This window comes from Magnolia sinica, chromosome 5 (assembly GCF_029962835.1).
Source record: "Magnolia sinica isolate HGM2019 chromosome 5, MsV1, whole genome shotgun sequence".
In the NCBI taxonomy this organism is placed as follows: domain Eukaryota; kingdom Viridiplantae; phylum Streptophyta; class Magnoliopsida; order Magnoliales; family Magnoliaceae; genus Magnolia; species Magnolia sinica.
The window spans coordinates 26,098,496-26,170,584 of record NC_080577.1 but is presented as its reverse complement, the minus strand read 5'-3'; the positions used below and the strand labels follow the sequence as shown (position 1 = coordinate 26,170,584).

The 72,089-nt window shown below is 40.6% G+C and overlaps 1 long non-coding RNA gene and 2 other non-coding genes across 3 annotated transcripts; 2 read left to right on the top strand and 1 right to left on the bottom strand.

The window, feature by feature from the left end:
• Positions 1–18,417: 18,417 nt before the first annotated feature.
• On the bottom strand, positions 18,418–18,489 carry TRNAT-GGU (transfer RNA threonine (anticodon GGU)). The gene has a single exon. It is a non-coding gene; the product is annotated as a tRNA-Thr (tRNA).
• Positions 18,490–23,258: 4,769 nt separating this feature from the next.
• LOC131247264 (uncharacterized) lies at positions 23,259–24,302 on the top strand. Its single transcript, XR_009171586.1, has 2 exons — positions 23,259–23,339; positions 24,052–24,302. It is a non-coding gene; the product is annotated as an uncharacterized LOC131247264 (long non-coding RNA).
• Positions 24,303–38,009: 13,707 nt separating this feature from the next.
• LOC131247516 (small nucleolar RNA R71) lies at positions 38,010–38,113 on the top strand. The gene has a single exon (XR_009171802.1). It is a non-coding gene; the product is annotated as a small nucleolar RNA R71 (small nucleolar RNA).
• The last annotated feature ends 33,976 nt before the right edge of the window (positions 38,114–72,089 follow it).

The window sequence follows — 72,089 nt, the reverse complement described above, 5'->3', positions numbered from 1 at the left end:
CTCGAAGGTCACAGGATCGGATCATATCCCAATTGGACTCGGATTCCTTGTTGCATCCCTTGATTCATTTCTGTTTTGAGAGGAATCGACTTTTTGAACTTTCGTAGTTACTGTGAAAACTTCGATCGTCCCTGGAGAGTTTTTCATTTTGGCAGGATTGTGCTAGTTGGCCTCGCCGAGTGTATCTGGATTGTGATGAACTTACCATCTTGTTAAGTTTTTATAAGCTTGTTGAGTATGCTGCTTTGACTACACGTGTCGTTCTTATAAGAAATATGCATAATTCATTGCGGAGTCTCGTTTGTGAGCTTGTGTATGACTTTGAGCCGCTTTACTTTTGGCAGGTGACGTGTTGCCGAATGATATTGTATTAAAGATATCTTCGAAGCATGGGTAGGATTTCGTCTGTCATTCATATGCAATGATAATGCATGGCAATGTCTCATTAGTTCATTTGGACACGTAGGACAAGTGTAAATAGTATCACGCTAACTTTCAGCATATGTCATCTCTGCATAGTGCACTACTAGATGAATGGCCTAGATAGACCACATGTATCCTAACTAATGATGGAATGGATGCAAATTGTTTGATGATCCTCGCACTATATCGCACGTCCATGGTGCTCCAACGTGACGGGATTTCATTCGCCCATGTGCTGCTGTCAGTGCGTTCGCGCACGCGCGCGCGCACACACACATATATCATTTTTCTGCATGAGACCAAAAATTAAGGAGATCCATACATGAGGTGGACCACACTACAGGAAACAAGGGTGATTGACACTTAAAATCTTCTTCTTTTGGGCACTGAAAGTTTTTGGCAAAGCTGATATTTAATTTTCCCTACATCAATACATCAATTGGGATGGAAAATAAACATTAGGATGAGCCAGAGGCAGTTTCTAATGATGGGCACACAATCGCCATAGTTTTTGTAGTGTGGTCCACATGATAATTGGATATGATTTATTTTTTGTCTCATGCCCTAAAATAATACGGTAAAATGAACGGGCTGAAAAAGTAGATATAATACACATACATCAAGTTAGCCTCAGCACGTTGGGCTTGCTGGGGGCGCACTTAATTCGCTCCCCTTTCAAACAAGAGTGGACTCAGTTATGCGCCGACCATTTTCTTTGTTAGCTTGTTAGTACACCCACTGTCAGATCACACTTCACTATTAGCCACCCCCACTAGGAATCAATGCCAAGACCTCGGTGTTGAAACGGGATATCTTTCACTGAGTCTACCACTTTGAGCCATGCACCTGGGTGTATGCGCGGACCTAACTGGATATATGTGTTGTATATTCATGCCAACCATCCATTTTTCCCTCACTTTAAGATGTGGGCAATGAAGGAATCACATCGTGGAAAAACAGTGGTGATTGACTGCCCACCGTTAAAAACTTCTTGTAGTATTTATTTGCCATCCAACCTATTGATTAGGTCAAATACCTTGATGAAATGAAAACATAAATGTAAACTTGATCCAAATGTTTTGGACCGCAGGAAGTTTTAATGGTTGGCATTCAGTCACCAACTTTTCCTATAGTGTGGTCCACCTTTTTTTTTTTTTTTTTATCGGGATGGGCTGAAAAAAAAAAAGAAAAAAGAAAAGAAGAAGATAAATAAGGTAAATACAACACATACTTCAATGGTGGAGCCTACGCAGGACCGTCGGCAACTGTGTCGTACCCTTGCGTTATGTAGAACCAGTACGGGTGGCGCAGTACGCAATCCCGCGTCCTCCGGGTATCAAAACCGGACACGGATTAGCTACTATCAGGTTGAGTAGCAAGGGTCTCTACCGAAGTGACGTCATCAGGTAATGTAGGCCGCGCCATGATGTATGTTTTGTATCCACACCATCCGTCCATTTAAAAAGATCATATTAGGGCATGATCCAAAAAATGAATAAGCTCCAGAGCTCAAATAGACCCCACCACAGAAAATAGTGGGGACAAAAAAGTTTTAAATCAAGCTTACATTTGTGTTTTCCCTTATTTCATGTCTAAGTTAACACATAAACAGGTTGGATCTCAAATAAATACCATAGTAGACCTTCTGAAGGTTTCAACAGTGGTCGTCACTCTCCCCACTATTTTCTGTAGAGGGTCCACTCTAGCCTTGAATCTGTCATTCTTTGAATCATGCTCGAAAATGATCTCTCTAAATGTATGGACGGTATAGATACAACGCATACATCATGGTGGGGCTTATAGAACTTGGTCACGTCTCTTAAGCGAGTCTCCCTACTCAGCTAATCCGCGTCATCAACACCGGGGAAACAATCAAATTCGACGCGGATTAGCCACTGACAGGTTACTCTACTGAAGTGACGTAACCAATTTATGTGGACCAACCATAATGTATATTTTATATCTACACCGTTCATCCATTTGGAGGGATCATTTTAAGGCATGTGTTAAAGAATGAGGTAGATACAAAGCTCGAGTGGGCCTAAACACAAAACAGTGGGGATTGAAGGCATTACCATTAATGAAAAAAAAAAACAAATACATCTAAGACTTTTGTAACCACGCAGATGTTTTTAATGGTGGGTGTTCCATCAATAACATTATTTGTTTCCTGTGATGTGGTCCACTTTTCATTTGGATCTACTCATTTTTAGGCTCATACCATAAAATGATCTTAGAAAATGGATGAACCGCGTGGATGAAACACATACAGTGTTATTGATTGAACGTTTTAGATCAATGCCGTGGGCCTCACTCATGGGCGGAGCTGGCGCGATCTTATAAAAAGGTGGACCGCTCTGATACCAAAAAAGGCAAGCATGAGCCGTGTTTTAGCTGTGGGGCCCACCCGTAACATTGAGGACACGCGCTCACAGTTTTTGGTCGAAATTTGGAAACGTCGACTCATGCCATGCATTCCTGTGGCGACATCGAAATCTCGACCCACGCACGAATCCAACGGCTCGAGTCTTGCACGGAGGTCAACCGGCGTATTTTAGACTGTCCTGTTTAAAGATGCACCGGAAATGAAGTAACTGAGAAATTGGCAAGACGTTACAAGTTCCCGCGTGAAGTAAGCAAGAGAGAAAGAGCAGAGGAGACGAGATTTTGGTGTAAATGGTGTCGGTTATCGAGGCGGTTCGATGATCGAGGTTAGTTACTGCGTACAGAAGCCAGCGATGCATCACGGAAACTATGAGTTAAAGTCTCCAATGGTCGAACTTTATGCCTGAGGAAACGGCTCTCGTCGATAAGATTTTCTTCCTGAATCTTAGTATAATCTCCATCATATTATTACAGTACATTTTTTCATGTTGCATTCTGCTCAACCCTAATTGCATTCTTTTTTTTTTTTTTAAGATGCCAATGCATTGATAAACGTAAAATTTTAAAGATATTTTTTTGAAGAACGTGTTTCACCTCAATTTACTCTTATTCTTTTCCTCGAACACGGATTTCATTGGTTATTAGGGAGTGATTGAAGTTTGTGATCAATTACCTTGGAGTTTAAATTCTAAGTAAATTCTTAAGTATTTATTTAGAAGTTTGTGGTTATTTTCCAATGGTCAATTTCATACATTGCGAAGTCAATTTTATGTGACTATCTAATAAACTTGAAGAAATTTGCGATCGATTTGATGAAGTATGGCGATCAATTTCACTTAGTTCCCGATCAATATACTGAATTGATCGGTCTCTTCATGCACTACTTGGTCAATATCACGCATTTTACCAGTCAAATTGTAGTGCATTTTTTTAAATACGACTGTGAATTTGTAGTGCATTTTTTGTAATAAGATTGTGAATATTATATATTGAATATATTTGTTGCTTTCTTTAAAATTGCGAATTTCTTACCACTGTGATTCAAATTTTCAATAAGACATTCATTTCACGGTCAATTAACTTCATTTCATGATCAATTCCATGCATTTTACGGTTAATTCTATGCGATTCCCCTTCACTTCACAGTCAATTGCATGCATTTCACGGTCAATTCCGATGGTTCCGCTTCACTTCATAGTCAATTCCATGCATTTCACGGTCAGTTCCCTTCACTTCACGGTTAATTCCATGCATTTCACGGTCAATTCACTTCATTTCATAGTCAATTCCATGCATTTTACGCTTAATTCCATGTGAATCCCCTTCACTTAATGGTCAATTCAATTCATTTCATGGTCAATCTCCTTCACTTCATGGTCAATTCCATGCATTTTACGTTCAATTCCTTTCACTTCACGGTCAATTCCATGCATTTCACGGTCAATTCTCTTCATTTCAGGGTCAATTCCATGCATTTTACGCTTAATTTCATGTGAATCCCCTTCACTTCATGGTCAATTCAATTCATTTCACGGTCAATCCCCTTCACTTTATGGTCAATTCCATGCATTTCACGGTCAATTCCTTTCACGTCACGGTCAATTCCATGCATTTCATGGTCAATTCTCTTCATTTCACAGTCAATTCCAAGCATTTCACGGTCAATTCTAGCGATTCCTTTTCACTTCACGGTCAATTCCATGCATTTCACGGTCAATTCCCTTCACTTTACGGTCATTTCAAAGCATTTCACGTTCAATTCCCTTCACTTCACGGTCATTTCCATGCATTTCACGGTCAATTCCCTTCACAAAAAATGCATGGAGTTGAATATGTGGACCTCACTATAATGTATATGATATATCGACATCGTCCATCTATTTTATTATAACATTTTGAGGCTTCAGACTAAAAATGAGGCCGATATAACACTCAAATGGCTCACACGACAGGAAACAATAACCTTAATTCGTATACCATTGAAATTTATTTCCCTAACTAGGCCCACATTGAGGTGTTTCCATCATCTAACCCGTTCATAAGGTCACATAGACATGGATAAGGGGAAAACACAAATATTAGCCTTATGCAAAACTTTTAAAGGCCCTAAAAAGTTTTTTATGGTAGGTGTTTGATTCTTGTTGTTTCCTATGGTGTGGTCCACTTGAGCTTTGGATCTCCCCCATTTTTTTGCTCATGCCCTAAATTCAGCTAGCATAACAAATGAGCGGTGTGGATACATCACATACATCATAGTGGGCCCCACATTAATTTTGTATATTGCTTGATTTAAGTGTTAAAAAAGTAAGTTGTCACATCTACATAGGGAAAGATGTGGTAATTACCTAAGTGAATAATTGTTACCCATTTACATGGTAATTACAGTTAAGCCCAAAAATCAGACAACACTCACTTTGCACTCATTTTCAATCACTTCAGGACCGAGAAGTGAGTGAAATTTAATGCGAAGTGAGTGAACCTACCCTAGAAGTGAGTGAAATTGATTGCGAAGTGAGTGAAAATCATCGCGAACTGAGTGACATATTTGAGAACTTTGAAAATTTAACCGCTAAGTCGATCATATTTGTTCACACACTACATAGTCACGCGATTGTACGCCGGCAATACATAGTAATTTTAACAAGGATCCGAGCCATTCGTATATCACATTGCAAACAATCCATTTTGCATAATTCATGGGCCACCAATCCATGGTGGGCCTGGGGCTTAAAATCAAGTCAATCTATGGCTCGTGTGGGCCATACCACACACAAAAGTTGAGAGAGTTACCCTCTATTAAACATTCATAATCATTTGTTGGGCCACCAAGGCGTGGTTCACAAATCCAGCCCATCCAATATGTGTGTCCCACTTGGTTAAGGGGTCAGTCTAAGTTTCAGATGCATCTAAATTTCAAGTGAACCCCAGCAAGTGATTCTATATACTCGAGCTCCGAGTTGTACGAAAGGTTCAAGGAGATCAAAGTTACGTGGATCCCAAAGTAATATATTTATTAAATCTACACTGTTCATCTATATTTAGAGATCATTTTAGAGCATTATCCAAACAAAAATGAATCATATCCAAAGATTATTTGGACCATACTACAAATAGTAGTCAAGATAATGATTTCACCCTTAAACCATTCATAGGGCCTAGCATAATGTTTATTTTCCATCTAATCTGTTCATAAGGTCACAGAGACCTGAAGTAAGAGCAAAAACAAATTTCATATTGGTCCAAAACTTCTATGACCCAAAAAGGGTTTCAATGGCGGACGTTCAATCCCCCATTACTTTTTATAGTGTGGACCACCTGATAGTTAGATCTGTCTTATTTTTCTTCTCAAGCCTTAAAGAAAAGCTCACCAAATGGATGAAGGGTTTGGATATAGCATATTCCTCATGATCAGACCCACAGAACTTGCTGATATCAATATAATCTTCTCATTTTTTTAGATGGTGTGGGCCACCTGAGTTCATTCCGTGTACGACTGATTTTTGGGGTGTCCTACTTTCTAAAGGAGACCCATCAAATGCACAGTGTAGAAGCTCGACATGCATCATGGTGGGGCCTGTGGTGGGGCCACTATTCTTCCAGCGTCCAGCAGTAGACGCTGCATGCTGCAGTGTCATCTAGACGCTGACAGCAACAACGTCCAGGTGCTGCTTTTTTTTTTTTTTTTTTGTATTCGTGGTTTTTCATAGGTGGGGCCCATATCATGATGATCCACTCCACCTGCTGGGTTCCCTAACTCGTGATGGGTCTAAGAAGCCTAATATTCAATATGTTTTGACGTAGAGGAACATTATAGTGGGCCTTAACAATTTATCACTATAAAAATAGTCCTTTTGATGGTGTGGCCTACTAGAGATTTGGATTGACTTCATTTTTCGGCTCAATGCCTAAAATAAGCTAGGGAATCGGATAGACGGCATGGATTAAGTGTATACATCATGGGTGGGGCCCGTTGTAGACCCACAGCCCTTTTCTTCTCCTCTTTCAAGCAGCAGTGGGGACGCCGTCCACCCCTTGTTTTTTTATTTTTTTGATATTATTTATTTATTTATTTATTTTGGTGTGGTGTGCACTTGTGTGCATGGATGTGTGTGTGGCCACTCCAATGGGCCACACTGGACTATTTGGATGGTATACAAAGGTTCTGGTGGGGCCCAATATCAATGGGTCCCACATAAGGTCTATAACAAATTATTATTTTATTATTTATTTGTATGAATCCTCCTATGCATTCACATCATTAATCACATCAATATCATCATATCATCACCACTATTAATCATCTCTTTATATGTATTCTCCTATGCATCAACACTATTGATCACATCATTATCATCAAATCATCACCACTATTAATCATCCAAATAATCAAAAAGGAAACAAACCATAAGAGTGGAGGAGGTGTACTCACCTTGATGGAATAAATGGATGGTTGAGATGGATGGGAGGGATAGGATTGATAGCCCACCAAGATCACTCCCCTCTCTCTCTCTCTCTCTCTCTCTCTCCTTGTGTAGAAAAATGGTGAAATACTAAGGGATGAAGGACTATTTGTAGAGAAAAATTTAAAATGTGGTTAGATTCAATTAATGTGATCTTGGTTAGCTTAGACTAGGATTATGACAATTAATTCATGATTTGTAATTAATGGTAGATTAAAGGGACATGTGATAGTATGGTGTGATGATGTCATGCATATGGTATGACATAGAGAAGAGTTGACCTTGCATGCACATGAGAGAGGAGGGGTATGGGTGTGTGACATCACACACATGGGTAGAGATTCTCTCACCCATGTGTGGCATGTGCATGTGTGCATAGCATGTGTTGTGCACGTGTGTGGAATGGAGTACATGGCGCTATGCGCACATGATACACTAACGATTCTTCATGGCGTATCTCATTAATGGAGTGTCGTACAGACGCACGGGTTGTACCTCCATGATTACGGCGACGGAGCGATCGATATGAAATATGTTTCAAGGTTTTGGGGTTCCGGTCAATTAGGTGTGCACTATGAACGGCCAATCTAGGTCTGGCTAAGGACGTCGATCATCATGCACATAGGCATAGAAAATGGTATAGAATGGATGAGGTCTTACAGATATTCTTGATGCCTTTTAGACAAGGAGATGGGTGAACTGAGCCATATGGGTCATTGTCTATACTGTGTCTAACTACTGCCAATGCATGAATGCTCACAGAATAGGTGAGCATAACACCCATAAACTTTGTCCAATGCCCTTTAAACTAGAATGAATAAAATTAGGCTTAAGTGACCAATGTTGATAATCCAAAATAAAAATTTATAACCCATCCACCTAATTCAACAAGAAAGATCAAAACTTTATATTTTAGCCCTCAAATTAGGTGGTTAATCAAGTATTCAATGATGAAAAATTGGTTCCTTAAATGCTCTTAATTAGGCACTCGAAATTATGCCTAAATAGGTCTACAACTAGGTCTCAATGAGGTATAAAAAAATTAGGCTTAAAAAATGCTCATAGTCCATCTTACATAAAAGAGGCTCAATGCACTGGAAATGAGCCCAAGATTGGGCCGAGAAATAGCCCAAAAATAGCCTAAAACCAGGCCTCAAACTAGCTTAAAATTAGGCCAAAAAAAAAAAAGTCCAAATATTGGGTTTGGTAAGCTAAACCTAGACCCAAGTAATGGATGCAAATAGATCCAACCATTGGTCTAGAAAATAGAAATATTGGGTCCAAAATATTGGGTCTGGTAAGCTGAACCTGGACCCAACTATTGGTTGCAAACAGGCCCAACCATGGGTCTAGAAAACAAAAACTGGGCCCTATTGCTGGATTAAGATGCAAATAGGCCCAACCATGGGTCTGTTAACGGAAGTGGGCCCAATTGCTAACAACTAACCCAATAGTTATCCACCTTTTGAAGGTACAACCAAGAAAAAACCCCCCAATTTCAAATCATTTCCACAATCGAGACCCTAAGCCAGCAAAGCCCATTCCTAGCCCTTCTCTGTCTAAACCTTAGACCCTAATTCAATCATCAAGCAGGGTTGAAACCCTACTTCTATAATCTCTATGGCTACTGAGAACCCAAATGAAACCCTTCTTGATGCCTTTCTGCCCTCTATCATGGCGTAACCTACTTCTGCATGATGGCCTTGGAGGATTTGGCACCGTAGGATATATGGGTGATGGAGACGTTCGCCAATGTGGCAGCAATCTCTCTCCATGCCTCGATCCTCCTTAGCACAATTAGCCCTATCCCGGCGGTGACAGTGGTCCCTGAAATCAGATTCCCAAACATGCTCTCATTCTCAGCCTGAATGACCATGGCTCACAGCTTCTATTCAGCCATGGTCACCATGAACTTAGACCGCTCAGTCTCCTGCCGTAATTAGTCATCACCGGATATTAAGAGGAAGAAAGGGAAGCAAAGGTAGGTTTTGATCGGGATAGAGGCCATTAATGGTTACCGAGAGATCCTTTAACATCTACTCTGTATGATCAATCAACGTTGATGGGTTCCAAACAAGGGCCGATAATCCATGTTTGAGGAGAAAAGGGTTTTAATATATAACCCTAACTCTGACTATGGCTCCTGTCGTTGCCCCAAGAGATCCATCGTTATCACGATTTCATATGGGATTCCAACAACCCCAATGTCATGCTAAGAGATTGAAGAGTCTCTATGCTACTTCATTTTTATGCTTCTTTGCAACTCAATTCCAATGAAGATATGATAGCGAGGAGCAACAATAACATGGCTATTGGAATTCAACTGGCGAAGAGAGAGTCACAACAATGATCAAACATATGTTGGATTTCATGGTTGAGGCGTTGATTTGGAGGCCAAAATGCAATCTGAGATGGAGTACATGTGCGATTAAACACTATTACTAGAGATTCTAATAGGGTTTTCCCCTGACTATTTTAGACGCTGACCCAACATGGCGTTTGTCAAATTTTGATGATCGGCACTAGATTTTAGTCCGAATTTTCTATATTGAGTTTGAATTTATATGAAAGACTTAATTGGTTGTTGCCGATGGAATCCCACAACTTCTGATTAAGTTTGGAATCAATCTCTTAGAATTTAAAACAATGCATAATATTGCTCTGATACCACATGTGAGAATCATAGTGGATTCCATGATCGCTATTAGCATCAAATCTAGGGACTGAATGCATTGTATATAGGTAGAGTGGTTGTGTGAAGATCCCACCCATTGTAGGACTTTTTCACTTGCCTATGTCTTCCTAATTTGGATTTTAGGAGAGAAGCCATATTCCAATACAGCTCTATCCTGAGTTGTTGTTCTTGGGAGAGAAGCTACTTTCCAATACAACTCTACTCAAAGTTTTCTATATGGTACTTTATGTCCATAAAATTGTGTACACTCATTAACAATATGGGTCCTACCCTGATGGTCATGTGATCGATCCATACCAATCATTACATTGGAAGATGGAAACATGCCATACATGGCCCACAATTTCAATTCTTTTCATTATTGACCTAGATCATGTATCCATATGAGCCTAAAAATTAAGTTGATACATGTGTGACATCCACTCTTCTATTTTAAATGCTGATCTAGCACAAATTTTGGTAGCCTGAATCTCCCAATGTTATTTTATCTTTTTCCCAGGCACTTCTTCTTCCCTCAGCCAAGGGTCCCTACTAATCACCATGAGCCTTTTTAGTTGTTCTCTTGTGCTAAGATTACCTCTTCAAAGATTGACCTCTTATCATTCTCTTCTTTTTACAGAGTTGTTTAGGGGCTATCACCGATATTGATAACTAAGGGCCAGGGGATAGGAACTTGTCAGTTATTCTCTTCTACCTGAGGAGAGTTGTTTCTATCGTTTCAGGTATTCTTATCAAAGTGCACGATGAAGCATGTTTATGTGCGATCTTGGAGCCTGGTTCTTCCTCTTGGAGCATGAGACTTGTCGCTCATAGTCTGCGTTCCCTTATCTTTGACTATTAAGGCAAGGTGATGATCATTAATAAACAAAACGTGCAAATCTCTAAGCCTTTCTAGTGTCCAATCCAATTCCTCCATTTGCGTTATCTCTAAGCTTGAGTTAGCCTCACTGATTTCAACTTAACTATCTCCTTTTATTTACTCGATATGGGGTGTGGGCTTTTCCTTGACCTGGGGTGTGCGCTCTTTCCTTCGCCTAGGGTGCGAGGTTTTCCTTGATCGAGGGTGTGAGCTTTTCCCTTGACCTTAGTGTGAGCATCTTTTTTTTTCTTTGATTTCTTTGCTCTTTTGCCCCCTTGCCCAGTGTGTGGGCTCCTTTTATATTTTTTTAGGCACCTTGTTGAGGCCGTAGTATGATGTTTATATGCCATTCAATGGGAGCAAATTCAATCAAGTTGGGACCTAACCGAGTTTCTTCAGGTCATGACCATGGGGCTCACCATGATGTATGTGTTGTACATCCACGTCGTCCATCCGTTTTTCCATATCATTTTAGGATGTGAGACTAGAAGAAGCATATCCACTTCTCAGGTGGACCATGCCATAGGACACAATGGTGATTAACCATTAAAATTTTCTTATGGGTTACAAAATTTTTGGATCAAGTTGATATTTATGTTTTCCTTTCACCCTGGTCTACTTAACCTTTTCAACATGTTGGATGACAAATAAATATTATGGTGGGCGTTTAATCACACAACCTTAGATGAATTGGAAATACACATATCAATTGATATCCAAAACTTTTGTGGCCCCTAATAAATTTTTGATGATGGGCATTCAATCACCACCATTTCGTGTGGTATGGTCTACTCGAGATTTGGGTTTGCCTCACTTTTTAGCTCATGCTGTAAAATAAGCCGAAAAGAATGGACAGACAACGTGGAAAAAACACTTACATAATGGTGGAGTCCACAGAGCACCATTTAGTAGCAAGTTGCTACTGACAGTATGTATGCAATTTGAATATGTTCCTCACCCTCCAAATTATAGACTACAATGGTCATGAGGTGGGTCCACATTTATTGGTTAGTCTCCCAACTATGTACCTTTTCATAAATGTGTGGCCCAATTAGTTAATACGACATCATGTTTTTTTTTGGCCATGAACATAAACGTATACGCTTTTACATGAGTGGTGCCCTCACTTCCTTAGCCTTTTACTTTATTAGTGCATTTAGAGCGTGATATAATTAACTCATGTGTGAAAATACATTTAGTTTAGAATTGTCACTAACCAAATGAATCTTAGAATCTAAGGTCAGCTAGAAACCATATAATCACTTAAGGGTTAGGGAATCACATGATTTCTTAACTCAAGTGACTCCTGCGGTTAATTTGCGACCACATATCTCAAGCAAATGACATGGTGAAGAAAAAGGAAGGGGTTAGGCATCTTTTTTCGTTTGCATGACGTGTGGTTTTTTACTTTACAAAATTTTATGATTCTTTGAAGGATTTGATAGAATTTTGACACTTTATATTTGGCCGTGCTTCACATAACTTATAAGAATCGGGTGGGCGGAAATAAAAAATGAACCATCTATCCTTTATAGAAATAAGTGGTCCCAGATAGGTATATAAAATGAGAATATAGTAAATAAAATGAAATAAAATCGAGCCTTATTTCATAAAACCAAAGGTCTTAGGTAGGCAAAAAGAAAATAGACAACATCTAACCTTGCTTTACAAGGTTTAAGACCTTAGATAGGTATAAAAAATAATAACAAACACATAACCTTTCTTCATAGGATTTAAGATCCTGAGCAGACAAATGATGTAAAAGAAAATAGACATGGGAGAATAATGCAGAAAAAAATGAAAGAAAATATGAGTAGGAGTAGTAGATGTGCTTAGAATGTGTGGAGTGGAATGTAGCTTGAATCGAGATGTGAGAGAAAAAATGGGAGATCATATACCTTTAAAAAAAAGAAAAAGAAAAAGGGATAGTCGAATATCCCTATCTCAACCTTACTCTTGGCTTCAGTGATTTCTTTAATGGACTTTTCAGTCTCTTATGTCGGGCATCATGTCAACATGTTGGAAATCTTTAGAGCATCTTGGGTGGACCCTCCATAAGAACTCCACCTCTCTCAAACTCTTTTTGCACTAATGTCTATTCTCTGTCTCTCTATCTCTATCCCTCCCTCTCTATTCCCTCCTTCTTTTATTTTTATTTTTATAATCCTTCTCTCTTCTTCCTCTGCTCATTCTCTTTATCCCTATTTCCTTTTTCTTGCTCCTCTCTTTCCCTTTTCCTTCCTTGCTCAAATGCTTTGATTTATATAGCTTATGAGAGGTGGTTGGCAGTGGGGATTGCAGTCATTTTAATATTAAAATTATATATATATATATATATATATATATATATATATATATATATATATATATATATATATATATATATGTATGTATGTATTAGAAGGCTTTGGATTTTTTAAAAAATATAAATTAACTTTTTTTATATTATAATAATGTATAATATAACCTTATATATATATATATATATATAGAAGTAACTTTTATAATTAAAATAATATTAAATCACCATCCTTTGTTGTCATTATCTTTCTTATTATAAGTTTGTTTTCAATGATCTTAAGATCGTTGGAAAGATAATTAGATCAGTTTCCTAACAAGACTAGAATTATTTCAATTGGATTTGAAAAAGTGTGACTACTTAGTATGCGAAATTGCAACGTATAAAGTTGACCGAATGCTCTTATCTTTATTATTACATGTCCATTTTTGGTGATTTTGTACTCGTTGGATAGATTATTTCCATCGAGACTAGAATCTCTTTAAGCGGATATCATTTCATTTATTAAAAGTGTGGCCACTTAATGTGAGAAATCGACAACGTTCAAAGTTGACTAAATGCTCATATTTTCATCGTTTCATGCTTGTTTTCGGTGGTCTCAAGCTTGTTAGAAAGGTAATCTGATAAATTTTTTAGCGAAACTGGAATCACTTCAATTAGATATCATTTGACCTGTAAAAAAATGTGACCAAATTTATTATGGTTTCGACCACTTGATGTGTGAATTTTGCAACATAATTTTTAAATAATGGGCTACATCTTTTTCTTCATAACTCGGATCGGAACAAACTTATGCTTGTTGGGAAGATCATTTGAGTACATTTTTAATGAATTATAAATTAGCTTGGTCGGACATCATTTGGCCTCGAAGTGTACTTTCTATAACATTACGATTAATTTGTGTACAAGAGCAACCGTACTAATTTTGATATCAATATAACTTACAAATGTGATCTTTTATACCTAACACCTACACTATTTGGAGGAGACTTTGTAGCAAGGAGAGTGGTCCTTTGATGCAGAGAATTTATTTTATCATTTTTCGCATATATGCAAAGAGAGTTTCCGAAGTTTTGACATCTGGATGAGTAGCCATGATATAATCTTTATTGAATTTGGTTCTGGTCTATTAGGTCCGGTGATTGTCTGCAAAATGTGTCAAGAAACTTGACCTATTTGGATTTTCAATATTTATCTGGTTGATCCAAAGTAGTTTTATTATATAGATGCACAGGCAGGATTTTTCGAAGGGTATGGTTAATTTAGTTAGGATTAGATTGGTCAGGTTCCTAATATATTAATATGATATGTCAATTGTTTTCGGGACTTGTCGGGATGCTCTCCGTTTAACTCATTTAGAATTTTAACGTTTTTTTAAGTCTGACGGAAGACAATTTTATCAAAATGAAGCTGAAGCTTGAAGGGTAATTTATTTTTGTTCAGGTGGAGTATATGCAGTTAAATAGTTGTAGCACTCAGCTTTGACCACGACCCATCCAGTGATGGGGGCCTCTCCCAGCGTCCTTCAGAGGAATCTACGTTCCATCTGTTTCTCAGCAGCCTGCTTGCGACCAAGGTATGGAATTATTTTGGGGCAATCCTCGGGGTATCTAGCTCGAATGGGCCTTCCGTCCAAGGCAGAATTACTCAATGGTGGTCCCTGACCCAGCTCTCAGGCTATCAAGCTGGGCTGGTGGTCCTGCTGCCAAATCTGATCTGTTAGGAGATTTGGCTATCCAGAAACAGGGCCAGATTCGACGGCAACCCCATTTCTGCCTCAGCCACAATCACTCAAGTGAAGTGGAACCTCTCCATGATGGCCAAAGACATGTTCCCCCGTTCTTATCTCCCTAACTCCCTGCTTACAACTCTTAGTGAGCTAGGTTTGAAAGCCCCTCCTCGCCCCAAGGGGAAGGTCTTCATAGTTAAATGGGCCATACCAGACAGAGAGTGGGCCAAATTAAACATTGATGGGTCTGCATCCCCAAACCCCGGTTTATTGGGCAGTGGAGGTATTTGCAGGAATAATACATGTGATCTCCTTTTCGCGTTCTCGTTAGCCTATGGAGTGGGGTCCAACGTTAACGTTGAACTCAGAGCCATTCATGATGGGCTCTACCACTACCTCAACAACGATTTTCCCAACGTTTTGGTTGAATTTGATTCAACGCTCGTTGTGGACAGGCTTAATGGAGCTTCGGTCCCAGCTCTGAAATGGAAATATTTGATTTCCAGGATTGAGGTTGCTAGAAGTGTCGGCAATTTTAGGTTCATCCATGTTTGGAGAGAAGGGAACGCCCCGGTGGATTGGATGGCCCACAATGGGAGCGCTCATCAATCCTCCTCTTTTTTATCCCTCCCTTCCCATCTCCCTGCTGAGATCAGAGGCCTTCTTTTCTTGGACAAAGTTAGGTTGGGGGAGATCAGGCTCAAGGAATAGTTTCGGGCCTGTCTGCCTGTTTTTCCCATTTCCCTTTTTCCCCGATTTTTCCCTTTGAGTTTCTTATGATAGGTTCCTCCTAGGTCTTTTTCTCTGGGAGCAGCCCGAATGTACATTGGGTTGTATTTCTATTTCTTGGAATGAAATGCATCTTGATTTTTTTTTTTTTATATGGATGAATCATCTGAAAATATTTGCAGGTAGGCCACATGGGTGAAGCATGAAGGAGGAGACACAAAACTAAATCCTAACAATCTCACCATTTGTTGAGAACCATCAAGTGGGGCCAAAGGTCAGTGATTCAAACCATTGATTTTGTGGGGCCCATTAGAGATGACCCATGTACAAAAATCTTCTATATTGAAATACTATATCCCTTTAATTGGCCAACAAATAGATTCTAATAATGAAAAAGGGAAAACATATGAAATGACCCTAATTTACCAAGGGATATTTTAGTTAAATGAACCATGCATAAGATAATTGTTTGTTTATCCAAAGATTCTGATGGGAGCTTAACGTACAACGGTTTCTTTCCTGCCAATGTTACATTTGCCATGAATACTAGGATGGTCCATTCATCAGGCGGGTCATACCTTGCAGATATTGCATATAAACATTTCTCTAATCTGGTCATGATATTCTGTCCAAGAAATGTTAAAAAAACAATGATGCATGGATGCTTTGCCGCTTTTTATTAGTAGTGGCTATGGTCTGCGTGGCTTGACCCCGCTCAAGCAGCCTGGTCCTGTACGGCTAGCGCTTGGGCCCCTAAACTTGGACTGAGGACTAGGCTTAGTCTTGAAATATAAACCAAGTTCTGTCCAAGCCCGACTACATTATTCAATATAGGCCCAAACATGTTTCGGGTCCATGACGGGCCAAAATTGTCTAGCCTACGTTCAACTCGAAATGTTTATGCTCGCTCGAGCCTGAACCGGAGGGGGCATTGAGAGAGAAAGGTGGTTTTTTTTTTTTTAATAATAAATATCTTTATATCTTATAAAATTATCCTTGCAAACCCTAATGGGCGGAATAGGCTGACGGGCTGTTGTACCTGATCCAAACCCAACCGGATTAAAAATGGGCTTGAATTTTAAGTTGAGCCCAGTCCTCAGGTCGGATACTCCAACCCAAGTTCGGGCCATGCTTAAAAGCCTGACGGGCCAGCTCAGCCTATTGACAGCCCTAATTTAATGACACTAGTGAGTAGTTGCCATTCAATGTGCATATGTAGTTTAGAAGAGATGTTAATTTTAGGTTATGCTCCATAGATCAAAGCCATTTATATGATGGAGACTTCGTTACTTTTTAGAGTAGACAATTTCAACCCTTTGATCATCTCACTCTTTTACTTACACAGGGCTGGCCTTCTAGGACCAGGGCCAGGACAGTTAGGGCCAGGACTGGGGGAGGAACAGAGCTTAGGAGATTAGGGCAGGCCGTGCCCTGGCCCACTACCAACCCTAGGTTTTACGACATCCGGACCATGTAAACGGTGGGAGACAACATAATGAACACCTGATCAAACACCATGATCATGGACATTCATTATTCGGCCATACTATCAAAATCAATGAACAGCCAATGATCTGACTCAACCTACGTTTGTGGTCCACTTAAAACGATTGGATTGTTCCAATTTTGGCTCGATGGCCCAACATTTTAATCGCTTGGATATTCCAATAGAACATTGTATGTGCAAATTTCTCAATCTATACCATTTATGGATTTCTATGATAGTTCACCACCATTTTTAAAATGGTGATGATTCATCTGGCTAAGACACGGCACTGATTTACGGTCATCCATACCACCCAATTTGTGGGATACATTATGGATGCAGCATATCTCTAGCATTAAATTCATCAAGCAATCCTATCCATCCAACTGATGACAATCAGATGGATGGTTCAAAGTAACATAGTGATGATCCAAATTCCAACACCTTGTTAATGTATGTTTTTAAATTATGGTCAACGATTTAGGCGGCCTAGATTTCCATATAACCGTGCCATGTATATATTATTGAACAGTCACCACCATTTTAAAATGGTGATAAACTATTAGGCAGTGTTTGGCTAGAATTAAATGGTATTAAGTAGGATGGAATTGATATTTTGCAATGATAACATGGTGTCATAGTTTATCCGCAAATCCCATGGTTCCGTAGATATTGTATATTATGTTTGGATTATAAATATTAAAAGTTAATTCCTAATATTTATTTGAAATCATGTTTCGATAGCTGAAATCAGCACAACCCACCATCCACTTGCTGATACTGTTTGGAAATATCATTGGCTTTCCTATTGTGTTGATTTCAACAAGTTATTTAGACCTCACTGCGATGTATGTGCTATATCCACACCATCCATCTATTTTTTGTGATAGTTTTATGGCATGGGCCAAAAAATGAAGAAGATCAAAAGCTTACATGGATTACACTGGAAAGCAGTAGAGATAATGATGTCGACAGTTGAAACCTTCCTAGGGCCCACCGTGATGTATTTTTACCCATCAAACTTGTTCATAAGATTATATAGATTTGGACAAATGGAAAACGCAAATATCATCTTGATCCAAAACTTCTGTGGCCTCCAAGAACTTTTCATTAGTAGGCATTCAATCCTATTGTTTTATGTGGTGTGGTCCATGTGAGATTTTGATCTGCCTAATTTTTGGGCTCATGCTATAAAATGATCTTGAAAAATGGATGAATGGTTTGGCTAGAGTCCATATGTCATAATGGGACCCACAGAGCTTGTTGACATTAACGTACTCGTTAGTTGGATCGGTAAGGTGCATGTGGCAAGCCCTTTAGTTCTGAATTCTTTAATTAAGAATTCGTCAAATCTCCCCAAGTAGGATTCGAACCTACGACCAGTCAATTACCAACTAACCACTCTACCACTGAGCTACTAAGGAACAATGGGAGATTAGATCTCATAGAGTTCAACTCCCGTTCTCAACCCTTGACCAATATGAGCCTGAAGCTTCCTTCGTAACTCCCGGAACTTCTTCGTAGTGGCTCTGTTCCATGCCTCATTTCATAGGAAACCTCAAAGTGGCTCTATTTCATTATATTCCATGCATGCATATCCCAATTCCTGCTACATTTCAAATTTCAAATATAAATTTTAAATGAATTTGAAAAGCTTCTTGTACAAATTCTTGTTTCAAATGAATTCTTCCCACTTAATCCCACTTAATCCCATCTAATTCCCTACCCCAAACGGCCGCATGAAATTAAATGGTATTAAGTAGGATGGAATTGATATTTTGCAATGATAACATGGTGTCATAGTTTGTTTGCAAATCCCATGATTTTGTAGATATTCTATGCTATGTTTGGATTGTAAATATTAAAAAGTTAAATTCTATGATTTATTTGAAATCATGTTTCGATTGACGGGTGGAATCAGCAAAACCCACCATCCACTTGGTGACAATGTTTGGAAATATTGCAGGCTTTCCTACTATCTTGATTTCAGCAAGTTATTTGGATCTCACTGTGATGTATGTTTTATATCCACACCGTCCATTCATTTTTCGTGATCGTTTTATGGCATGAGCCAAAAAATGAAGAAGATGAAAAGCTTACATGAATCACATTAGAAAGCAGTAAAGATAATGGCGTTGATAGTTGAAACCTTCTTAGGGCCCACTGTGACGTATTGTTACCCATCAAACCTGTTTATAAGATCAGATAGACTTGGAAGAAGGGAAAATACAAACATCAGCTTGATCCAAAACTTTTGTGGCCCCAAGAACTTTTCAATAATAGGCATTCAATTCTATTGCTTTATGTGGTGTGGTCCATGTGAGCTTTCAATCTACCTAAATTTTAGGTTCGTTGTAAAATGATCTTGAAAAATGGATGAATGGTTTGGATATAGTCCATATGTCATGGTGGGACCCACAGAGCTTGTTGACATCAACGTAGTAGTTAGTTGGATGGGCGGGATGGTCCGCTACATTTCAAATTTCAAATGAATTTGAAAAGCCTCCCGTACACATCCATGTTTTAAATGAATTCTTCATAATCCTCCTCAATCCATGGCTCATTTTCCTAAGCATATATACCTAGCAATTGTTGAAGAAAATAAATTATATGGTGTTGGATTTAATTGGTGGTATTGTCAATTCCATATCCCACTTAAATCCATCTAATTCCATGCACCAAATGCCCCCTTATAATAGTTTGCCAAGGGAAGATGATATGGTAGAGTTCGGAGAACCAGTATATGGTAGAGCCACCTTGCTACAGTACTTGTTGTAAGCTTAACTATCAATAAAGATTGTCCATTTAGTGAGCCCTTACCACGTATGTCAATTTGTTACAGATACAAAAAATAGGTGAGTTGCTTGGGTTGGGCCCACCCTGATGTTTATGTAAAACCCATCCTAACCACTAGGTGTACCACCTTATGTTAGGTTAAATGCCCAAAAATTATACCCCTATTCATGAATCAAGTGGAACACATGATTGAAAACACGGGGCAATGTTCGACCTTCAAAATGTTTCCCTCAGTATGGCCCACCTGAATCATATATATGGGCCTGAATTTTAAGCTATAAGCTTAAATATTTATGTGGCATCTAACAGTTGAAGTGAATTTCATATACTAATTTCCCATGGCCCTAAAAAACACGTCTATTATCAAATGGACCACACCAGGGAAGGATGGGACGTCCACCATTAAAAACTTCTAGATTGCATTTAAGACTACTATGATGGGTGAAAGACATCCAATCCGTTCAGTGTGTGCATGCTTCAATGCTATCTTAAGGCTTTAAAATTTCAAAACCTTTTTATGCGATTTGTGGATTTTGGAAGGTTCACAACCCAAGGTTTATAGTATAAATACCTACTTTATTCATTGTAAATACTTTATAAGCTAGCCAAACATACAATCTGTTCACCTGTAAATAAATTATCATTTAAAAGCCAAACGGATTAGCATGTAAATGGATGACATATGAAACTCTTTTTAATTATAATGTGTTTACAACTAAAAAATTACAGGCATTCAAATGACCCCTTATGCATGTGCCATGCATGCACGTGTGGTACATACCCGAGCTTTTAAGTGCCCACGCGTATTTGTTTTAGTTTTATTTTTTTTCTCTCTCTCTCCCCGTTGCTACTTTCTTTCTTCGCCGTTTCACCTCATTTTTCAAAATAAGGGCAGATAAGTCATTTCACCCTTATTAATAGGTTACTCTTGGGATAAAAAACCTAAAAAGATCTCAAGGCCTTTATTTTTAGGAAGAGAATAAAAGAAAGTGATTTTCTAAAGTTACAGAACAAGTCTTTCAAAATGACCAAACTGTCATTTATATATTTTTCTATAAAATTCGTAGATTAGCGATGCGGACCCGCTAGATTTATGTATAAAATCCAATCGTGCTCCACGTGTGGAGCTCACAAAGATTATCGAACAAGCTAAAATTAGGGCAGATCCAGTCATTAGCTGTGCCCCACCATAAAAAAGATCTACACCACCTAATGCCTTATATTCATGTTTTTACTACTTGATGATTGGATCGGCTTCTTTTTTCGGTTGCCTGATCACCATCGTCCGATGCAATTGATAATATGGTTGGATTTCATGCATACATCAAGTGGGCCCACAATACTCCACTCCACTTTGGTTGAAAAATGGACAAACGAGTAAAGATCTTTAGTCATTTATCCTCTAAAATTACGACTTATAGGAAATCATAAACCTTGAGAATTTTGCTGTAAAAATCCTTTAAATTTAGTATAAATGATCTGTTATCATATATACAACGCATTTAGCTAAAATAGCATTATATATAGAGCCATTCCACATGTTTTCCAAAAATAAAAGACAAAAAGTTGTCTGCATTCACCGGATAGGCTGGACTACTAAATCAAGGATCCTCCATACTCTTGAATATTATGCATGGCCCACCTACGAATACTCTATCATCATATCAGTGGTTTGGATCAGACAACGCTTTTATTTTCAGCTGATGTGTTAACTTAACCTGCACAGGTTTTCGACTTCGAGCCCGGGTCTGAAATGTAGGCCCAATTTCAGAGCTGGCCGGCCTCAGGTCAATGTTGGATGGCATGACCCAGCCACTTGGTCCAATCATCAAGTGGGTTACCATAAAAAAAACAATGGACGGTTTAAAGAGACTATGGAGCTGTTCTCATTCACTCGGACATATATGGTGGATGCCTAAAAGAATTTCTTAGACTGGACCATTTATGACCTCTGATCGTTTGAATCACAGGCCATGTATGTAAGACAACGGCCTTTTTACATTGATTGAACGGTACTATTCAACTGAACAGCGGCAAACACTAGATGGCCGTCTAAATCTTGGGTCCCACTCAGGGACCATCAGATCAACCTTCTAGGCTACCAAATCATGTGTCCCACCGATTCATATGAAGATAATAGCATGGTCCAACAACCAACGTTCTGGATCACTTGAACCATGGACGTACGTGTCCACACTCAAAACCCTAGAATACATTGCATGCTCCGGACATGAATTGCATGGCGACCCGGTCACCAGAGACATCCCTGATGACCCAACTCTGTGGGGGCCTACATTACCGTAATGTATGTGTTTTATCCACGCCGTCCATCCGTTTTTTCGGATCATCTTAGTGCGTGAGCCAAAAAATAAGGTAGATCCAACTCTCAAGTGGACCATACCACAGGAAACAGTGGGGATAATGACACCCACTGTTGAAACATTTTTAGGGCCGAATACTATGTTTATTTACCATCCAACATGTTCATGAGGTCACACAGCCCTGGATGAAGGGAAAACAGAAACTTCAGATTGATCCAAAACTTCCGTGGTCCCAAGGATTTTTCAACAGTAGGCGTTCAATCCTCACAGGAAGTGTCCGCTTGAGCTTTGGATCTTCCTTATTTCTAAGCTTCTACACTAAAATGATCTGAAAAAACGAATGGACGGTGTGGATAAAATACAAACATCACAGTGGGCCCCATGTAGTCGGTTCATCATCGATAACCCTGATGACCGGGTATCTAGGCAATCTGAATCCTCGTCCAGCCGGGCGGCGGTCGAGGATACCATATTTCGCTGGAAGTATGACGCGCATTTCCTGTTTGAAAGGCTTTCGCAGGAAGTTCTTGCGATGGGAAGCTAGGTGGGCCCACTGTGATGTTTGTGTAAAATCCATCCCGTCTATCCGATTTTTCAAGCACATTTTAGGAAGTTCAACCAAAAACGAGTTGGATCCAAAACTAAAGTTAGCCACACGAGAGGAAACAGTGGGGATAGAATGATCACCGTTGAAACGTTTGTATGGACACCAAAGCTTTATGTCAGGCTAAGGAATTTGTGTTTTTAGTACATCCCAGAGGGAATGATCATATAAACGGTTTGGATGTCATATAAACAACAAGGTGAAGCCCTGGAGGCTTCAACGGTAGACATTTATTTCCCAGTTTTCCCTCCAGGATGTATGACCCACTTGAGTTTTGGATCACCTGATTTTTGTTTCATGCCCTGAAATGATATGGAAAAATGGATAGACGGGATGGATTTCTCAAAAACATCATGGTAGGCCCCACCTAGCTTTCCATCGCAAGAACTTCCTCAAAGAGAAAGGTTTTCGCAGGAAATCGGCGTCCGGTTTATAAGTAGGCGGACAGAAGGTAAGCAGTACACCAAAGTTCAAAAAATGGGGTCCGGTACAGTCGTGGGGACTAAGGCTCTCCTCCTTTCTCTTCTCCTCGTTGCTGTCCTTTTCTCTCCAGGTATGTACATCTCTCTTTTCCTCATGGGTCAGTGATCCAGACCGTTGGTCTAATGGGCCACACTGTACATAAATCATCTCCCAAACATCTGTCTAGGGGGACCACCCTAAGTCCAAAAACTTCCGTTATCGACGTCTTGTTTAAGAGACGAAATACGTTAACGGCTCACATTCAACTTTAAAAGGTCGAAAGAATGGATGGGTAGGATCTTCCTATCCTTGAGATATTTGGGTCATGATCCATCTAGGGTAGGCCGGATCATAGCCGCGTCCTGGACCACCGAACCATCAGCCCCACTGGTACAAGCTGTCCTAAGGAGGATGTTGTACATCATGCACGTCTTTGCGTGGCGGATGGATATTATGGTTTTCTCTCACTCCCTGATTGAAAAGTTGAAACTCAGCATACGTATACAAGATCCAACCCACTCATATGGTGGGACACTGTGCAAACATGCCCGGGTCCTTAAATCAGGCCGATCTACTAATCCATCCCTCCACGCTCCTACTACGAAAATGAACGGCTGAGGGAAGATCAACTTTAGCCTGTATATTCAGCATGCACGTCTGGCCGACCTGCTCTGGCTGGGTCCCATGTACCGGGTACCTTTCCTTGTGCCTCTTACACGTGTGCCAAGCGAGTACACGTACCTGCGATCCATTTCTTCAACTAACCTCGCGCTAGATACTGATGATTTTTCAACCCTTTGCAGCTTCTGCGAGGTTCCGCGTCGAAAGAACGGTTCCGACTGGCGGTTGCGTTGGCTTCTGCGATGTGGTTGGCGACTGCGGCGTAGAGTGCTCGAACCATGGCTACTCCGGAGGAGCATGTGCTGGAAGTGCGATTGATAGGAAAATCTGTTGCTGCATTCTTTAGTGTCCCTACTTTTACTTTTGAATAAATCTGGACCGTTAATAATAGTATTATTTTGAATAAAGTGTATAAGAACCGTTGCATACGCTATTTTAATTTTCTACTGACGTGTCACTTCGTTGGCATTTGAACCGTGAAATTGGTGGACCATCCCATAAAGATCACCTGAAGCAAAAATTGAAACATATAGTCATTAGATGTTGGTTTTGATCGAATGATAATGGGATATTCTTAGGTTTTTGCGTAGGCGATCTTCGTGATGCGTTCCACCTCTTGTACGGGTCGGATGTATTGTATGTTAAAACGTTGCACGCAACGGTGCATGTGCACATTTTCACACGCCTTTTGGGGCATAAATATCTTCGCATCACTAATATTGCTCTTTTGTGGCTTTGACATAGTTATCTGGACCGTTCATTTAGTAGGTCTCTCCACTGATGGGCCACGAGCTTGAAAACACCATGATCGGATATTAGGAAAATGATTAAAATTTCAACATGTTAGTCTGGATGGTGATGATATTTGATTAATTGGAATTTTCTTTTGCCTATTGGTCCCAACCACGGGGGCCTGGCAGATTGACGGTCTCGATCCCCTCATGGAGCACAGCTGTTCATAGCCATGGATTCTTCCGAGTAAGGAAACAAATAGCTGGCGAATCATTCAGATGGTTGAAGTGGAATAATTGCGAATCCGTACAATCTTTCGTTTATCTGGCTCCTCTGCCACGCCTATTTTATGCATCGAGTTAAAAAAAAAAGAACTGTGGGCCCCACCAGTTGTATATGTAAAATCCACTCCATGCATCCCGTTCTATTATCAATTTTGTTTCTGGGAATAAAATTTTAGCTAGATCGGCAACTCAGGACGGCCACACGAGGAGGGAAATTGGGATAGGATGCTGACTATACGTTTGTGTGTGGAATCACATGCTGCGGATCTTCCTTCAAGGATGAAGGGTAGATACAAAATCAGCCGCATCCAAAACGTAAGCCGGCTGTTTGTCTGAACTTAGAGCTTTAAGAGCAGTTTTACATTCTTTTAATTTGTATGGCTCATAAAAATATATTTAATATGAGGATTGTTGGAAATAATTTATCCAAAAAGAAAAGAGAAAAAGAAAAAGAAAGAAAATAATACTAAAAAAATAATAATAAAATAAAATAAGTAAGGATGACTTAATTGTTTAAGTCAAGCTGTGATTGGGTCACAAACCAAATCTGGCTTCCTTGGACTGTATCCCGAGTTAAGAGTGAACTGTGCAACGAACTCAATCAGCAAAACACCACTTAACCATAGATGAATTTTTGAAGAAATAGAGAGAAATTATTGATTTAAATTAATTAATTTAGAAAAAGAGTAGGCTTATATATTGACCATGTTGTTTTAAATGAGTTAGGGTCATTGGGTTTGTACCTAACTGGTGTGACAACCTGAGTAAACGTGTCCTTGAAATTCGTGTAAAACTAACAAGTGCGAGTATACTCACAGAGTACAGGATAAAAACCATTAGCATAAGTGTACTCTCTCAGTTGACACAAAGACCCAGACGCTAGCCCAGCGCGGTGCGGCTGAGTTTGGTGTGCTATAAAGAGATGGTACAACCTAAATTATTATTTCTCATTTGTAGCTTAAGTCTTATAATGACCACATTTTTTATATACATGAGATTTATTTGGTTCTTTCCTATTTGGCATAAGAGAGCTACACTGAAAATAAAAACACTTTCAAAAAAGAAATATCGAGAAAAAACTTGAATTTCAAAACAAAATTATTATTAAAAAATCTTTTTAAAATACAATAATGGTCATTACTTTATGGGCAGAGTGGATTCACACGTGCAATAAGGTGGCCCCACAGAGCTTAGGTGTTTTCATGCAGCTTTATAAATATGATGTTGCAGACATATCCGGTCCTCTTTAGGCTGCTCCATGACAACTTATTACCTACTAGGTTTGTTAGCAAGCATCATTTCTTATTGCTATAAGATACGTTTGGACTATAACAGTTCGATCTGGGTTCACATTTGGTGGTCGAAACCATTTACAAGATGGGGGCCAGGGTAAATGAGGATGCATAAAGATAGAACTGTCAAAGTGAAGTATTTTAAAGGGATTTTGACCAAAGATGCATTGTGGTATTCCCAATTGCCCAAAATGAAGGATTAAACAAATGGCCTATCTAGTCACTTGATACCTTCTACAAAAAGGTTAGGATGAAATTACCCCCTGATAGCCTTTTACATTGTGCCAGCGTGTGACAGAGGCGGGAGGGGTCCGGATAGGGTAAAAACTGTGGGGCCCACTATAGTATTTGTGAGAAATCTACACCGTTCAAATATTTTGTCAAATCATTTTATGACATTAGCTTAAAAATGAGGTAAATCCAAAGCTCAAATGGGCCACACAACTGAAAACAGTGGAGATCATACCCTTATGGTTGAAACATTCATGGGGCTGCAGAAGCTTTGAATTAGGCTAATATTTTTATTCTTTCAGTCCATCCCCATAGTAAGGAATTTATGACCATTTGGGCCACTCTATGAACAGTTTGAATTGCATGTAAACATCATAGTGGAGCTTAGAAAAGTTTGAATGGGAAGCAATTCCTTTCCACTATTTTTAGTTGTGTGATCCACCCGAGTTTCAAATCTATCCATTTTTTTTTTATTTTTTAATCTCATGTCTTGACATGATCTTCCAAAATGAATGGATGGAGTGGATTTCCCACAAACATCATGGTGGGCCCAACATATCTTAAGGTAGTAGAAATTGCCTCTAAAAAGCTTATCTCGAAATCCATGTCAATGTAATGTGATGTCGGTAACCGGACCTATCTAGAGATGGATGGTTCCGTGAAACCACTATGATGTACATATTTTATCCACACTGTCGATCCATTTTGAAATATTATTTTAGGGCATGAGTACAAAAATGAGGGATATCAAAGGCTCATGTGAACCACACCATTGAAAGCAGTGAGATTGAAAACCTACCATTGAAAAATTTTCAGGGGTAATTAAATTTTTGGATGTAAATCATTTTTTGGCCCATGATATTAAATTAAATTCTAAATCCAATGTATGGAGTGAATTTAACACATAACCCACGATAGGTCCCATAGCCCTTAACACATCACAACCTCGACCCTTACCATGTTACAACCTCGGCCCTTATTGCGTTAAAACTATGACCCCGGCCCTTATAACATGACAACCTCGACCCTTACCACATTGTAACTATGCCTCCTTCACATGACAACATCGACACTTACCATGTTACAACCTCGACCTCGACCTCAACCCCTATAACATGACAACCTCGACCCTTAACACATTACAACCACGACTTCAACCCTTATAACATGATGATATCGACTCTTACCACATTACAACCACGACCCTCATAACATGAAAACCTATCTAACTTTCACATGACAACCTGGACCCTTACCAAGCTACAACCTTGACCCTTACTATGCTACAACCACGACCTCGACCCTTATAACATGACAACCTCGACCCTTACCACGTTACAACTACGGCCCCGACCCTTACAACATAACATCCTCGACCCTTACCACATTGCAACAATGAACCTTCACATGACAACCTCGACCCTTACCATACATGTTACAACTACAACCCCGACCATTATAACATGACAACCTCGACCTTTAACACATTACAACCACGACCTCGACCCTTATAACATGAAGACCTTGGCTCTTACCACATTACAACCACGACCCTTATAATATGAAAACATCGACTATTATCACATAATAATATCTACTTTTCACATGACAACCTTGACTCTTACTACGTTTCAATTATGACCCCGACTGTTATAACATAACAACCTCGACCCTTACCACGTTACAACCACGACCCCGACCCTTAACATGATAACCTCGACCCTTTCCACATTGCAATCATGACCCTTTATATGATAACTTCGACCCTTACCATGTTACAACCACGACCCCGACCCTTACAATATGACAATCACGACCTCGACCCTTATAATATGACAACCTTGACCCTTAACACATTACAACCACGACCTCGACCTCCCCCCTTGGCTAACTTCCTTTGCTTTCATTAAACAAAAGGAGCTATACAGGGAAGAAAAAAAGGGGGGGCACCACAAAAAGAAATGGGCCTCACCACAAAAAGAGCCACATTCGGGCGGCCACAAGCACCTAGACAGGCCGCCTATCATTTCCAATCTGCACACCTAAGTTAACAACTCCCCCTTAAAAATCTGGCGGAGAAGCCACAAAGAAAAGAAGAAAAACATAACGCTACAAACAAACCCGAAACCGCAATCACACCAACGGCCACTACCTTTTGAAGCGCTTTCTGAAAGCTCCTAAGCCCATTTTATAGAGAAACAAGAGGCCTCTCACCACCTGAGAGAGAGCCTCGATGGAAGGGAAAAGGGCGGAATCTTGCTTCCCGCTACCTAAATTGGCCATGCCATCCGCGGGTTCATTACCTTCTCTACAAATATGTTGAAACTAGACATTACAGGAGGAACTAAGAATCCTAATTCTGTCAAGCCAATACTTCCATTTTCAACCCGGGCGAGCACTGCCTGATAGGAAACTGACCACCAAAAATGAGTCGGATTCAACAATGATATTCTTAAGGCCGTGATAGATGTAATGGACAAGGCCATCGTGACCGCACGAATCTCAGCCCTGGTGTTAGAAGCGAGGTCGTAGCCAGTGTAAAACCCAAATAGAAAATTCCCATCCTCAGCCCTGCACACTCCCCCTCCTCTAGCCACTCCCGGGTTACCCCGAGACGATCTGTCCACATTGAGTTTAAGCCACCCACTTGGAGTCTTCTTCCAACGCACCACATGGGACTCTTCGTGATGGGGTTGCATTTCAATCCCCAAAGAAATCAGAACCCTACTGTGGTTGCTTGCATGAGATCCCAGAGAGGCCCGGCTGCTGATAACTCTTCTTAACCAACCGAAAATGCGCGATATCAGGATCCCCGTACTCACCAAGACCCCGTCAAATCTGGAGGCATTCCTGTATTTCTATAGCTCCCACAATATGAAGCACGACAATTGGTTCTTAAAGGGACGGTTGGGTCCATAAGCTGTACGCGAACCCCATCAATGGGAAAGCCACTCGCCTACTATAAGACTGCGAACCATATGAACGCTGTGTAGCCGGGCAAAGTGGGACTAGATGAACCTCACCTTAGCACTGTGCAAGAAGACATGGTCAGCGGTTTCCACCATGGGCCTCTGCCTACCGGACTCCTCACAACAGCGGCACCTTGAGGCCATCTGCACCCCTCGGGATTGAACGACCGCATCTACCGCAACCGCCCCTCTGAGGATCCCCCACACAAGAGTGGACAACTTCGGGGGAATCATTACATTCCAGATTTTTCTGCCCCAAAACGTCTGGGGAGTGCGGGCACAACAGATCTCCCACGCCGATGAAACTGAAAACTTTCTAGAAGGATTTGGTGGCCAGAAAGGGGTATCAGCACCATCGGTCACACAATAACCCCCGTGGAAAATAGTGTCTACCTGTTGTTGAGAAAGCACAAAGAATATAGCGGAAGGAGGGAAAGGGCCCATCTTTCCCAAAAAATCCTTTACTCTAAATGCTAGGAAAGCGGAGGGAATAGTGGTTGTCATCCTATCTTGCAAAGGGCCCATCCTGAACCAGTTGTCTTTGCAAAGGCTTAAATCACCTTCACCAATCTGCCATTGGGTAGTAGCCTTGATGGAGGGGAGAAGCGCTCTAATTCTCTTCCATAATGGTGAGACCATAGGCGTAAGGTTAGGCTGACCATCGCGTTCTAGATCTTGACTGTACCTATTCCGCATGAACGAAGCCTACAGTCCATTTTCCGCTATGTTCGAAACTGTCCATGCCATCTTGAGGCAAAACGCGGTCATGAAATCCTGAAGCCGCCTAATCCCCAGCCCCCCTTCGCTCTTGGGTAGAGCAATGAACCGCCAACTCCACTAATGGAGTTTTTTCCTGCCATCCGCCCAACCCCAAAGAAAATATGCAAAACGACTCTCTAAAATTTTGAGAACGCCAAGTGGGACATGTGAAACAGCCAGTGTATGGACTAGTATGCTAGATAAAACGTGGCTCACCAGCGTGGCCTGTTCATCAGGGAACATGTCATTGATGTGTGTCGTTTCAAGGGAATCAGAGGGATTAAGGCGAGAAAGATGGTCAGCCACTACGTTCTCTACTCCCTTTTTCTCTTGACGTTCTCAGCCGAATGATCCCCTTAGAATTGAATGCCTTTCTCTTTCTTCTCCTCTCTCCTTTATAGAAGACCCCAAGGGCGGTGGCTTGAGTCCATGCATCCTTCAGTCGGAAGCCTTCTTTCCCCAGCATGAAATTTTTCACAATTTGTTTACGCAGCTACGCAGACAGTCGGTGCAGTATCTTTGGAAACCGACTTGCGTTAATTCATCTTTCAGCCAAAGAAAACCAATCTAAGACGTTCAGCCTTCTTGGCATCAGTCAGAACTTCCTTGGAGAGGTTTTGAATGGCCAGGATCGTCGGACCGATCCTGGCCATGTCTACAAAATAGCCCGCAGCGTCCGGCCTCGGACGCGCTATCACAGAGTGCATAACTGATTACGCTGCGATGTCGGTGGGGCCCACTATAGCTGACGTTTGAGAGATCTACGCCGTCCATCGAATTTAACTCGAAAAACCCATCAGGAATGGACGGTTCTTGAATGATTTCGGTGTGGTCCATAGGCTTTTTCACTCTGCCATCTGACCCGCATTTAGACGATTGGAAATCGTTTTCTCAATGCCTTCTGGGATTCTGCCACCTAGGCGATGGTTACAGGGCCCTTTGGAGTCCACTGGATGGTCCAGATCGGACTGATCAATGCAGAGGGTGGCCCACAACATTCCTCCGCAAGCTCTGTTGCGAAACAGAGCTTACGGTCCGCTGTTTTGATGATCGGTGGGCCCCAGGAAGACGTTCCATAGAAAATCCATGCCGTCCATTAGAATCAGAACAAAAAACTATTCAGAGATGACTGGTTTTGGATCTGCGTTGACGTGGCCCACGAAATCTGTAAAGCCACCATCCATTACACGTTTGAAGTTGCATCCATGTGTATACACATGCATGGGTCCCAGAAAACACCTGGTGTATGGTCTATTTTTCCTCCCAAGCATAATGGACGGACCCGATTGTCCATATACTGGACGGTATGGGCCCACTCCGTGGTTCAGCGGACGCTCGTCCGTTTCTCTGGCGGAAAAAAAGAAATCTGTTTTGGTTTTTAGAAAGGGACGGGTCAGCACAATGGCTGACCGGTTCTTTGACCAGTGCACGTCCGATGCATGTGTACCCTATGTACACGCATTGTACGTATGGGGTCCATCATGATGTACTCAAGCAATCTGCTCCATCCATCCGTTTTGTCAGCTCATTTAACGAGTTGAACCCAAGATTTAGGCATATCTAGATATCAGGTGGGCCCTAAATCAGAGTTGTATGGGCTGATCTGTCCGTTGGGCCACTTCCAGAGGGATCCAATGGCTGAAATTTGACGTGTACGGTTAGTTTTTGGTCCTCGAGCCATGTATAAAGTTTTGAGCCGAACAGATGATGGAAACCCAGTGATCTTGCATTCTGGCTGACTTTCAGGCCACTTGAGCTTCAGTTTCTTGATTTTCGCAGATCCCTGGCGTGTAATTCCATCGACCTTGGTCCCCTGGAGTCCGTCCCTTGCCTTTAGTGTCATCAGAGCGTTAAATCCATGCTTTAAGCTCCCTTTTCAGTCCATGCTCGTAAATACACTCTGCATCACAAACATGATTAAAGTGGGCCATTAAACGGTATCATGTTCGTAAATCCAAGCAATAACTGGGGTCTAATATGCAATATTTGACCCTCAACACAACCCTCAACCAGCATTTTGCTAGTCCCAAGCAAAGTATGCGAAAGATAAGTTGAGAATTATGAGACAATTCTTGTGAAACCGAGTGATATTTTGAAAAATGATTCAGATACGAAAAATCTAAGATTCATGAATGTTGGGCATAATTCTCTCCTAGACTCAAGCACACGGTAAACTTCATAATTAAGTTCAAAGTATTAGTCCATCAATTAGAACAATTCTAAACATTGAATTCCATGGATGTATAGTCTAATCTCGACTTATCAACATTAATATTCACTTCTCTATTTAAGGATATCATTGGTAACCAGTAAGAGAATTCATGATAACCAAGACTTGCCTCACACATCATCTTTTCATTCTTTTAATTTTTCATTTTTTTTTTCATTAAAAGTAACGCCAAGAAGGGGAATCAAATCCTCACTTATAGGGAGCAAACCTATGGTAAAGACTTCACACCCAACTCTTTTTCAAATATCATCTATAGGGAATCGAATCCTCACTTATAGGGAGCAAACCTATGGTAAAGACTGTTCGTCCAATCCATTCAATTTTCTCAGGTTGGTTCCTTTCATGGTTAGTGATTACCAAGTTAATCCTTCAATATCGAACTAAACCCTTAATGTGCAAGCGAGATGTGTTTTGTGAAATCATGACTCAACCACTATTTAACCTCTAACCATGGATTAATAGTTCAAACTTCACTGTGAAATATAACAGGTGGCTGAATCCCGAATTCATAAATTACCAACAGTCTGTATCTTGTAATTTTAAAATCACAATTATCCTTCAAAATCACTTCAAATTCACAAGAAATTCCATAAAAATTTAAAAATATTCACAATTTTTTTGCTCAAGACCAAGAAAACATTGATTAGGTAATCTAATCTCCACCCCTAACTAAAAATCTACATTGTCCTCAACGTAAAAGATATGTTCGCAATGTACATGAGACAATGAAAGTAAATAAGAGTGATAGAAAAATTGTACCTGAACGAAGAATTCAAGAAGTTTTTACACAAGGATCTCAGCATGAAAACAAGTCAGCACAAGAGAGAAACCAATAAAAGAAAACTATCCTAAAACAATGTATAAAGTGAATAAACCTAGAACAACATAAAGTAAACTACCCTAGTCCTATGATAATAGGAAACCTACCTATACCTCCATCAGACTAGGAGGTCAATCCTGGTAAACAGGATCAGTCAGAGGTATGGACATGTCCTCTGAATCAAATTTCTCGACAAATGGCTTTAAGCGATGTCCATTTACTTTAAACTCCTTGCCATTATCCAGATCTCTTATCTCAACGGCCCCATGAGGATACGCAGTGACCACAATGTAAGGGCCAGTCCAACGAGATCGAAGCTTACCTGGAAAGAGATGTAACCGAGAATTATATAAAAGGACTTTCTGACCAGGTGTGAATGATTTCTGTAGAATACGTTGGTCATGAAACGCCTTTATTCTGTCCTTATAAATTCTCGAGTTCTCGTATGCATCATTCCGGATTTCTTCGAGTTCATTCAATTGCAGTTTGCGTAGCGAACCACTGTTGTCTAGATTGAAATTCAGATTTTTGATTGCCTAGTAGGCTCTATGTTCCAACTCTATAGGCAAGTAGCATGCCTTCTCATAGATAAGTCTAAAGGGAGATATTCCAATAGGGGTCTTAAATGTAGTACGGTAAGCCTACAAGTCATCAGTCAATCGGATTAACCAATCCTTACGGTCAGAGTTAACCGTCTTTTCCAATATGTGTTTAATTTTCTTATTTGGAAATCTCAGCCTGCCCACTTGTCTGTGGGTGGTATGGGGTGCTCATCATATGAGAGATATTGTATTTCTTTATTAAACTCTATGGCCTATTACAAAAGTGTGAGCCCCCATCACTAATGATGGCTCGAGGCATTCCGAATCGGGAAAGGATGTTCACTTTTAGGAATTTAATGACTGTACGATGGTCATTATTCTGACACGGAATCACTTCGACCTATTTAGTGACATAGTCTATGGCGAGCAAAATATATAGATTTCCAAAAGATTGGGGGAATGGTCTTATGAAATCGATGCCCTAGCAATCAAATGCCTCTATGATAAGAATGAGATTCAATGGTATCATATTTTGACGGGACAACGCTCCCAATTTCTAACAACGCTTACAAGCTTTGCAAAACTCATGAGTGTCCTTGAACATAGTGGGCCAGTAAAAGCCACACTACAGAATCTTGATCGTGGTCTTTTTAGAAGAAAAGTGACCACCACATGCCTGTGAGTGATAGAAGGAGATGACACTCTGATGCTCATCATCTGGCACACATCTCCTTAAGATTTGGTCTGGGCAATATTTAAACAAATATGGATCGTCCCAAAAAAAAACTATGCACCTCAGTGAAAAATTTCTTCTTATCTTACGTAGTCCAATGTGTCGGTATGAAACCTGTAGCAAGATAATTAGCAATATCAGCGAACCAAGGGGAATGGGAGACTCTGAACAGTTGTTCATTAGGGAACATATCATTGATATGGGTCACCTCAAGGGAATCAGAGGTATTAAGGCGAGAAAGGTAATCAGCAACTACGTTCTCTACTCCCTTTTTATTTTTAATTTTTAAATCAAATTCTTAGAGTAGAAGGATCCATCGTATCAAACGGGGCTTAGAATCATTCTTAGAAAGAAGATACTTAAGTGCCGCATGATCTGTGTAGATAATGATCTTGGATCCGATCAGGTAGAACCTAAATTTATCCAAAGCGAACACTACGGCTAGGAGTTCCTTTTCCGTAGTCGAGTAGTTCACTTTGGTAGAATTTAAAGTTCTACTTGCGTAATGAATGACGTAGGGCCTCTTATATTTTCTCTGGCCTAGAACCGGCCCAAGAGCATAATTAGAAGTGTCGCACATAAGCTCAAAAGGAAGGCTCCAATCGGGTGGCTGCATGATGGGTGCAGTGGTTAACATGCCCTTAAGCTTGGTGAAAGCTTCCTGGCATGACTCAGTCCACTCATATGGTGCATCCTTTTGAAGTAGATTACATAAAGGGCGAGAGATGAGACTAAAGTCCTTTATGAATCTTCTGTAAAATCCAGTGTGTCTTAAGAAGGATCGCACGTGCCGTATGTTCTTAGGTGGAGGTAGGTTAGAGATAAGATCAATTTTTGTCTTATCCACCTCGATTCCTTTGGATGAGATAATATATACAAGAACAATCCCTTATGAACCATAAAATGACACTTCTCCCAATTAAGTACCAAGTTCTTTTCTTCACATCTTTTCAGCATACATTTAAGACTCTCTAAGCACTCGCTGAAAGATTAACTGAAAATAGAGAAATCGTCCATGAAGACCTCTAAGTATTTTCCCACCATGTCAGAAAAGATACTCATTATACATCGCTGAAAGGTGGCAGGGGCATTACATAATCCGAATGGCATCCTTCGTAGGCAAAGGTGCCGTAGGGACATGTAAATGTGGTATTTTTCTGATCCTCAGGGGCGATTTCAATCTGATTGTAGCCCGAATACCCGTCAAGGAAACAATAATAGGAATGACCAGCTAGCCTTTCTAAGATTTGATCAATGAAGGGCAAAGGAAAGTGGTCTTTCCTCATGACGGTATTCAGCTTCCTATAGTCAATGCACATTCTCCAACCAGTAGTAACTCTAGTTGGCACGAGTTTATTATTGGCATTGGCTACGATGGTAATCCCGGACTTCTTAGGACCTACCTGAGTTGGACTCACCCATTGACTATCGGATATGGGGTATATGATACCCACATCTAATAGTTTAAGAACCTTGGCCTTAACCACTTCTCTCATGTTTGGATTTAGTCTACGTTGTGATTGCCGAGCGATTTTCGCATTATCCTCAAGATAAATGCGGTGAGTACAAATTGAGGGGTTGATTCCCTTGAGGTCCGCTATCGTCTATCCAAGAGCTCCCTTATACTCAATGAGAGTGGATATAAGCATACTCTCCTGTTCTTTCTCCAGGTGGGCAGAGATCACCACCGGGTATGTCTCATCTTGACCTAAATAGACATATTTCAAATCAGAAGGTAAAGGTTTTAGGTCAAGCTTTGGTAGCTTGAGGTTAGACAGTAGAGGCACTACATCGGTTTGGGGCAACTCTTCAAATTGTGGCCTCCACCGGTTAACTTCAAGTACCGTTGGAAGTATCAAGCAAGGCACACGTCTTCCTAATCATGTCATAATCAAAATCATGGGAGTGGGCTAGGCACGTCTCAGAGGGTGAGATAAGGTTCGAGGTGTCGTATCTTCCACTAAAGAGCCAATCATGTTAATGTCGTGGAAATCGTCATCATCCTCTAAGTTTCGGCCGTTATTAAAAAGATGTTTGACTCAATGTCATATTCCCAAAAGACATAGTCATGACACCATTCCCGTAATTAATAATTGCGTTTGAAGTGGCAAGGAATGGGCGACCAGAATGACGGGAATATGAGTGCTCATGTTATTGATGGGTTCTGTGTCCGGGATGATAAAATCTATAGGGTAGTAAAATCTATCAATTTGGACCAACACATCCTCAATTATCCCTCTTAGTACATGAACAGAGTGATCGGCAAGTTGTAGTGTGGTTAGGGTGGGTTTTAATTCACCCAAACCTAATCAGTTTGTACACCGAGTAGGGAATCAAATTGACGCCGCTCCTAAGTCAAAAAGTGCATGATCAATTTGATGGTCCTCGATTACACATGATATGGTTGGGCTACCAGGATCTTTGAATTTCGTGGCACGTCTTACTTTAGGATGGCACTCACTTTCTTGGTCAAGAAGATCTTCTTTTGAATATTCTCTCGTTTGGTCGTGCATAAGTCTTTCAGGAATTTGGCATATGAAGGTATCTGTTTTACGACATCAAGTAGAGGAATGTTGACTTTCACTTGTTTCAACACCTTTAGGATATCCTGAGAGTTAGAGAGAGGTTTTGGTGCGACCAACCGTTGGGGAAATGGAGCAACTGGCTTTTCTAAAAGTTCTGGTTCTAATTTTTATGGGGCCTCAGTAGATCCATTATTGTTGTCCTCTTCTGGTTCTTGAGGCTTTTCGGGCCTAACCGGAAGGGTTTTATCAATGATCTTCCCACTCCTAAGAGTGGTGATGGATTTAGTGTGCCTCATTTGATTTGAAGAGCTGGGATCACTTATCTCGTATTGCGGTTTAAGATTGGGGAGCGGTTGTGCAGGAAGCATCCCCTTTTCTATAACCGTCATATGTGAATCCATCTTTTGCATAAAGTCTCTCATTACATGGGTCAGCTCTTGCATGGAATTTTGAACTGGTTCTTCTTGAGGTTTCCCCTGATTTGGATTTTGATTGAAGAAACTTTGAGGGGTAGCAGTTTGTCCATTTCTCCAACTAAAGTTTGGATGATTTTTCTAACCAGGATTATACGTATTAGAGATTGGTCCATTGAAAGGTCTTTGATAATTATTTACGGCATTGGATTGCTCATTCAACACTTCTCGAAAGACGGGTATTGTAGGACAATTTTCGGTTGTATGAATGTTGCAATCACAGATGCTGCAAACAATTTCATTAACCTTATCCTTCTTTCCTTCCATGGCCTCAACTTTCCTTATGAGCGTAGTCACTTTACACTTGAGATCATCCTTTTCTTTCAAGAGATACAATCCACGTTTCTCCTTTAATTGAGTCGGCCTAGACGTGGTGTTCGACTTTTGGTAATAGTCCCATGATTGTGTTTTTTCAACAAGACTATCGAGGTAATCCCATACCTCGTCAACATTTTTATTAATGAATTCTCCATTATACATTGTCTCGACCATTTGGCGCATGGAAGATGTCAGTCCATCGTAGAAAAAATTTGTAATGCGCCACGTTTCAAAGCCGTGTTGTGGACATGAACTGACCAAATCCTTGAACCTTTCCCAACATTAAAATGTTTCATCCTCCTTTTGGATGAAGTTCATGATTACTTTTCTGAGGGTAATCGTTTTATGATGTGGGAAAAATTTCTTTATGAATTCCCTCTGCATGTCATTCCATGTGCCAATGGATCTAGGACACAGTGAATGTAACCACGTCTTAGCCTTCTCTTTTAAAGAAAAAGGAAAGAGTCTCAGCCTGACTGTGTCCTCAGACACATTTTGAAAATATAAAGTGGCTCTGATCTCATCAAACTCTTTCAAATGTAGATATGGTTCTTTGGATTCAAGCCCATGGAACTTAGGAAGGAGTTGGATAACCCCTGGCTTGATGTCCATATGTCCTGTATTTTCAGAAAAAATCATGCATGAGGGCGTACTCACCCCTGCTGGTTGTAAATAATCTCGTAAAGTACGTGGCAGGGGTGCTTGATACATCTCATTCTCATCCTGAATGTCCTCCACCCTAGGTTGGGGTAGAAGAGGTTGGTTTTCAGCCATCACTTCAATTAACTCAGGGGATTTCGAGTGGTGTCTAGTCCTGCGATGGATAGTCAACCCCTCAACTAATCCTCCTTCAGTCAAGAGACGTCGAGTGTTGTCACGGGCCCACTTGGGCATGAAACACTCGCAGCCCTCAATCAAATTCGAAGCCTAATCCTAAGAAAGGAAAACAAAGTTAGAAAGAAAGAGAGGGTTGGAGAGAAGTTACCAAATTGGAGTCCCTAAGTTAAAAACCTGCAAAAGAAAATAAAACCAGTCAGTTTCTAAAGAGAAGGTCTAGAATTAGAAAATCCTTAAAAAGAAAGATAGAAGTAAACTAGTTTCTAAAAGAAGAAAGTCCTAAATTAGAAAGTAAATTACTAAAAGAGAACTAAAAAATAGAAAGTAGAGAGAAAGCTTACCGAATTAGAAATTTCTACCTTAAAAGCCTACACAATAGGAAAGTTAGTTTCTAAACAAAAATTCTACAAGTAGAAAATTTCTAAAAATAAATTAGGAAACAAAGTTAGATTCTAAAAGAGTTAAAATTAGAAAGTTACTAAAAATAAAAATAGAAAGTTAATTTCTAAAAGGGAAAGAAATAACCTAGTTTCTAAAAATAAACTATTTTCTAAAAATAAACTATTTCCTACAAATAGGAGAATACTACAATTAGAAAATTTCTAAAATTTAAACCCTAATTTTAAATGTAGAAAAATAGAGAAATTATGAAGGAATTACCAATTTAAAAACTTATGTCAGGATCCTACAAAACAGGAAAATAAGTTAGTTTTAGAAATCAAATAAAAACCTAAAACTAAAGTTAGTCAAATTCTAATCTTAAACTAATTCTAAACCTAATTAATTTCAAAGAATCGCAACTGTCAGTCCCCGGCAACGGTGCCAAAAACTTGTTCACTCCCCAAGTATAGGGTTGTGATGTAGTAATAAACTCGGTGAGACCGAGGTCGAATCCCAAGGGACTGATACCTGTACGTTATCTGAAACTAAGTAGAACTAGAATTAGACTAAGATGTAATCTAAATCAAATATAAATTGATGAATAATGGTGAAATACTAATCTAAAACTTAAGGAATTCAGAGGAAGGAAACTAGGGATTCAGAGGATCCACTTGTAGAGATCAGGGAGATCTTATGCCTGCATCAAGAATCATGGAAATCAAACTGAACTTACTTGATCTAGTCTTCACGAGATGAAAGGTATATGAATTAGAATGGATTCCATCATCAAACCATGCCCAGGAGACAAAGCAAACAACAAAATTAAACTAATTACCAACCAATCAACAATGCATGAAAGTTAGGAAGGATACCGTCATCCGACCATGCCCATGAGACGATGGTGAACAACAGGGCTTCCTGACGTCATAAACATCAAAAGGAGGAAGAAATACTCAAAACCATCGCAGATCTATTGTAATTTCAGTCACAACAAACCATTGAAAAAAACTGAAAGTATTCCTTTTAATTGAACTAAAATCAACATCAGTCAGTCTAAACAAGAGGCACAAGCAAAGTCTCTCCCATCAGACTACAAGCTTTACCTCTTAGCCCTAGCTAAGAGGTTTAGCCTAGCATGGTCATGCTAAAACCAAGGAAAAATATAAAAAATTGATAAATAAAAACAAACATCGCTGTCTTTTTCTTCTACGTGCAAGCCAGCCTCTCTGCGTGGAATCCTCCCTCCAATTCCCAAGCTCCCCTTTCCTTAAGCTCTGCCGTCCTTTTCTCTTGGTCCAGCTCTCCTAGGACGTTTTTTATAGCTGCTAGGGGCGGTGGAGAGGCTGTCACAACAGCTACACACGCGCAGCGAAAGCTTTTTCGCAGCAAACTTCGGTGCCTTCAAACTTACCACTTTTCTCTCTCAATCTCTAAAGAAACACCGTCTCTTAGGACGTTTTTGAGTGATCTACATGATGGATGGTTCAGATCTGCCATATGATCAAATATGGTGGGTCACAACCGCCCGGAACTCTGGATTTCGCGAACGTGCGTAAGCCTACGCATGTCCTTCGCTGATGTGATCGGTGGGCTCCACAGAGGTGTTTTCGAGAAAATCCATCCCGTCTATTAGATTGCCCTCGAAATTTCCGTCAGAAACGGATGGTTTTTAATGTCCATTGACTCAGAATAGAGAAGAAATCATTCAAAAATCAATTTGAACATTGCAGGGCAGTCCACTTATGGCCTTTATATCGCGCACGTGTGCTTGCATGGGTACAAAAATTCAGCATAGGTTTGAATTATTCATGGCCCTCTACACGATGGACGGCTTGGATCATACGTAAGATTACTCTGTGGGGCCCACTAGCGTCCGCAAAACGGACGCCGTCCATCCATTACACAGCGCCAAAACGGCAATTGCCATTTTGGGAAGAAGACGCGGGTCAGCGCCTGCTGACCTGCCATACTCGGTTTGGTGCACGGCGGCACGTGTGTACATTATGTACACACGTTGTACATACGGGGCCCACTGTAATGTTTTTGCAAAATCCAATCCATTCATTCAATGAATCTCCCTGTTTAAGGCATTGAGACCAGATTTGAGGTAGTTCTAGATATCAGGTGGGCCTAAAATCAACGGTTTATGGGCTGATCTGTCAGTTGGGGCACTTCCATAGTAATCCGAGGGCTGAAATTTGATATGTACGGTTAATTTATGGCCCTCAGGCCATCTATGAAGTTTTGAGCCAATCAGATGGTGGGAACTATGTGATCTTGCATTCTTCACCAATTTCGGGCCTCTTTAACGTGAATGACTTGATTTTCTCAGATCCCTGGCATGTAAATTCTTCAGTCTTGGTTCTCTAGAGTGCGTCCCTTGCTCTGGTAACTTCAGAGTGTCAAATCCACGCTTTTAGTGCTATTTTTCAGTCCACGCTCCTGATTACATCCTGCAATAAAAACACAATTAAAATATGACATTAAGCATTATCATGTACATAAAATCATGCAATAACTGGGGTCTGATATGTAATATTTGACCCTCAACATGGCCCTACCCGCCATAGAGAGAAACCGTGCTTTCCAACCTTTAATACGCCCATCCACCCTGTCCACTAATCTCTGAAAAGAGTATTTCTTCCTTCTACCCACCAAAATTGAGACCCCTAAATATATCATGCTCTCCACCGGATTGATTGACCCTAATTCCCTTTGGATAGTCGCAAACCTGGAAGCCGCCATGTTTTCTGGGTGCATGAATGGAAGTTCACCTTTTGACCTGAGACCTGCTGATAAAGGTCAAGGAAATGCTTAGCCGCATGGATAGAATGGAGGCCTCCATTTAGGAAAAGAAGCATATCATCAGCAAAAAGGAGATGGGACACAGTCACACTTCCTCTCCTTCCTCTGAATGGAAGATAGGAGCTTGCATTCACCAGTTTTTTGAACCCTCTCCCAAGCACCTCAGAGGCCAGGATAAACAGACTATGGGACAGCGGATCACCTTGCCGAAGCCCGCGAGTGAATTTAAAGAAGCCACCCACCTCCCCATTTACGAGAACCGAGAACCAACAGTTGCTCCAACAATGCTCCACAAGCTGGATCCACGGGGCTGAGAAGCCAAAACGACTTAACACTCTTTTAAAAAAAAGCTAATCTACTCTGTCGTATGCCTTTTCCATGTCAAGCTTGATAACAATGTCCTCACTTCTAACTTTTCTGTTTATCTCCCTAAGCATTTCTTGTGAAAGAGCGATGTTTTCTGAGATTGAACGACCTTGGACAAAAGCTCTCTGCTCAGGAGCAATCAAAGAGGGAAGCAACTTGCTCAACCAGTTGGCAATGACTTTGGTGAAGATCTTGTATATCACATTGCATAGGCTGATGGGTCTATAATCAGCAAAGCACTTTGGAGCATCCTTCTTAGGAATGAGAGTAAAGAGGGAGGATGTGAAGGCCCTCGACAAGGAGACACCTTCAAAGAAAGAAATAACTGCAGTCAGAAGGTCATGACCCACAATCTCCCAACATCTTGAGAAGAAAGCACCTGAAAAACTGTCCAGTCCAGCTGCGCTTTCCCCAAGAATGGACATAACCACCTGCTGAACCTCCTGGATTAACGGTTGACTCAGCAGAAGGATGTTATCCTCTTCTGTAACTAATGGTGGGATGACCTCTAAGACATCTACCCCCTGTTCGACCGCCTCTGCAGAGAACTGGGAGTGGTAAAATCTGACTGCTTCCTCTTTGATTTCTTCCTGCGACACCACAGTCTGCCCTGACTCGAGTCGAATGGACGAGATGACTGATTTTCGGGCTCTCTCCATTGTAGACGCATGGAAGAAACCCGTGTTTCTGTCACCCTCTTCAAGCCAGTTATTCCTAGCTTTCTGTTTCCAGAAAGTCTCTTCTATAAGTTCTAACTTGGAGGGTGACGCCTTGGTTTCTAGTAGGTTGTTATGGAGAGAGCTCTCAACTGCCCTTGTGGTTTCTCGTAGCTGAATTTGATCCTCCAAGTCAGTTAACGTCTTCTCTGCCTATTGGATAGCGCTGAATATGTTGCAAAATTCTGACTTGTTCCAGCTTCTTAGCCTATCCTTGACAGCCTTCATTTTGACTAAAATATTTCTCATGGGGTTGTGTAGCCGAGTACCAAGCTTCTTTCACCAATGGAAGGAACGCATCATGCAGGGTCCACATTCGTTGAAATCTGAATGGTTTCGAACCTACAAATTGCTGTCTAGGAAAAGCCAACAATAGGGGCACATGATCAGAGTTGTAGCGAGGGAGGTGATGTACCTGGAATGAGGGAAAGGCATTGCTCCACGCAGAGTTCATCAGCACCCGATCAAGTCTAGCCCCACACTCTTGCTGGAATAGCCTGGTTATTTGACCACATGAACCTACTACCCAAGAAGCCAGCATCCATAAGGCCTGCATTGTTGATGGCGTCCAAAAAATCTCTCGAACTGTCGCTTTCAAAACTTCCCCTGCTACGACACTCAGCAGCTTCACTGACCACATTAAAGTCCCCACACAGGGCCCATGGCCCTTGCACTGCCCTGGAAAAAATAGCAATTTCCTCCCACAACATTCTCCTCAGGACTCTCGAAAAACTAGCATATATTACTGACAGATAAAGTGGATTCATTCTATGCTGAAGATCTATGGACAGGGATATCATCTGAGTCGATTTGGAAATCTCTTGAATATAGGCCTGATATTTACAGTAAATCCAAAATTTGCCACTGGTATCCAGATTAGAGAACGAAAAATGGAAGCCTATCCTGAGACTGATCTGAACTCTCTTGGATTCTCTGACCATCAACTCTAGTATCGCAACAATCCACAGGTTGTGTTCTTTGATGAGCCGCTTCAGCGTTCTAATGGTGGGCTGATTACCCACCCCACGGGTATTCCACACCAAGATCTTATCCGTCATGCGAGACGTTTGATGTTTTATTTAAACCAACCTGATTTAAATGATTTCAAACTCACAAGTATACGAATCAGATGTAGACACGGTATGTATTACGAGATCGTTCCCACGAGGACTGGTTGTCACAATTCAAATTTTATGATTCCTCTTAACTAATCTACCAAATATTTTAGCTAGTGATTAAGTAAACTAACAAAAATCAATGAAAAATAACTGAGAACAAAAAGAAAAATTTAATCAAGGAAAACACTAGGACTTTTGAATCCACCTCTAATTATCCTAACTCTTATTTTACTTATTGATTCACCCTAATTCAAATTGATGTAAATTTAATAAATAAAGCACAATCTGTGTCCTTGTTCAGGCACATAGGATGTATAATTTTCTTAAAGCACAAGGATCACATCTTTCCATCCATGGTCAGGCATGAATAGATGTAAATTCCTATTTCTTTCTCTGTAGGAAAACTTGTTCATGGTCAGCCACAAGCACACCTTAGAATAAGATTCCAAACAACACCCACTTCTAGACTTTGGTTAAGCTCATAGATTGGAGAGGTATGGAGTTTTCATTTAAGCATAATAGAGAAAGAAATAAATCAATCAAATCCAGATGAAATCAACAAATAACAAGAATTATTCAAATTAGGGGCCTCATCTCAGCCCTAGCTAAGAAATTAAAAATTCATGGGAAGTAACAGAGATTCAATTGGAATGAAGAAAAACATAATTAAGAAGCACATCCCTTCTCTTCCTCGTTCTGTGCTTCACCAGATCTGGATCCTCTATCTCTCCTCTCTCTCTCTCTCTCTCTCTCTCTCTCTCTCTCTTTTCCAAACGTCCCTAAGCCTTTTCTTCCCCCCTTCTTTCACTCATTATATTTCTTTTATAACTGCTGGAGGTCGGCTGAGAGGTTCTGACGTGGGTAGAAAGAATCGGTGGAAAGGTCTTTATGCACCAGTGTGCATAGCTTCTTTACGCAGCCAAGATGTCACGCGAAACAGCACCACTTTCCTTGCTCAAAACCTAAAGAAACACCGTCCCTTGGGACATTTTTGGATGAGCTACACGATGGACGGTTTGGATAATCCATATGATCAAAGATAGTGGCCCACAGGATTCCGGAAGATCCGGAACTCGCGGATGTGCGAAAACAGGGGCCCTGCGAATGTCCCTTAAGCTGTTCTGATGGTGGGGCCCATTTTGCTTTTATTTTGAGAAATCCACTCCATCCACTGAATTTCTCTCGGAATTTTAGTTTGGAAGGGATGGTTTTGAATCAGATTCGATGTGATCCACAGAAGAAATAACGCTGCAACAGGTTTGGACGATGCAGAACAGCTTGCTTGTGACCTCTGAGCGAGAACGTACGTGTGCATGGTTAAAAACTATCATCTTGGTTTGAATCTTTCGAGCCCCTCTACATGATGGACGGATCGAATCGTTTGTATGGACCATTATGGAGGCCCACTAATGATCAAACGGCGCCCCTGTTCCATGTTAGAGAAAACAACAGTTGCCGTTTTTGAATGCATTACGGGTCCAAGGCGGTTTGACCGTCTTGGACTAGCAGTGCACATCTGGTGCACATGTGCATGGTGTACACACAACTCAAGTGGAATCCATAATGATGGTTATGAGAAATCCAATCCACCCATCCCTTTTCTCAGATTGTTTAAGAAGTTGAACCTACATTTGAAACATATCCAGCTTGCAGGTGGGCTCAGAATCAATGGTTTATAGGCTGATCTGTCAGTTGGAACACTTTCACAAGGATCCGAGGGTTGAAAGTTGACATGTACGGTTAATTTATGGTCCTCAGGCCAAATATAGAGTTTTGAGCCGAACGGATGGTGGGAACCCTGTGATCTTGCATTCTGGATGCTTTTCGGGCCCCTTTAACGTGAATGGCCTAATTTTCTCGAATCTCTGGCATGTAATTTCTTCGATCTTGGCCCCTTGGGGTTCCCTTGCTTTGGTGACTTTGGAGCATTAATTCCCTGCTTTTAGTATCCTTTTTCAGTCCAAGCTCCTAATTACACCCTACATCACAAACACGATTAAAATATGACGTTAAGCATTATCATGTACGTAACGGTAGGTAATAAATGGGTCTAATATGCAATATTCGACCCTCAACAACTTTGTTTACCACAGCCCTTCTCTGCAAGTGCCTCAGCCTGGATAGCCACTCATCCCTGGAGGCCGCCCCTGACGAATTTTTGAGAGTTCTCTTGGCCCCCTTCTTCCTGGGGAGAGTTTTCAGACAAACCGCTGCTCTTTTCCTGGGTGTAACCTGTTCATTTGAACCTTCCTGATTCTGCTCTGGGGCCTTCTTTTCTCCCTCCTCACACTCGTGGTTTGATGGGTGTCTAATGGATGTCCCCAATTGCCGAGCGGGGCTGGTATCCTCAATTTCATCATCAAGATGAGAGAAGAATGAGGATAGATCCACTACCAAACCATCTCTACAGCCTGGTGTTCCTGCTGAATTTAGCATTATTCCACGAAGAGTTTCAGGGGAAGACTCTCCCATAGAGACTTGGGAAGAGGTCTCAGAGTGATCGTCAACAGCAGGACTTCTTGTGGCTTCTGAAATGGTGCAGTCCCCCATCGATTTGGATCGGAGTCTACCCTCCACAGTCCTGTTGTAAGGGTCCACGAGCCTATTTCTTTGCCTTAATTGCTCCCCCATTTCCACCGATTTTGGACGGACATTGTTAATCACTGAAAGCTTCCTCCTACTGAGTGGCCTGCTGTACTGCTGCTGAAAGGCCCCCATTGCCCCAACGCTGAGGTATGGGCACTCTAAGGGAGGGGATTGTTGGTGCTGACTACTCATCCTCTGAGTAAAGGTCGATATTGGGGTGGCAGGCTAGTCTTGACCCTCTGTACTTAGCCCATCTGATTCTATCTCCTCTCGGCCTTGAACCACTGCAAGAGCCTTTACACCAAGTCTAGAACCTGGGTCATAAATTTGAAGGACCATGATTTGATTTCTTGATTTTTCTCTCACCTGCCCATCTGATTGGACAATGGCCTTGTCGTTAGGAAATAGAGCTGAAGTAATCTCATCCATACTTATTCGGGCTGATCCTGGATGGATTTGGATAGCAGGAGAATTATCCTGTATCTGAAGCATCAATGGGCTTGGGCAATTGGGAGATGTTTTGCCAATACCGGGATCTAATCCAGTTCTAGAAGGATCAGTTGATTCTATGTCTTGATTATAACGAAGTTCCGAAGCAACACCCCTAACTGCGATTGGAGTTCGGTCCCTCACTGTGGTTTTCGCCGATCCCATATCAGTCGCATGAGTCTCAATTTCCTTGCTTCCTACTCCATTGATGCTTATTATGTCATTTAGTTCAACTCCGACCTTTGAGGACAAATCATTGGTCCGTGGAGCATTTGCCTCCTTACTAATATGAGTCTCATCAGCTTTGTTTGTCACTTGGACATTTTCACAAACAGTTGTTGGGCGTTCCTGAGGGGTCGGCAGAGAGGAGCTGAAATTTCTCTAGACCTAATCTTTCATGGTTTCCTTTATAGCCTGTTCTTTTGGAGGGATGTGGGACTTGTTGGTAAAGATGTTGGTAATATGGAACGATTCCACCTCCGTCAAAATTGGGTAGCATTTACCAAAAACTTAGAGCTTGAGAGCTCTCTGCAGATTCGTGCCGGGGGTAATAGCAATTCTGACCCGAGCAAAGGATTGGAAAATACCGTATGCACTGATGGGATCAATCTGCGTCACCCTTCCCATTTGATTTCCTAGGTACAATAAAATTGACTCCATCTAGGCATGAGCCGGTTTTCAAAACGTCTCACCCAAATACCTTCTCCTCCAAACACCTCCTCTGGGGTCCATTTAACTGCTGATTTAATATCACGAATTTATGTAATTCGAAATTGAGAAGGAAATTGTTGAATGCCTGCTTAGACCTCCATACGATAAGAAATTTGATGGGGGATATTCTCGTGACTTTAGAAATAGAAGGACCAAAACATGATAAATAAAGCACGCTGCTGATCCTCAAAATGGATATGTTTGGGCTGGAGACTGTAATGACCACTCCTAATGTCAATGCTTGGAGTCATGTTTCTAATGCTCTTTGATCTGCCACAGTTGCAGTGTCTTCCTCCGGAGATGTCTTCCTCGGACGGTTCTCGGCCACCATATTCAGAGCTCCCAAATAGGAGATGGTTGGGACCTGTTGATGTTTTTGTTTCCCTTGTCCAATGTTGCAATGGCTTTGGCTAGACCTGTCGGAAGGCCCCCTATTTCTAGCCCATCTCACATCTACTATCCTGCCGTCGATCCTTTTGCCATTTAGCACTTCCATGGTGTCTTTTGCGTCTTGCTCGTACTTGAATCTGACAAATCCATAGCCCCTTGGTTTCGTAGATTCTGGGATGGATGGGATATACACATCGATTACCTTCCCGTATTTGCTGAAAATCCAGAAGAAATGCTCACTACTTGTGTTGAAGGTGATATTTCGGATAAATAGGCTAAAATCTTTGGATTTGGGCAAGTTTCCCTTCGATCTCGAGTTGTAATCAGTAGAGCCATTAGGAGAGAGTTTTTGAATTGGAAACAAGGGCCCTATTTTAGCAGCAGGTTTTCCCCTTCTACGCAAAATCTGCCATTCAAGGGAGGGTTCGGTATTACCGGACCCGATGCAATCGGCGATCTGCGATTAGGGCATCTCAGGCGATGGAGCTCAAATAAATGCTCCTCTTCTTCTACAGAGAGATGTCTACATTGACTATCACATTGATTAGGGCATCACGACCTCGACCCTTATAACATGAGGACATCGACCATTACCACATTACAACCATGACCCTTATAACATGAAAACCTCAACCCTTACCACATAACAATATCTACCTTTCACATTACAACCACGACCTCTATCCTTATAACATGAAAACCTCGACCCTTAGCACATAACAATATCTACCCTTCACATGACAACCTCGACCCTTACCATGTTACAACCACGAACCCGATTATTATAACATGACGACCTCAACCCTTAACACATGAGAACTATGACCCAAACCCTTAACACACAACCTTAACCCTTAAAAATGATATATGTTCATTGTCTTCCAAGGTAATAACATTACAAAATTTAAATTTTATCTCATTCATTGCCTTCCACATGATAACTAGAACCATCCTTATCTACCTCAAATCCCTTCAGACAATCACTTCTCCCTATGACGACAACAACCACCGCCATCCCTCTCTATCCACAACCAAAAGTGGCTTCCATTTGCAAGAAAATATTATTCTAAAAAAATAAAATAAAGAATTCATTTAAAATGTTTTCCACATATCACTGGCTTGCCCATATGCTGAAGAAGTTGATGATGGTGGACGTATGTCGGAAAATGCAGTTAAAAGGAGTGGTGGTGGGTCATTGGAAAATATTTTTGAAAATGAAGAAGCCTAAGGAAAAATGTTAAAAAGAAAGAAGAAAAAGAAGCTCCGTATAGACACCAAGTTTTAAGGACAGGGTGCAATTTAGTCCAAAAATTTTTCAAAAACTTGTTAGATAACTATCCTCAGAATATTTGAAACTTCCTATTCATTTAGAGATTTTTACCATACCTTAGTGCTAGTATGGTCAAAATCCGTACTTTTAATCGCAGGTTCAGACTTTTATTACTAGCTTTAGGTCATTGATCAAAATGGCGTGATCTTCCAATCTTGAAGTTTTTCATGCCATAACAACCTTTATCTTTGAATCTCATGCACCCGACAATCTTTTGAGTAGATAAGAGCTTACTTGGGAGCCTGGATTTGGAACCCCTTGGATTTGGAATCCTCCTGTTGTGTTTGACACCCTGAATTCAGAATACCCTGTAATCCAAAAGTAGCTACATATGCATAGTATTTTTATAGGGGTTTGAATTTAATGGCGAAATCAACTTTAATATCTCTAACTAGTGTATGTATGTAATGTATGTAATGTATGTAATGTATGTAATGTTTGAGATAATGGTTGTAATAAGCCCCTTGAAATATATACTTTGCCCGAAAATGATGAAATTCTAAGTCTAGGACAATTGTTTATTTTCTCTTAATATGATTTTGTGATGAACATGAACTTGTTGGATATTTGATGTACAACAAGTCACGGACAATTTCATGGTCAAGATGAACCAAAGAAGACCCGATCGGAGGTAGAAGTGATCCGGATTGTCAGAACTTTAAAACAAGCATATCTTGCAAACTGGAATGAGTTATTTGACGTACCGTATAATGTTTTGGGGTAGGAGAAGCTACTTTAGCCAACCAACCCCGCTATGCCCAGTTAACCACACCGAATTTGCCAGATTCCATCAAATTGATAGTCGAAAGTCCTTTTTAATTCTGCTTTTACCATTTATAGTAAGTTTTAGTTCAATCATAACTTTCGATCCATTGGGTTTTAGGAGTTGTGTCCAACATGAAAAGTTCTTAGAAAAATTAGCAGAATAATATGGTTAAGATGAATAGGACACTTGCTACTTTTGGCCGAAAACCATGAGGTCAAATGGAAATCATGACCGTTTATAAATAGTAAGTTTGGTTGATCTGGTTAGGGGATAGAAAATCCGATCTCCCTCAACAGGTTAGGGGATTGATTTTTCTCGATAAGGTGAGGTTGGGTTCGGTTAAGGTTGGTTGATCTGGTTGAAATTTTGTGCAGTGCTGTTTTTGTTCTTTTCTTTTCCATGATAGGCCCCTATTTTTGTTAAGGGGGCCCAAATGTAAAGATTTGAATATGAATGGAGGAAAGTTTTGAAAAAAAAAGAAGGGAAATCATGACCGTCTATAAATAGTAAGTTTACTATTTATGGTAAGTCACAATTTTAAGGAGTTTGAGTTGTAGTTTGATTCTGAAACTTCTTCCTAGGGTTCATATCACTATTTAAGGGATTGTAAAATCAATTTTATTTTTTTATTATTATTATCAATCAATTTATTTCAAATTTTATTAGAATTTATTTATATTTTCTATCTCTCCCCGTGGATTCGAGGAATCTTTGTGAGGAGTCCAGAGAAGCTCAGTAGATTCAGAGTAATTATATCTTGAGGAAGACGGTGCTCGACCTCATCACGTCCATTCCTACGTCAATATTTCATTTGAATAAGACCCCAAATGGGTGGGGTCATTAGATGACTGATAAATTATTAGCATGGTATAGAACTTAGTTCTTACGATGTCTTATACAAAATGGAGGTTGGTGATTATGTCAATTTTCCTAGTTTAAGTACACTTCATGTACAAATCACGATGTGGAACTCGAGACTGGAATGCGCACTTTGTCTTTGAATTCTAGGTCGTGACAGTTATTCCTTTAGAATGTGAACTATTTCTTGACTTTCAGTCGAAAAGACTTCAATATTTGCGTAGTTGCTAGCATAATTAAACAAAAGAATAGTAGAGAAAGAGGATAAAAGATGAAAGTATTTTATTGATGATTTTTACAATATTGATACCCATGATTGGCTTGAGGGATAACAATCTGTTCATCGCCCAACGTGGACTAAGCTTCGTAGAGGGACGGTTGTGATGTGTAGGATAATCATCTATTCATTGCTTGATATATAAAAAATCAGGCTTTGTGGTGGGGGCCAATAGAGGGTGGATCTTTGATAGAATGTTTGTTGGTCAATGGAAAATCGGGCTTCATGGCTCGATGGTTGGTGGGGTGATAGTCTATTCATGGTCTTAGTGGAAACCAAACATGTGGCAAGACAGTTGTGATTCGACTATCTATTTGTCATCTGATGTGGACCAAACTTTATGGCGAGATGGCTGTCGAAGTCACTCAGCACGTTGTAGCAAATTCATGCAATCTTCCATTCAAAACTAAGTGATCTTCCTTAAGATCTAGTGGGATGCCGTTGATGAAGTGTGGAGAGATAAACTAAGGATAAAAAATATATAAGGGCCCCATGCTATAAGTAACAATGTGGGCTAAACTAAAATAAAGTTTTTTTTTTCTAAAAAAAAAAAAAAAACAACGTATCTTTAGTGGACAGATAGATGAGGTAGCATAAAGCTAGGTTTGGTTGTGTTGATATCTGTTGATTTATCTCTTGAGCTCTTCGTGAAGTGTTTTTTATATCGGCTTTTGGGAGGCAATGCTCTTTTTTTAATTTTTTTTAACACACGCACACACACCCCCACACACTCATGCCGTAGTGGAATTTCACCACCTATGGATACTCGAACCCTTGACCGGGTGTTGAAACTCCCAAGAGTCTACCACCCATGCAAGAGCATTGCGTATTCTTCGACATTGTGAAACATTTGGACAATCGGTGTGTAAATCTTCATAATTTTCAACGTAAGTGTAGCCTATCGCATATGCTACATGTCCAGGAGAGAGAGACTCTCACTTATTTGAATCATGCGTTGGTTGGAGTCCTCGCATCATTAGACTCCCACAAAGGAAACTTACTAGAGTCCTCACGCTACATGGCTTTGGTATATATCTAAGATATTTGCTTTTGGTAGGACTATATCATTTCATGCCTAATAGATATTTTCTTTGTTGGAATTATGACTTTTAATGCTTGTCGAAAATTTTGCTTTAGTAGGACTCTTGCTTTGCAGAGAATTACTTTTTACATAATTCTAACATTTAATACTTCCACATTTTGTATGTATCAATGGATGAACATTGTTTCCTATGGTGTGGTCCACCTAAATATTGGATGGAGTTGATTTTCGTACAAGGTGATCCTCGTGGCGGGGGGGTCGGACCTACTGGAAGGGTTCATGTCCCATAAATACGATACGTTGGAGGTTATTCACTAGGTAGATCATAAATTATGGTTGATCGGTTGGACTTGAGAGCTTCTCATATAGAATGACCGTTAACTAAAATAAGATGAAATTATTTTTAAATGGCAATCAAACGGGGCCTACGATTAGATCTCAAAATTGTAATCAAAGCTTAGGCCAAGGAAGATTCATGCAGAAGTTAACAATTGAAAACACAAGAATAGGAATTTTATTAAAAGAGAAAAAAAAGAGAGAATAAAGAAAACCACCACTGTTTTTATTTTAACCTAAGAGCCATAGCAACGAAGCAAAGACAACAGTTAATCATTTCCCATCATGTCATTCTTGACAACAACAGTATTGGTAAAGGGGTGGAAGGCACTGGCCTCCTTTTGGATAGAACCTGAGGCAGTACTCATTGCAGTCCGGGTAGTCTTCACATTTTCCTTGGCATACGTAACTAGCTTTCCCTGTAATGAACATGCAATATTTCAAACATCAGCAACTAGTGATACATTGCATGGAGAAGAGATACGGAGATTTGTAGCACGCGTGCCAACATCGCACATTTGCGGGAGATCTGAGCCACTAATTGGACAGGCTCACCTTAGACTAATGTGTTAGATATAGATTGTTGACACATGAAATGTGTCAACTCAGAGAAAATTGAATTCTTTGGAAGCATTCTTTGATGGAAGAAGATTAATTAAAGAGCCTAAGGGCTGGCTGTGCCCTATTATCAGGAGGATACAGCTCAGCTCACACCCTACTATTAGTAGTGCACTACATGGCCGGGGTATGATGCAGAGAAGGGCACAAAGTAATGAGAAGAAGATCACCATCTTCCTCAAGTAGGCAAAGCTTTGAATTCACAAGGTAATTCTTGGATCTAGAAGCTAAAAAGAAAAAAAAAATTGAAATCCTATTATTCAATAATCAATCTGATATGCTCACTACACCATTTATATGAATGACTCAAACCCTAATAGAAGACTTAATTCAAGTCGAATAAAAATTAACTGAAATAGTAAATTTGGTCAAAAATAGAGTTCTAAATTAACCTTATTAGAGGATTCCTAACATGATTAAGAGAAATTTCTAAAAAAAAATGAAAAGTAAAACTCTAAAACAAATGAGATACGATAAAATTAAAATTTATTAAAAATAGTAGAATCTTTCTAAAATCACGATTTTGAACTTTGAGCTGTGTTTTTTACAAAACAATTATCGTCGAACCACTACGCAGGTCGGGCCAACCCCGAAAGTATCGTTATATAAAGGTCGATAGGTCATGCATTCTATAATGATACCCGCATCAAACATTACAGCTGATTTGCGGCCCAAGCTTCGAACAACACTTTCTCCTCATCCAGAATAAAATTCTTGGATCTTTTTTTTTTTTTCAAAAGAAGAGAGAGGCATGTCTCTCTGTTTTCATAACTGATGGAAATTTACACGCCTATTTTGGGCAGAAGTCTGCCTATCATGTGCTATACATGTAAAATTCTTGGATCTAGATATGCCTGATGCCTAGTTATGTCATGCCCTAAGTAGAACTGAGCCTGAATAAGACGGACTACATCCACTTCCATTTGGGTTTCTTTCTGTCCAGTTGTTCCAAGAATACGTATGTGGTCCACTTTACATCAGGCTACAACTCAGCCCTTTCCCTGCCATCAAGAGGGTGTTGTACTAGGCACAGCTCAGCCCGCTCTCTACCCTCAGGAGGGCGCTGCGTGCAGTCCAGCTATGTCTGCGCCCTACTATAAGGAGGGCACTGCTTAGAATGCAGCTTAGCCTACTCCCTACTATCAAGAGGACATTGCTCATTGCATGAATTAGCATTCGCCCTGCAATTGAGAAGACACTGTTCGCAGCAGCTTGGGTTGCACCTTGTTATCTAAAGGGCTCTTCTTGGGACAATTAAGCCTACAGTACTTAAATTGGAGGGGCATTGCTTGTGCCTGGTCAAAGCGAGCCTAGGTTAAAACGAGAGCAAGGGTCGCATTTTGTTTTAAGTAGTGGGCTTGGAGCATGACCCATGATTTCTTCATACAATGAGAGTGCACCATATGTTCACATTTCTTACCAGTGGGGGACGGATCTTTGCCACACTTGTAAGTGCGTGGGGAACTAGATCTTTGCCTATAAATACCCATGTGGGCTTTCATTCGAGAAGCTATGCTTCCATTCTCAAAGTTCCTTATGAAATTCCCTGTGAGATCCCAATGACACAGATAAAACATGAAACAATGGGTATTATGGGCCAACCATTGAATAAATCAGAGACCACCATGATGTTTGGGAGAAATACACTCTGTCCACAACTTTCAAATCAGTTTAAGGCTTGAGCCTAAAGATGAGGCAGATCCCTAAATCAAGTTGGCCATGGTATGCAAAGACATCGAAATTCGACGGCCTAAAACCGTCGAATTTTTTGTTGTCATACCCACTTGTTTCATGCTGGGACCACATAGCACCAACCAGTACCGACCTCAGTACTGCAGGGTCAGTGTGCAATCTACGTCCCACTTCTGAGCAGTTCCCACATAACAAGTTTAAAGACACTGGTTGATGGTTGACAGGGTGATGTATGTTTCAGTCATTTAAACTGTTTATACAATTGGGCTCCTCCATGATGGAGCTGGGTATAACCCAAAGAAAATTCTTAAATCAAACTATTTAAAACCTTTCATCATTAACTCTCCTCTACATGGCTAACCTAGGCCAGGAATTAGGGAACCAGGTCAGGGCTAGAGCTAACCCCAGCCCAGCTAGCACTAGCCTAGCTCATTGCCAGCCCTCTAGTTACGTCGCTATCACAAACATGCTTTCTACAACTAATATGTGCATGAAACAATACAACATTTTTTGCATTAACATGAGTTCTAGGATTTGGTCATCCAAACACAACAAGGTGACTTCCATGGATCTCTTGAATAGGTTTTTGTCAACAGGTACCTAGATCTGTCAGTGCTAGACTCGGCTCTTTCAACATAATACATGGCCACATGCCTTTTCGACTGTTGAAAGATATAGACAACAGTTTGATAATCATAATCAATGTACAATGTCCAGAAAATTAATCTCATCTATGGGACAATCATATTAGTTTTACTCTTTTCATACAAGTAGACGATTAAGAAGAGAACAACCATCCACATTCATCTGGAAAGAAAAATTCCAATGAATGGACAATAGTAACCAATCAATGTACCTGTTGAACTTGTACCATTTCGATTTTCATTTTCATTTTAATCGTTTGAGCACCACCGAATCTTCTTTTTATTTTTTTACAGGTTCTATTACTACACATACCCAGACATTCATTTGAATTTTAAAAAAAAAACACAATTTTCCTCAATTTGGAGAGAATGCATGAAACAATAACTTCGAAGAGTAATTCAGTTGTTTCAACATGGCTGGTGCGGGCAGGATCTGAGCCATTTAAGATGGTATATAAAGAATTGGCTGGTGGTCCGTATATGATATGATATACATAGAGGCCCATCTGATGATAGGAGTGGCCAGATGATATACAAAGAAGTGGGCCATGGGTAAGCTAATCAAAAGAAAGATAGACGAGATAACTCCATTTTGTTACTTGATAAGAGGAATTCCCAACATACACATATAAGCTTATATTTGTTGATCCTTACATTAACCACCCTCTTTTATTCATTCATTTAAGATAAAAAGCTCTTAAGGAAATATGCAGCAACATAATACTCTATAACCAGTTGCAACCGGGCGGGCATCGGCATATCCAGCTTTTATGCAGTCATCGTGACAGGATGGAACCCAATCCCCTGTGCAATGATACTTCACCACATCTACTTCCGAGCCTTCAATACACAGTAATTTCAGTGTATTAGAATTTTTGGGCACCTTAACACGTTGGAAAATGTTAATTTCCATGAGGAGCAATACACAATATGCTTGTATGTATTTCAATTGATTTCCACAATGTAGCCTATGTTTCACATTGTCATGGGTGTAACAAAATCCGAAAACACAGTTGCATTAAGCATTTCTAGTCACCAGTCAGTGGACATGCTCTCTAGTTCAAACGGTCCTCAACTGATGGCTATTCTCTGAATTGACGGGCATTTAACACATTGTGTAAGTTTGAGAAAAAGAAAAATGAATTATTATTATTATTTTTTCTTTTTCTGGGTGTGTTTGGATGCATTATCGAATTGAATTGAGATTACCAGTCTAACATAATATTCCAATCTCCTTTCTTCATGTTCGTATTCAAGGAATGGACTTCAAATTGAAATTCAGAGTTTAAACATAGTGCAATCTGGGGACAAGACTGCAGTCTGGTTCACCACCATTTTCAAATTGGTCACTCCAAAGCTGTGGCGTGCATATGGCAACCTGGACCTTTCAAAATTTTCGGTTCAACGTGGATGAAGCATAATATCAAAATCAAACCAATCCGGTGGCCCAAACAGTCCGATTGGTGGCTATCCAAATGGACCGCTAAAAATAGAACATCCAGCTGCCAAAATTTGAGAAAATCAGATTTCTTCTTCTACTACTTCTTCTTCTTATTCTTTTTTTTTTTTATATTTTTTTATATTTTTTTAACAGCAAAATTCCCCATCGAAATGATTTTACCAAATAGTGACTCATCCGGGCACTCCTCTTAAAGAGAAATTACTACCGTTCTTTACTTTTTATTTACAACAAAGTGGAAAATGGGAAGTTGTGGTGATGTAGGACGTGGCGCACATGCATTCCTAGTATGGTTGGACTAAAAGAAGGTGAACCGTAAATTGGCCATAACTTTTAATCTGGATATTGTTATGGGGTGCACAACCTATTTATCTTTACTACAACGAGCCATCCAGGGTGAACCGACCCACAAAGTGAGTTGTGTCTATCCGTTTCGCTAGAAAACGTACACTTTTAGCTCAAAAATGAAAACTTAAGGAAATTTTACTATTTTTAGTAATTCTAAATTTTGTAATTTATTCTTATTTTTAGAGTTTTAGATTTTCTTCTTTTTTAGAAATAACTTATAATTATGCTAGAACACTTCTATCAAAAGTTTATTTGAAGTTTTTATTTTTAGAAATTAGGATTTAGAGGAGTTTTATTAGAATTAGGATTTTTATTAGAGTTAGAATTTTATAATTTTTGGTAATTATGAATTTTGGTTTAGGTTTTTTTTTTTCTTTACTAATAGTGTAACAGAGACATACATATTAGACAATTATTAATCAAGTTATTTCTATTTTTGATTAGAATTTATTTATTTTCCTCGTGGATTTGAGGAATCTCTGTGAGGAGTCCAGAGAAACTTCGTAGATTCAGAGTACTTATCCTTGAGGAAGATGGTGCTCGACCTCATCACGTCCTTTCCTACATTAGTTGGTATCAGAGCCAGATTTTCTCCTCGGATTTATGGCTTCTAACGATGGGTCAGACAACATTTTCATGGATGGTGCTCCAGAGAATTAAACTTTAATGTTAGTGCCTTTTGAAGCGGTGCGGCGAGAGAATCATCAAGTCATCCAAGGGCTGCAGGCTGCCATTGATCACATGACCAAGGCCTTGAGGCGACTCCATGTTTGTGGTGATGATCCGTTCCTAGTAGGTGTTAAAATTCATAAATGCGTTGATCGTAGGGTGATACCGGCGATGAATTGCAAAATCACACCTAAGAAGGTGGGATTTAATGACATGATTTCACAGTATCCTGATGATGCATTAATTAGATAGATCGAACAGATCAAGAATTTAGGACAAAAGTTGATCTTCCTTGTTTCAACGGCCAACTCCACTTCAAGGACTTCCTTAATTGGTTACTTGAAGTCGAACATTTCTTCAACTACATGGACATCATGGAAGAGAATAAAATTAAACTTGTGGCTTACAAGTTGAAGGGCGGAGCTTTGGTTTGGTGGGAACAACTCCAACTCGAGCGGATGAGATAAATGAAGGTGCCAATCCACACGTGTTCGCGGATGAAGCAATTGTTACCCATTCAATTCCTCTCTAGTGACTACGATCAGGTATTATTCTAACGAAACTAAAATTATTAGTAGGATAGCCGATCAGTAAGGGGTTATGCAGAGAAATCTCATTATTTTTCGGTAAGAGATGACTTTGATGGGGTTTTCCTCCTCAGTTCAGAGGAAAGATAGTGCAGCCGGTTGAAAATTGAAGTGTTTCACAACACTGCTCGACTAGTTGAGGGTCACTCGACTCAAAGTCCAGTAAGCTCAGTTTTCTGGCCTCGACCAATCGAGGGCCTGGATCGACCAGTCGAGTGAACAGTGCTTGACCAGTCGAGGCTTTGACTCGACCAGTTGAGTGAACAGTGCTTGACCAGTCGAGGCCCTGACTCGACTAGTCGAGGGTTAAGCAGATTTGCGAGGATTTTGTGTGGACTGCGTAAATTGGAGGCGGTTTCGTAGAAGTGCGAAAGAGAAGTTACCTAAACTATAAATAGGGGTCCCTAGGGCTTTTTTAGAGCATTAAGAAAGCTTTCTAAAGCTATTGTGTTAAGGGTTTTCACGACCAAGGTGAGAGAGAGAGAGAGAGAGGAGAGAGAGAAAGGGAGAGAAAGGAAGCTTGTGGAAGGGAGTTTTCACAGTCAACGTCTCAGCTCTTATACGTCCTCGTGATCGGTGAGATATCTTTGTTTTTCATTATTCTCTTATTGTTTATCCACTCCTGTGTGAGTGAAGAAGGTTTGATCCAAGCGGTGTGTGCTTATGATCGGTTGTAACGTTTTACTTCATAGTGAATTGTTGCTCTAAACTAGGTCTCGTGGTTTTTACCTCTTCGAGGGTTTACCTCTTCTGGTCTTTTGGGACGCGAGATCCTAAGGTTTTTGTGTAACACCTCCAACAAAGTGGTATCAAAGACAGGTTGGTTGAACGGAGTGGGATCGGTTCTGAATTATGGAAGCTGGCTCATTAAGGATGATCAATCTCAATGATTCTAACTGGACCATATGGAAGGCTAAGATGGAGGACTTTCTTTATTGCAAGGATTTGTATGCTCCAATCTTAGGCATATCACCAAAAATAAAGGATATAACAGATGATGATTGGAAGAAATTAGACCAAAAGGTGGCGAGGTTTATTAGACAATGGTTGAACGATTCCGTATTCCACCATGTGTTTACAGAGACCTCAACCGCTAACCTATGGCTAAAATTGCAAGAACTATATGAGAGGAAGACAGCTGACAATAAGATTTTTCTGATAAGACGACTTGTGAATCTCAAGTTCAAAGATAGTGATTTTGTGGCTGAGCACATGAATGAAGTCAGCAATATATTGAACCAGCTCTCCGCTATGAAGATGGTCTTGGACGATGAATTACAGGCTTTACTATTGCTTAGCTCATTGCCTGATAGTTAGGAGACATTGGTGGTGTCTCTAAGTAACTCCGCGCCAGACGGAAAGGTGCCAATGGAATAGGTAACTAGTTGTCTCTTCAATGAGGAGAAAAAGAGGAATTCTCAGGGGTTTACTCAGTAAGAGGCCCTTATGACACAAGAACGGGGGAGGGGAAATAACAAAAAGGGCGGGAAGGTCTGAGATAAATCAAGAGGTAAGTCAAGTACCAGAAAGGATGTTGAATACTGGAATTGTGGCAATAAGGGCCACTACAGGCATGAATGTCGTAATAAGAAGAACGACAAGAAAGGAAAAGGAAAGGAGAAGGAAGATAAATTAGACTCCATTGCGGTCGCTTCAGATGGGGACGTTGTAGTTATTTTTTCAGGAGATCATGATGTTTGTCTCACGTCTACGAGTCAGGACACCGACTGGGTGATAGACTTAGGAGCCTCGTTTCATACTACTCCACACAGGGACTTCTTCATAAGTTATAAGTAAGGTGACTTGGGCATATCATTTCGGTGGAGCCTTAAGTGTGTGGGGCTCTTTCATGAGCTCCAAATATGGAAGCAATGCCTCCCCGACCCCCTCTCCTTTGTGGAAAAAGATAAGTGCAGTGGTCCCTCTTCTTGATGCAACGGTTCGGTGGAAGATTGGTTCAGGTAGCTACAATCTTTGGAGCTCTAATTGGACGGGCCTGGGCCCCTTGCAAAACCTGGTGACGGCTCCTATTCCTCCTTCCCTTCGGCCCTAGAAGGTCCACCATTTTCTCGACATCAACGGCCCTCTTCCTCCCTCTGCAGTTTTCCATTTCCTGCCGTAGGAAGCAATAGACGTCATCTTCCAGCAGAGATTTTGCCTTTCCGATGGCCCTGATGTTCCTTTTTGGCCCCTCTCCCCATCGGGTAGTTTCATTGTCAAATCAGCCTGGGGCGATAAGTAGACAACCTCGTGCTCGTAAAAGCTGGGAGTTCGATGTGTGGCATGGTAAGATCCCCCCCCCCCGGTATCTCGATGTTCCTTTGGAAAGTGTTGCATAGAGCGCTGCCCGTCGATGCCGAGGTCCAGGCCCGTGGGATTCACCTAGCGTCAAAATGTATGTGTTGTAGTGGCTCCTCGGCGAATGGCTCTTCAGTGGAATCCATCGAACATCTATTACTTCATAGTGGGCTGGCGGATCAGATGAGGCAACATTTTGGCGTGCTGTTCGGGATAAGTGTCTTGCCAGCCACCTCGGTTGAGGCAAGATTGCTGCAATGGTGGGGCGCGCAGTCTGTCGACATAAATCAGTCCACGGCTAGGCTCCTGATGCCGGGTTTTCTGATGTGGGAAGTCTAGAAAGCCAAAAACTCGGCGCGCTTTGAAGGAAAAGCCTGCCTCCTCCCTGCCTTGGTGGCGAAAGTCCGCTGGTGGCTGTCGTTCGTTTGTAGTCCACCGTCCACCGCGACCCAGCAAAACAATTGTCCAGTTGCTGCCTACCTGTAGCAGAGGATCTCTCCAGCTCTTCCTTTTATGATCTATTCTTCTTCTAGTCGGGATTCATTGTTCCAAACAGTGGCCAACTCGCGCCACTGTGTTGAGGTGGTGAAGTAGTCGAAGCCAGCTGATAGGTGGGTGAAAATTAACATAAACGGTTCCTCTGTAATGAACCTGAGCTCTACGAGTGGCAGAGGAATCCGCAGGGGAGATAAGGGGCAGTTTCTTTTTGCCTTTTTCACAGGGTATGGATTGGGATCAAACTCCTACGCGGAACTTCGGGCGGTGCATGACGGGATGGTCAGTTGCCTCTCCAAGGGATATAATCATATCATAATTGAGTCAGACTCGCTCCAAGTGGTGAATATGTTGAACGGTTCTTCCCAACCTAGTTGGAGATGGCACCAATGGATCAGCAAGATCTTTAGGTTGAAGGGTAGGGGGCAGTTTTTGTTTTTCCATATCTATAGGGAAGGAAATGCCCCGGCGGACGCCCTGACTCGCCTGGGTAGTGAGAACCAAGGCACAGTCTTCTTCGATTATTTCGAGTCCCTTCCGCCCTGGATAAGAGGCCTCCTGTTCCTTGATAGAGTAGGGCTGGGGTCGATCAGAACGATGTAGTGGAGAAGAGTAGCCCCCTGCTCTTGTTGGTTGTTCTTCTCTCTTCCCGCTTTTCTGTTTGGTTTGTCTTTTCTTTTGTGGAGTCCCTGGTCAAATGATAAGTGTGGTTCATTTCTTTTTGTTTGGACCCACCCGAAGGGCTATATATTGCTATGATTAATGAAATTTTGTGGCTCCTACCACTTTTCTTTTTTAAAAAGTTAGGTAACTTTGGGACCATGAAGATAGGAAATTCTGGCATATCGAAGATCATAGGGGTCAGTGATGTTTGTGTGAAGACCGATGTGGGCTGCACATTGGTTCTCAAAGATGTGAGGCATATTTCAGACCTTCGCCTCAACTTGATGTCGACGGGAAGGTTGGATGATGATGGCTATGAAAGCCGATTTGTTGGTGGGCGCTGGAAGCACATTAAGGGTTTGTTGATCGCAAGAAGTGTTACACCCTGTATAAGGCAAGTGTCAGTGTGTGCAAGGGTAGGTTGAACGCAATAGAAGATTCAGCTATTAACATGTGGCACAGGCGTCTAGGACACATAAGTGAAAAAGGGCTTCAGCTACTATCAAAGAAGCGGCTCCTTTCAGACGTAACAGGTCTACCTCTCAAAACCTGTATTGATTGTTTATTAGGGAAACAACATAGAGTTTCATTTGTTAAATTTGCTTCTCATTTTAATAAAGTGCTGCATTAGATTTGGTTTATTCTAATGTTTGTGGTCCTATAAGGACAAAAACCTTGGGTCTGGCATTGTATTTTATCAGTTTTATAAATGATGCATCTAGGAGAGTTTGGGTTTATGCTTTGAAATCTAAGAACAAGGTCTTTGGTGTATTTAAATTGTTTCATGCTATGGTCGAGAGAGAGAGACAGGTAGATCATTGAAGTGCATCCGTATTGACAATGGTGGTGAACACAACGGTGACTTTCATGAGTATTGTAAGTCCCTAGGTATATGGCATGAATATACGGTTCCCAAGACCCCCAGTATAATAGTGTAGCTGAGCGAATGAATCACACCATTGTAAAGAGAATCAGATGCATGTTATCCCATGCGAAGTTGCCCAAGACGTTCTGGGGAGAAGCAATACACACGATAGTGTATTTGATAAACAGGTCTCCATTAGCCTCGTTGAATGGAGAAGTACCTTAGAAGGTGTGGACTGGACAGGATCCATCATACAGTCATCTCAGCAAATTTGGATGCAGGGCATCCGTTCACATACCAAAGGACGAGAGGTCTAAGCTTGATATGAAGATCAGATAGTGTATTCTTATAGTATGTGATGAAAAGTTCGGTTATAGATTGGGGATCTGACTGAGAAGAAGCCCGTCAGGAGCAAAGATGTGGTTTTCTTTGAAGATCAGTGTATAAAATACATTGGTAAGCCAGAGAAGAACCAGCCTAGTTTAGGTGAGCTAGAAGACATGGATCCAGTTATTCCTTCCATGGTGCCTGATGACAGGGGAGTACGACAATGTGCAGAGGACGATGGAGTTCATACAGAAGATGGACGGGGAGAGCATCTCCCACCTGATTCACCTGTTGAGCCACAGGTGAGGAGGTCATATAGGGATAGACATCCGTCCAAGAGGTACTCGCCGCATGAATACATTATACTCACTGATGGGGGAGAGCCAAAAGATTATTTTGAGGCCCTAGTCGATGAGTATAAGGGGAGTGGTTGAAAGCTATGTAAGAGGAAATGAAATTCTTGGATAAAACCTACACCTATGATATGGTGAAATGGATACTGCGGTATCTAAGAGGCTCATCCAGGTTGAGCCTATACTATGGTAACGAAAAACCTATGTTAGACAACTACATAGATGTAGATATGGCAGGTGACATAGACTCCAGGAAGTCTACGTCGAGGTTTATGTTCACGTTTGCAGGGGGAGGGGTCTCTTGGTAGAGCAAGCTACAGAAGGTTGTAACATTGTTGACGACAGAGGCAGAGTACATTGCGGTTACAGAGGTATGTAAAGAGATGCTTTGGATGAAGAGGTTCCTAGAAGAACCTAGCTTGAAGCAGGAGAAGCACGTGGCCTATCGCAATAGTCAAAGTGGTATACACTTGAGCAAGAATCCAAGTCAACACTCCAAGTCGAAGCATATAGAGATTCAGTATCACTGGATCAGGGATACTTTAGAACAGAAGGTGTTACAGCTTGAGAAGGTCCACACAGACGATAATGAGTCAGACATGATGACCAAGTCATTGCTTAAGGGCAAGTTTGAGGTATGTAGAAATCTTGCTAGCTTGAAGAAGGTGAATTCCTCCTAAGTCAGAAAGGGAGAGATTTGATGGGGGTTTTCTCCTTAGTTTAGAGGCCGGTTGAAAATCGGAGTGTTTCATCGCGCTGCTCGACCAGTCGAGGGAGCCGCTCGACCAGTTGAGGGTTACTCGACTCAAAGTCCAGCGAGCTCAGTTTTCTGGCCTCGACCAGTCGAGGGCTTGGCTCGACCAGTCAAGCGAACAGTGCTCGACTAGTTGAGGGTTACACAGATTTTGTGCGGACTGCTTAAATTGGAGGCGGTTTTGCAGATGTGCGAAATGGAAGTTGCCTAAATTATAAATAGGGGTCCCTAGGGCTTTTTAGAGCATTGAGAAGGCTTTCTAAAGCTATTGTGTTAAGGGTTTTCACGACCAAGGTGAGAGAGAGAGAGAGAGAAAGAGAGAGAAAGGGAGAGAGAGGAAGCTTTTGAAAGGGAGTTTTCGCAGTCGACGTCTCAGCTCTTCTACATCCTCATAATTGGTGAGATCTCTTCATTTTTCATTATTCTCTTATTGTTTATCCACTCCTGCGTGAGTGAAGAAGGTTTGATCCAAGCGGTGTGTGCTTGTGATCGGTTGTAATGTTTTACTTCATAGTGAATTGTTGTTCTATATTAGGTCCGATGATTTTTACCTCTTCGAGGGTTTTCCATGTAAAAATCTCTTGTGTCGTGTGGTTAATGCTTTGATTTATTTTCTTACTTTATTATCCTATAATTTTGGCATTTTGGGAGGCGAGATCCTAAGGTTTTTGTGCAATGCCCCTAGCAGACTTCGTCGAAACAGAGTTGCGACAGGCCATAAGATTCATCAGTGGTGGACATATGGCCCCCTGTTGGAACGGAGAACCAACCCAAAACTTCTAAAGTGAAGGGACAATCTCTCATAACCAAATAAGATTTTGTTAAATAATTTGAGGAGATGGGAGATGTAAATGCATTAGTTGAAAATGAAAAATATATGAACCTTGTGAACATCGTAGAGAATTTGAAACCAGTATTGCATGAGTTCGAGGTGATTGTGCTTGATGAACTTCCTAAAGAAACTCTTCCCATACGAGATATACAAAACCACATTAATCTTGTCTCAGGGGCAAGTCTGCCTAATTCCTCACATTATCAGAAAGAATGCGAGATCTTGCAGGCACAACTGAAGTGAACGAACTAATCCATAGTGGTCAAGTCAATGAGAGCATAAGTAAATATATTGTGTCAGCTCAAAAACTTAGTGCAAAGTACAATGAAAATGTTGATAAACATCGGTGTCAGAAATTATTTGAGTACCATGAGCTAAGTCCCTTGAGTAACTCGAGGACGAGTTTTTTTCCAAGTGGAGGGGTTTGATGTAGGACCTGTCACAGATACATTCCTAGCATGGTTGAACCTAAAGAAGGTATTCCATAAATTGGCCATTACTTTTGATCCATGTATCGTTACGAAGCGCACAACTTATCAATCTTTACTATAACGAGCCATTCAGGGTGAACCGAAGCAAAACGTGGGTCACGTCTGTTCGTTTCTCCAGAAAACGTGCACTTTCACCTCCAAAATGAAATTTTAAGAAGAAAAATATTATTTTTAGTAATTTTGAATTTTGTAATATTTTCTTATTTTTAAAGTTTTAGATTTTCTTCTTTTTTATAAATAACTTGTAATCATGCTAGGACTCTTCTATCAAAAGTTTATTTGAAATTTTTATTTTTAGAAATTAGGATTTAAAAGAGTTTTATTAGAATTAGGATTTTTCCTTATTAATGGTATAACAGAGACATATACACATTAGACAATTATTAATCAAGTTATTTTCGATTTTTATTAGAATTTATTTACTTCCCTTATGGATTCGAGGAATCTCTGTGAGAAGTACAAAGTGAATTTGGAGTATGTATCCTCGAGGAAGATGGTGCTCGACCTCATCACGTCCTTCCCAGCATCATGTGGGGTCCACATAATATGTGTTTCACATCCAACCCATCCTCCAAATGTACACCAACATTATTATTAGATGAACTAAAGATAAAGTGTATCCAATCATAAGGTGGGCTAATTCATAAAAAAAAAAAAAAATTAAAAAAAAAAACAACAACATACACCATTCAAAATATCCTAATTCAAGTGTAGCCTATTCGACGATCTGATTGACCTTATGTTTTGTTCATGTTATAACCATGGTGTGGTGCGTATGTTTAATGGGTTGGATTTTATACACATTCCCGTGGGGTCCCCAAGTCTTGTGCTTCACTTCTTTTTAAAGAAAAATAAATAAAGGATGACATATTTTGTAATTCCATCTTAAAAATCAATCTGGAGCCATGTTTGGTAAAATCCAATTCTTTAGGACATTTTGTGGTAAGAATCTTTCTCTCTCCATATATTTTTAAAATTTTATTTTTCACTCACATGGGTACTCAAATCCATGACCTTAATGTTGAAACATACTCTACCTATACCAATGGGCTGGAGCCCATCGGATGTTTAACATTGTTGTATGGGTGTGATTTCTGCCCAATGCTCTAGTAACATCAGCCCCGGACTGAGCTATATGCCGTGCATGACATGAATGAGTCAGCACCAGGTGGCAATGGGCAGGGACAAGCTATGCTTGAACCCGGCCAACACTTAAGGTCCAAGTCTGCACAGCAGACCCAAGCCCGAGCCTTTAAAAAAATGGTCAAGACCAGGCTTGCCTGACCCAACCTTGCCCAATCTCAGAATTGATAAAATCCTACTTCCCATATGAATATTCCTAATTTATCCATTGATCCAGAGGACCACATAGGCATAAAGAAATACATTAAGATGCATTGGTTGTCTAATGAAGGATTAAAATGTCATATTTGTACAATCTAAGGCATGTACGCACGAATTGGGCTACGCATGCCAGATTAGAATGTCATATTTGTACAATCTAAGACATGAATTGGGCCATGCATGCCAGCCCCACAGCAGAACTAATAGGTCTTGGTCCAAATCAAGGGCGGGCTTGTCGGGCTGGGTGAGGGCCTGACCCATTGAGAGAGAGAGAGAGAGAGAGAGAGAGAGAGATGCCATTAGAGAGAGAGAGAGAGAGATGCCATTTACCGGGGACAATGACCGAAGAAGAGATGGAGAGTAATAGAAGAAATGCTAGTAAAGCAGGCTTCATGGATCCAACGGCAGCCATTTTACGAATGATTTGTAAGATGTAAGTGTGAAAACCTTCTCCTTTTATAAGACTTCCATCATAAGAGCTGAGGTGCCAAATGTATTGTTTTGCTATTTTAACAGGATTCTCACTTATTACGAGAGCGGATTATGTGCTGCCCCGGCCTCACCCAACACTGTGCAGCTCTGATGGTGGGGCCCTCCTTGATGTATCTATTGTATAGCCACGCCGTCCATCCGTTTTTTCAGTTCATCTTAGGGCATGAGACAAATATCGAATTTGATCCGAATCTAAAGTGGACCACACCATAAGAAACAGTACTGGCAAATGACGCTCATCATTAAAAAAATTCCTAGGGCCCATTGTAATGCCCAACGTAATCTTTATTTGCCATCCAACCTGTTGATAAGGTCAGATATACATAGATGTAGACTTTTGTGGCTCACAACAAGTTTTTAATAGTCAAACACCATTGTCTCCTTTGGTGTACTCCGGCGGAGATTTGGATCTACTTCATTTTTGGGCTCATTCAATAATAGGAGCTGAAAAAACCGATGAACGGCGTGGATATACAATATATAAATAAAGGTGGGCCCCACCGTCAGGGCGGCACCTAATCTGCTCCCATTTATTCCATGACTGATTTTGTCCTGACTGTGGGGCCCACCTCAATGTATGTGTTGTGTATCCATGCCGTCCATCTACTTTTCTATATTATTTTAGCACATCGTCCCAAAAATGAAGCAGAAAGAAATCTCAGGGAACGCTTACTGTTAAAAACTTCCTAAGATCAACCGTAATGTTTATTTGCCATCCAACATGTTGATAAGGTCAAAGAAACCTTGAAGAAGAGAAAGCACCATCAGCAGCTTGATTCAAACCTTTCGTGGCTGTTAAGAAGCTTTTAATGGTGGGAATTCAATTCCTACTATGTGGTCCACCCGAGATTTCTATCTGCTTCATTTTTTAGTTCATGTCATAAAATAATCTGGCAGAACGGTTTAACAGCGTAGATTTGCAATGCATATGTCGAGATGGCCCCACGGTCAGAGTTGCACTCACGAGTGGCAGCTCGCACGCCCTAGATTTCTGATATGTTTGCAAGGAATAGCACAAAAATAAGAATTACCTCGTTCTCATATTGGGACCAGTACCGTTACGTTTCTATGACCAAAAATCAAGTGAGCCACACCAAAGGGAACAGTGGAGATGGTGATTGCCAAAACCAATGAAACCTTTCTGAGCCCAGCGTGATGCTTATGTGCCATCTAACCCATTGACGAGGTGATTCCAACCGGGATAAAAGATAAAATTAAATATCATCCTGATTCGAAACCTGGGAGCATAAAAAGGTTTTAGTGGTAGAGATCCCTGTCCATAGTTTTCTGTGGCATGACGCACTTGAGTGTTCTGTATTGATCTTATTTCTATGATCACATCTTAAATTGAGCTGGCACAAATAGAGTGGATATCACACCTACATCACGGTGGGCCCTACAGATTTTTGTTGCTTGGGCTCATATGATGATAGGAACTTGGCATACCACACCACTCGGCTACCATTCTGGATCATCTATTTGCCACTAGTAGAAAAATCATAGTTGTTACAATCTAATTCGATCACATCATCGCATACTGCATTGAATGCAGCCATGCTGAAAAAATCAATGATAACGTGGACCAGTTAGGATGTAGGACAATAGGATTTTTCTGCCTCTTGGCAAGCAGAGGATCACGATTTCTCGGCCGCACCTCCCAAATCTAAACCTAACATATTTTTCAAACTTTTTATTTGTTCATTAGGGCACAGGTTGTTCTGCTTGTCAGCTTGTCAACCGGGCCAAACAAGAAAAACAAAAGGTCCAAATGCATTATAGACGCATGGCTCACTTGAGAACTGATTTGCCAGATTTTAGGGCTAGGTTATCCGAACGGTGGGGCCGACCCTATACCTTCTTTGTTCCATGCGCGTATGTAGGGCTGAAAGTTGGGCAGGTTAGGAATGGTTGGTGCTCAACCCTAGCCCAACCCAAGGTTCCTGTACCTCAACCCTAACCCAACCCAACTCAACCTGGGGTTGGGAATTCTCAACCCAAGCCCAACCCAAGCGGCTCAGTCGGGTTGGTTGGTTGGATAGATGATAATAGTCCGTTGTATTTCAATACACATCTTAATTTTTTGTATCTATAGATTTATTAATTATATACGTAGTTATTTATAGTAAAGAACTTCATTTTTTTTTTTTCTAAACAAACGAGCTAAAATATAGGACAACTATTTCTTTAAAAGTCATGTTGTGTAGCACGGAATCTATTTGGGAGAGAAAAATCTGGCATATCTTATTAGCTTGAGTCATTAGAAATGATGTGGACTAATGAGACCCAACAGCACTGGAATTTCATATGCTTTCTCACAAATGATCCACACTCAATTATAATTTATTAGTAATTTATATATTGATCGGGTTCGGGTTAGGTCGAGCAACCCAAGACCTCAACTCAAGCCCGACCCAAGTTTTATCGGTTTGGTGTTTGTATGGCCCAAGCCCGAGATCGGACTCGATACATCTTGCCCGAGCCCAACCCAATGTTGGGTCGGCCACAAGTCGGTCGGGTTGAACCCGCCTAACTTTCAGCCCTACGTGTGTGTGATCATCGAAGTGTAGCCTCCCTGTGGAGGTGCATATAAAGAAGTGCGTGTGGGCCTTAGCAAAGGTCAGGTGATGATATGTTATCTATCTTCCTTGTCACGTTAAATGTAGTGATAGAGCTGGACACCGAGCCAAATGAGTTGAGGTTGACACAACTCAGCTTGGTTCAATCAACAATCTACTGCAGCTAGAGTTCAGCTTGACTTGGTTCATGAGCCATGGTGTTGATAGATGTCTTAAATATGAAAATTCAACAGTCTGTCGATGACAGGTTCAATGCCATCGAGCAGGCTTCGATGTCATCGAAGTTGACTCGATGCCATCGAGATTTTTTGAAATTAATCGATTTGGTTATTGGACACTTTGGTACCTTTTTCGATGGTATCGAAGACCATTCGATGTCATCAAAGTTTGTTCAATCCCATCGAAGGCCTAATCAATATCATCGGTAATATCTAGATTTTCATATTTGGTCGTTGGAATGTTTTAATATTTTTTTGATCCATCGATGTGGCTTTGATGTCATCGAAGGTTAAGTTTCGATGACATTGAAGTGTGTTCGATGTCATCATACAATTCTGTGCTGATTTACGCAGAGTTGTGTATTTGTGGGATTTTGTTTTTTTTATTTTAATTGGAATCTTCCTAAAATCTATATATAGGAGTATAATTGAGATTGGGAGGTAATCTAAGACTTTCTAATCCGTTTCTAGGGTTTCAAGGGCTTGTAAAGGGAGATTTGATGCTTGTTTGAATTGGATATTCCCTCTATCTCTTGTAATTTTCTAGTTTCATAGTGATATATGTCGCTTTGTGCTGTGATTTTTTCTCATAAGGGTTTTCCATGTTAAATTCAGAGTGTTTGCGTTGTGCTTGCTTGGTGTTATTGGATTACTCCACTTGATTCATCTTTGTGTGCTTCCACGATCCCCCAACACATGGTGGGCAGCTTGGCTAGGTTCAATTAGTAGCTTGGGCTAGCTCGAGCTAAGTTTGAGATCAAGATTTCGATTCGAGTTTAAGCTCGATCCTATAACCATTTTGTAAAACAAACTGAAATCAAAGTCATAAAGGATAAAAGACGCAGAAGTTTTAAAAAGATTGATTTTATCTTATATATATATATATATATATATAAGTTATAAAGTTTAAGCAATTGTGTTCAAAAAGGAAATGTGTTTGAAAAGGAAAGAAAATAATTGGTCCTAATCACCACCCATCTAGCTTCGCTAAACTTCCGCACGCACAACTTATGGGCCCACCATGCACAATTTCACTTACGACATTTGTAATTCTTCTAAGTTACTTGGGGATGAGATACTCTAGGAAACCTCTGATTCCTCCCACGATGGTTGAGAACCCAACAACGCAAAGGTTGCCATCAGCACCGCAAATGTATACGGGAGTCGAGAAGCCCGAAGGCAATCGACAATGTTTTTGACAAGCCCACAAAACTATATAAGGGCCAATCTGGTTTGAGGCAACCTTTGGTATCTCAAGCCCCACCAATCGTTACTCTTATGGCTTAATGTTCGCCCCTCACAACACAACCACGACAATTAGGTTATAAAGATCTAATCAATTTGTTGCAAAATGTAAATCGCCAATTTCATGACTAGAGGGTTATTAAATAATCAGCGGGTGCAAAAACTTTCACGATTAATAAAAAAATCAAAATGATTGAAGATAATGAATAATAGATCAGCATAAAAAATGACTTTCAAAGAAACGACTAAATAAAATGGACAAGTCAATTATCCAGTGACACCTATAGGGTAAGGACAAAATTAATCCATCATGAGGAAATTCACCAAAAGATAC